Source organism: Tinamus guttatus, unplaced genomic scaffold (genome assembly GCF_059628265.1).
Source record: "Tinamus guttatus ecotype Peru unplaced genomic scaffold, ASM5962826v1 Tinamus_guttatus_pri_ptg000618c, whole genome shotgun sequence".
In the NCBI taxonomy this organism is placed as follows: domain Eukaryota; kingdom Metazoa; phylum Chordata; class Aves; order Tinamiformes; family Tinamidae; genus Tinamus; species Tinamus guttatus.
The window spans coordinates 1,071,330-1,141,608 of record NW_028289152.1 but is presented as its reverse complement, the minus strand read 5'-3'; the positions used below and the strand labels follow the sequence as shown (position 1 = coordinate 1,141,608).

The following is a 70,279-nucleotide window of genomic DNA, read 5'->3' as shown; positions in this document are numbered from 1 at the left end:
TCTGTCGTGTCTGTGCTTTGTCCTTGGACTGAAGATCCTTGGGCTATTCTTGTTGGCTGCAGGGAGCCTGAGAGCAGGAATTCCTGGCTTGCAGCCATAGCAGAGCCCCTGATGGGAGAGAGGGGTTCAGCAGGAGCTGCCCGGAGGACCAAAGGGGCTTGTGGGGCTGCAGGAGCAGGGTTTCTCCCTCTGTGCAGGAATGGGGCCTGCAAGTTGCTGCAGCTGGGCTGGCCACAGCAGCCTGCTGGGTGAGAGGTTTTGGTAAGAAAACAGGGCGGGATCAAGACAAGCCTGTGTGCAATGAAACCCTCCTGGGAGGTTTGGGGGTTTGGCACATCAGACCAAATGACCCAAAACACTCCCCTTGAGCTTTTCCTCTCAGCATCAGGCTTCTTGGCCTCATTTGAGCTTCCCCAGGACCAGACAGGCAAATCACGGGCCTTTAAAAATACCAGGACTTCACATGGGCCACAAGCCCCATTCCTCCTGGTTCCTAAGGTCTTACAGGTGCTTCTGGAAAACATGTCTCAGGAAATACTGGTGTTTATTCCAATGAGTTTCCCAAAAGCGCTCTTCTCTCTTGGTCTCTCTCAGTTGACTTCCTTGTCTCTTCAGCAAAATAAAAAGGAAAGGGAAATCATCCCAGGCGTTTATATTGGAGGAAAGATAAGTGGTCCTTCTCCCATTATTTTGAAGTGATATTCCACCTGTGGGGCCACAGAAAAGAAACAACAAAGATTATGATTAACATCTGTTCTTCTCCAGGGCCTGGAAATCATTTCCCACCCTCTATTCTGACCCTTCACTTGAGCCTTCTTGACAGTTCTCTTATGCCCCTAAGCTAATCCTAATAGGTCAGCACATCTGCAGATTGTGTTTTTGATCTAATTGATGTGCTGTGCTAAACCAAAATTGTGCATCCCCTGTTCCTGAGAGGCCTAGCAGGTACCATTCCACTCGAACCAAGGAGGGCATTCTCATGTCTTTCCTGGGAATGCAGTAGTGACAAATGCATTGCAAAATCAGAGCATGAGTTTTTCAAGCAAATCCATGACAATGGCAGTCAATGGCCAAATGATCTCAGGAGGAGATCTCTCTCACTCCCTGTTCACAGACCTGTGCTTTCCCATGAATCTATACCGCATAAGGAGGTTCTCAGGCAGTAGCACATACCTCTCCTGGCCACCTCACTATTCTTCTCACCAGTTTCTCCACTGGGGGCATGGGTACACTGCCCTTCCTCCTGGATTTCTTCACCTTCCGTGAGGATCTCTTGTGGATGGCTGGAAGTTTCCTGAAAAGAGATATTATGGAGAGGTGCTGTGAGCACAGGGGAATTTTGGTGCCTGTCCTGCCCTTAGAAAGTTCTGCAGCACAAGGCAGTTCTCTTGGCTGTTGCCATGAATGATGTGGGCTCAACTGACTGTTTTCACATGAAGTGAGAGCGAGTTCACTCCTAGCTCTAATGCCCAGAGCTGCAAGAAGTGCCCACAGGAATGATCCCTATGCCCGAGCACCAGCTCTCTCTTGATGCAACATGAGCAAAGCACGGTTCTTTACAAAGGCAGCCTCCAAGAGACGTGGCAAATATATGGAATAATGCCTGATAGTCCCAACTACTGTTTGTTAGGAAATGGAAAATGACTGTTCCTGGAGAGCTGGAGTCCAAGAAGGAGAGGGTGGCAAGTGTCTCACCTGCCATGAGTTTCTTTTCTTTCAGATTTCTTCCTCTGCTCTTTCTGTATATTCTGAGCAGCAAGTGTGGGCTCTGGGATGCTTTTTCTGGAGAGGAGACGATTAGCAGGAAGATTTCCTGTAGGCAGAAGACAAGAAAACCATCCAGGACAGCATTGCAGAAGGCTCTTGAAAGGGAAGGTTATGCAGCTCTTCTCAGCCTGAGGTCAAACTGAGGGGTGTCAGACTGATTCCTTTGAAGCCTCATTTCCTGGGTGGGCTTTGCCCATTCTGGACACTGCCTTTTCTCTCACTTATTGTTCGTAATTTACAACATCCTTTCTTGAGGTAGTGCTTTTCTCACTCTCTATCCTATTCAGAGAAAGGAGAAGTGTAAAAAGGAAAGAGGAGACTCGCTGGGATGTATGGTTGGCCTAACAGAGTCTCTCTGAGGGCAGTAATTTAAGGCAGGAGAGCAGATCCTTGGATCTGCCTACTGATCTCACATGCCTAGAGGTCCTCTTTTGACACAATCAAAACCAATGAGTTGTTTTCAGGGTGTTTATGAGGCGTGTTTAGGAGACCAGGACATGGAAATGGAGGAAAGTTGAACTTGGAGATATTAGTACAGGTGGGAGTGTTGCACTGCGCTGAGGTCTTGTTCCCTCAGGATTCACTTGAGATTTGCCCTATTGGGGGACCAGCGTCAACTCTAGCGCCCCATGCTACCTGAGCCATCACACTGTCACTTGGGTTCCGATGGCCTACCCAGGAGCACAGAAGGAGAAGGGACAAGCATCCACCAAGAAGCAGCAGCTCCATTACCTTCCTGGGCAGTGCTGGCCTCTCCTCTCCTCTCCTCCTCCTGCTTGGGCTTTACAGGTGGCCTAGGTAGTTTTTGATCTCTACTCTCCACCTTGTACCTGGAAAGCAGAAAAGGAGTCAGTCTAAAGCGGGAGCACTTTTGCAACCTCTGTCAATATTAGAGACACAGGGGCATTTGGGAGGTGCTGGGGAGTCCCTCTTTTTTCAAAGCGCAATAGGCAGAAGAGGCCAGATGCTGGAGGAGTGTCTCAGCAAGGTGAGAGGCATCATGAAGACCTCCAGTGCCTGGAGGGGCATGACCTTTCTCCTCTGACTCTTCCCTGTGCTTCCTGTGAAAATGCCAAACCAATTTCAACCCAAATCCCCTGTGTGCTTTTGGGATCATCACCCATCTCCTGTTCCTGCTCATGTTCAGGCAGAACACTTTAGTCCCCTTAAGGTTTCCAGAATCCTTTCATCGTCCTTTCTGACGAACCTGCATCTCCCACACACATAATAGAACCAAACACTGAGCACCATGGGAGCCAGGAGAAAGCTCTCCAAAATCCCACTAGCCACAGTGTTCACTTTGGCCTACATAGGTCTCCACATTAAAAAAAAAAAAAAAAGGCCCAAGACAATATGATCAGGACCCATTTCATTCCTACAGATCTCTCAAAAGAAATAAAAATGTCCCAAAGCAGCAACTAAGAGGGACCTGTATTTTGATGTGCATTTCAAAGGGTTGCTCATAAATGGCTTTCTGAGCAACGTTCACAAGGACTGGCAACACAGGGTTGCAAAACATGCCATGAGCAGCTACTTGCTTGGCCAGGTTCCTTTCCAAGAAGGAAACATACTCACTCAGGAAAGACAATGACATGACGAGAGTGAGTCTGGGAAAGAGCAGTTTCGGTGCCTGAGAGCACCAAATTCCTCATCTCCGGCATCTGCAAAGGAGAGAAACACATGGGACATGATGCCAAGAGAATTATCTAAGTGTTCACAGGGGAAAAAAGTCTTCTACTGCTTAGAGAAAGAGCTGCCTCTGAAACATTCAATTATTCTATTCCCATCAGCAGTCCCTCCAGTTATGCACCGTAACAACTGGAGAGAAATAAAGGAGAAAGGGGAGGAACATGGTCATGCCTTTTACAAGGCTCAGGATTCAGAGACTCGGTTAGCTCAGGTCTCTTCTAATGCAGAAATCAAGGGAGGCAAGCATATGAGAAGGCATTTCACCAGCTGGACCGCACTGTTTTCCCTGCTGTCTGGACCTAATGCTTCAAAGAGAGAGAAATGAGGTCAATAGACAGTTGACAGAGTTGTGTGACATTCCCACTGGCCTAGGCAATTGTATCCATAAGGAGATCAGGCTGAGCTTCAAAAGGGACTCATAAAAATAATTTTCAGAACCTTAAGGGAAAGGGCTGAACTTGCTGCCTTACCATGCCAGACATGTTCTAGGGGAAACATGGCTTCTGAGGCCATCCTCACAAAAAGGGGCATGAAAGCATGGCTTTTTGCAAGGGGGGAAGTCTAGTGGGGAAAAAAACACACAAGGCCTCCTCTTGTCTTGGCCTTCTTTGCTGAGAATGTGGAAACTGTCTCCTGGGTTGTATGAATCTTTGAGTGGACCCAGTACACTTCTGCACAGGTTCAACTTCATTGCCAAGTCCTCTGAATGCCCAAGACAAACTGTTTGGGTAGCTGGCATTTCTCTCAGCCAGGACTGTCCATGTCCTTCAACAGGTCATGGCAGGCTAGTAGAATTGCATTCCCTTGGGAATTCAAAAAGATGACAGGGAGCACCGGAGAATTGGAGAACTTACCGCAAGAAGAGCCATGAGCATCTGGTCAGTCCCGTTAAGTCTTTTCAGGAATTCTTTGTAAAATCTCATTTTCACATCTGCCCCTTCAATTATAAGCATGCCAATGTTCTTCAACACAAAGACAACATTTCTCCCGCTCTCGAGGCAGCGTCGGAAAAGACGCAGGGTCTTCTCTATGCCAGCCTCCACTGTTTTGCGGGGAAGAGAGATGTCCTCGGCTATGTGAGCACATTTCAGGGGCTCACAAAGCTTATGACCTAGGAAGCAGACCAAGAGGAAAAAGGCACTAGTAGAACACACAAAAACACAGCATCAACAGCTTTGTGGTCTTCAAGCAAGCAGCTCTTACAGAACTCCCTTTCTTGACCTTCTGGGACAAATCATGTGGGAAGATGTTCAAAGCACTGCAAGCAGATGTGCCAAGTGGATAGCAATGCTTTCTTCCCTACAGTGTCTGAAAGAAAAGGCCACAACAATCTTCTACGAATGTGAGGCTCGACAGCAGGACAAGGAGAGGAGGAAATGATGAGTTTCTTTCATGGGTGCCAAGTCAAAGAACTTGGGCCAAGCTCAGCCCATTCCACACTGGGAAAGATTTCACAGAGCCATGTTACATAAATGAAAGAAAGAAGGGAAAGAAAGAAAAAAAAAAAAGAATGCACTACACTCCTCTTAATCCTCCAATCCATCCAGCACCCTCTGAAGTGCACAAAACAGCTGTAGTGTTCACAAGGATGACTAGCAATCACAGCAAAACCTGCCTCTGATGGGTTTTCACATGCACTAGGATCCCAGTCTCCATTACAGGGCTCTTACAGCTGACTGTGACCGACTTCAAGGTGCAAGGAGTAGGGAAAAGCCATCATGAATGCCAATATTTCCCTTTACAGAATTGCAGCTGTAGCCTGCTGTGAAATCAATTCAGGGAGAGAGGGAATACAATGGTAATTGCCATGATGAGGTCCTGAGATCTACAAATTGAAATTGTTTTTACAACGTGGTGACAGAAGTCTGGAGCTTTAACAGTTACTGCTAGACAGGGCTAATGCCCAACCAAAGATGTCCCAGAGAAGTGGAGGCCAAAGTTTTAGCATGTCTTCTTACCAGGAGCATAGGCCTTATCATAGGTGAGGCGGTGAACCTCCGCAATACTCTTTGAAAGATTGAACACGGGTCTGTGAACAGTCACGAGGCCGTATTTCCTAACAGCAACTTGCTCAGTCACCACACCAAAGGTGCCAAGCCGAACAACTCTGACTCCCTGCAAAGAGGAAGGAAGAAAAGCATTATTCGAGTGCTAGGTGAAGAGGCCTCTAACTGGTCAGCTGCATGAAGATGGAGCCTGGTGTCCTGCTCAATCCTACTGTGCACAGGGGATGAATGGAGGAGTGGGGAAAGCCTTGGAGAACCCTTGGAGAATGCCTTTAGAAGAGCACTTGAGGTGTTTTCATTCCCCCTCTTCTTCATGCTCTCAAAAAATGCAAAGAAACCTAGAGAACTCATCCCTCAAATACCTCCAGTGCAGAAGAAGGGCTTCTGGGGGAGATGCAGGATGGCAGACCTACCTTATTCAGCATCAGCTGCTCTAGAATGTAGTTGGAGACTCCTTCCCAGATAGCAAGGGTCTCTGGAAAAGAAGTGGAAGACAAATCAGGCTCTGTGTGGCCCCGCTCACAAACGTGCAGCACATGGTTAACAAAGGAGGTGACGCCTGCAGTCGTACTCAATGAGCAAACTGAGTCCAACCCTGAGAGGGTCTCAGCAGCTGAGATTGAGATGACATTAATGGGGAGCCCTGGCAGCTCAGGTAGGCCTTCTCCTTCTCACAGGTAGACCCCTGTGGCACGGACATCTGAGTGGGGTGTCCCGGGACAGTGGGGATAGCATGAGGGTTGGGAGCCAGGAGTCCTGGCAGCCACACTGCCAACTGAGGCAGAGGGGACCATGAGCCTGGGCTCTGGCAGCAGTCCCAGCCCCAGCCACGCTCCTCCAGCCCCAGGCTATGCACAGCTATGTTCACAGTTCATAATCTCTGTGAGATTTCCCGAGATAGAGCTCCCAGAGGCCTTACCCTGTGCTGGCAGCACTAGCAATCGCTGCCCATGAGACCTGCCAAGGCCAGGGTCCCAGAGCTCCATCCTAGTTTCTTTGCTCATTTGCTCTGGATGAAGAGCAAACAGGAGGTGATGAGGAAACAGCTCCTCTCCTGCTCCTCCTGTACACGTCACCTCAGCCCTGTGCTACTCTGGCTGCCCCTCACTGGTTCCCGCTCAGGGTCGTGGGCTCTCTGTAGCAGAGCAGAGCCGAGAGCAGTCCCAGCGCGTGGGCTCTCCCAGGCTCGTCGCGACGTGTGAGGAAAGGTCGCAGCATGCGCTCTGACTGCTGTGCCTGTGACACGGGATGTCCCCTGTGAGCACAGCCCGTGTCACAGAGGGGTCTGACCCTCCTCACCACGGGCCATGCCAGGGCTGGCCCTGCAGTTGGCAAGGGCTGCATGGGGCACTCAGGGGCTGCCCCATGCAGATTGTGCCACAGGGATTAACCCCCTTGGGTCTTGTTCTCGCTGGGCACTGCGACTGCGCTCACATGGCCACGGCTGCCAGGGAGGGCAACGAGAATCACGCTACACTCACCCCATAGCCACACAGTGCAGGTGGCTTCTGCCACCGCGGGAGGGAGCGCTAACCACTGAGCCCACCAAATCATCCAGCTGCTTCTTGGTAGCCTCCACAACGCTCTTCTCGCTGTGGCAACCAACAGCTCCTTCCCTTGACAGTTCCTCAGCCACAAAACCTGCAGGAACCTCTGTTCCTCCATGGCCATCCTGCAGACGCCTTTTGGACCTCATCACTGCAGCATCCTGGTGTCTGGGGTGGATGGGAACTGAGCGGGGCAAGAGAGAACAGGCAAGAGAGCTCAGCATCTCCTAGCAGGAATGGCTCTGAAAATTGAGCGAGCAATTGCTGTCCCAGGGGCTTTGGGCCACTTAACTCTGTACAAGACATACAAGTATATCTTTTGTAATGGTGTGGACCTGAATATGAAAAAATGTCAATCAAAATGAAATAAGAAATAAACTTTGAAGAGGATGTCAAGAAGGAGGTGGTTAGTCAACCCTCTTCACACTTTACCGTTCTTTGCTTTTATAGCCCTCCTTAATTATGTTTATTTCTTTTGTTGTTGGTGGTCTTTGGAGGAGATTTTGTGTGTGGTCTTTTTTAAGGAAAGAGATTTGCAGTGGAATGCTATCACAGGGTTATGGACATCTGGATCCATTGCAGGTTCCCTTGTCCCCCCCGCTGAGCCTCTGTTGGCAGCCCTGTGGGGCTCTGTTCTCCCACAGGTCCTCCCAGGATGGGAAAGATATTGCAATAGCTCTTTCATGACAGAAACCTGCAAGTTCCTCTCAGTAATAACCAGGGAGTCCTTCAGCCTCTGCTGCTGCCCATTTTCCTGTCCAGTCATGGAGGGAGTGCACCTGAGAAGCTCCTATTGCAAATATGGAACTCATTTGCTTGGAAATGAACATCTGTGAGTTTGTCCCTGTTCCTCACAGTTCCTCGCAAACGCTTGGCTTTGCCCATCATCCCAGTGCTGAGCTGCCTTGTGCAGATTCCCCACAACCTGCAGACAAGCTGTCTGCACTCTCTGGTTCAACCACTGCCTCTCAGGCTCCCTGGCCCCGCTCCTCTCATAGACAGAACTGCATGTTTGCTAAATCTCTCCCAGTATCCCTCCTGGACTGCCTCCATTTCCCATAGCTTTCCTCAACTCTTCCCAAAGCTTACACATTATCCTAGGAGTGAAGAATGCCACATCTCCCCAAGGAGAAACTTGCTGTCATGTGATGCTAGGAAAAGGAGGGAAGGGAAAAACATAAGACATGCAGGAAGCAGAGCTGGCAGGGAGGGGGCACATGACAGGCACTTTACTCTTCTCCATCAGCGCAGCATGGGTCAGAGCCCAGCAGCAGGGAAGCAGCCAGCATGAGCCCCCTGTCAGAGGAGGGTCTGCTCAGGAGGAGACCACACTCACATGGGCAGGCCAGAGACTGTGGCCACAGGGCTTTTCAGGAGGCACCTTTGTGCTGGCACCATCCACCCCAGAGCAGCCTTCCCATTCCACGGCCAGAGCCTGCAGGAATATGGCTCCCATGACAGGGCTCTTCCCTTTGCTGAGTTTTGTTCATGCTCACACACATGGACACGGGCCACACATGGGCAAAGAGTGACAAAATGCAGACAGATGCTCCAGGTGTTTGCCAGGCCCAAGACCTGACCTCCAACTCTGGAGCCAAATGTCTCTTCTTGGCAGAGGGAAACCATGTGCCTGCTCTGTAGCTCCAGTCGGAGTTAATGACAGGAGTTGCTGGCTCTATAACCCGAAGTGGGTGGTTCAAAGAATCCACTTGCTTCACAGATGTTCAGGCACAGAGTGTCATTTTAAAATCTGGACTTTTTTGGGAACTTTTTATTTGGCATCTTTTACTTAGGGCAATTGGTTGCTGTCCAGCTGATGATGGCAGTCTCTGTCAAAAGATGTTTCAGTGAACTCTGACAATCCAGCTGCCTGTAGTCCTCCGTAATCCATTCAGAGCCTGATGCTCTTGATCAATTCACAATGCTCCCAGCTGCTAAGGGCCCATCTGGCTGATGGAAGGAACTCACCTCACAATCAACATTCCCAACATGTCGCTGTAGCCCACCTCTCCCCTCCCCTTGAGCTCTCCTCTCCATGAGGAAGGTTTTCTGATCCACTTCATGACCTCACAGTGCCTGTCTGCCTGCTGCCCAATCAGACGGCTGCAAAGGAGGTGACCTCAGCAACCATCTCCCAGCCAGGCCACCTTGACCTGCCTCTGCCTCTCCCCTCTCCAGGAGCTCTCCTCTCTACTGGGCCTTTCTGCTGCCCTCAATGACATCACGATGCCCACCTGCCTACCTGCTTGCTGCTGGCCAATCAGGTTGAACCAGTTTGTGTCCAAAGGTGCCTCCAAGCACGTCTCAGGGCACCCCAGAAGCCTCTAAGCACATTTTGGGATGCTCCCTTGGCCTCTGTCTTTCTTGTAGTTTGCTTTGTCCAAAGCTAACAGACAGACTAGCTGTCCTCACTCTGCACCAATGGTCAGGGAATCCTTTCCTCTCAGCAAGAACATTTATATCCACAAGAAAAAAAGATGCATATAAATGTCTTTGTGTGTGTATGTATGAATATATATATACACACACACATATATATATAAATATGTATCTATGTACTCATATATATAAATCCCTGAAGCTGTTACTCTGTTCCTCAAAATCTCATTAAACTGGAGATGAAGATGCTGAAAAGGCCTTCCGAATGAGCAGTACATTTCACCTGACAGAAATTCTGTATGTGAGAGCTAGTCTATTCCCTCCTTCCCACCACTGTACAGCAGGACTAAGTGCTCTGCAGCCCATGGGTAGAGCCCCTGGCTCCTCAGCGTCCACTCAGCCACTGCAGAGCTGAGCGGAAGCAAGAGAGTTGCTATGAATGGAGGCATCATGGCCTGTTTGGATGGTGTCACTGACCTTCCCCTTCAAATCTATGTGGGCAGAGATAAGTCTGTTAAAAGGGTGTTACAATGGGAGGAAAAATGGGCAGAGATGGATAGTGTGGGCCTCCAAGTGGGACTTTAAGAAGACTGTGTCTTCCTTATAGACCACAAGCTGCATTTCTGATGGTTCCTTGCCTCTTACAGACCACAGAATCACAGAATGCTTGAGGTTGAATGGGACCTCTACGGATCATCTAGTACAACCTCCCTGCTGAGCAGTGACACCCAGAACACGGGGCACAGAGTCACAAGTGGGCAGGTTTTGAGTATCTCCAAAGAAGGAGACTCCAGAGTCTCTCTAGGCAGTCTGTCCCAGGGCTCTGTCACCCTCACAGGAAAGAAGTTCTTCCTCACCTGGACATGAAGCTTCCTGTTTCAATGTGTACCTCTTACCCTTTGTTCTGTCACTAGCCACCCCCAAGAAGAGTTTAGCCCCATCCTCTTTACATCCTCCCCTCAGGTATTAGGACATATTGATAAGATCCCCTCTCAGTCTTCTCTTCTCCAGGCTAAAGAGGCACAGATTACATAGTCTTTCCTCATATGATAGATGCCAACTAAGTCCCTTAATCATGTTCATTGCTCTGCGCTGGACCCCTCTAGAAGCTCCACATTTATTTTGTACTAGAGTCTCCAGAACTGTACACAGTACTGTACGTGTGGCCTCGCCAGAGCTGAGAAGATGGGCAGGATGAGCTCCCTCAACCTGCTGGCAACACTCCTGAATGCAGGCCAGGATCCCATTGGCCTTCTTGGCTAAGAGGGCACATCATTGCTGCCTCACGGTTACCTTGTTGTCCTCCAGGACTCCCAAATCCCTCTCCACAAAACGACTTTTTAGCAGGTCAACCTGTGGAAGAAGTGTTTGTGGAAGAATTGTTTGAAAGCAGGAACTGAGAGGAAAATCAGGGCCTAACACAGCTCTGGCATTACAGAGGCCTGCTTGGGGTGCTACACAGTTGCCACTTCCAGGATGGTTGGTACGCACGGACTCTGCTCCTCCACGGTTCCCTGGGCAACGCAATCTGCCCTCCTCGCAGCTGCAAAAGGGAGTAACGGAGGATGGAGCGAGGTGAAGGCACCGCGGCCAAACTCTGTTGCACTCCCTGTACTGCGCTGCTGATAAGCCGCACAGTGGCTGTCTAATGAGAGATATACGATAACAAGTCCGGTGCTGAGCCAGCAAAAGTGGCAAATGATGAACTTTGCTTGAACTTTGCTCATTATAATGTGAAAACCATACCTCTATCCCAAAAGTTACCCGCCTCCGAGGTACGACCACCCCTCACTGAGCATGCGCTCTAGATTTTCGGTTGACTGTAGCTTAAATGATTTTTGACCAATCAATAACAATATTAAGTATGACTCTAGTCACTCAAGCTCCACCTGAATGTAAAGAAAAGTATAAAAGGTGAACTAAGGATGAAAAGTCTGGAGGGAAGAAACCATCGTAACTCTTGGGTCAGTCAACAGGCTGAGCCCCCTTCCCTCCCGTCGCGCTGGGACGCTGCCTGAAGAGACTAAGGAGTGAGAGGGAAGATTCCATCATAAATTCTGGATCAGTTGATGCGCTGATCCCCCCTTTCCTCTCCTTGCGTCAGGATGCCGCCTGAGGAGACTCGAGACTGAGAGCCCTCTCCCATCTTCTGGGGTGAGTGATGACTGCACATTCCTACATCAGAGCTAGCCAAGACCCAACGCTCTAGTAGAGAATTTCCTGTACCGACATTCGAAACCTGCTTTGTAAATGTTGCATTTGAATAAATCATACTGTTTGTGAACTCGGCTACTTGTTTGGGGAGAGGCGATCGGACCTACAGTTGACAGACTGTTCGTGAATCCGATACTGCCAGAGTCGAGCTTATAGGTGATGATGCTATTTGGGAACTCGATTCACTCCTAGGAAGGCGATCGGACCTACGGTCCACAGACTGTTTGTGAATCCGATACTGATTTCATATCTCCTTTCCCCCCGACCATCACTACCACTACGGCTTTCAAACTGCAACATTTTCAACACACAACCACTAACAGATATTTCTGGAAAACATGTCTCAGGAAATAGTAGTGTTTATTCCAAGGAGTTTCTCAAAACGGGTGCTTCTCTTTCATTTCTGTCAGTTTCCTTCCTTGTCTCTTCATCAAAAGGCAAAGGAAAGGGAAATCGTCCCAGGGCTTCAGATCGGAGGAAAGGCATGAGTCCCTTTCCCTCTTACTCTGAAGTGATATTGCCAGGCCTGTGGGGACACAGAAGAGAAATAAGAAAGATTAGGACTGGCCTGTGTTCTTTTTCAGTGCATGAAGATCACTTCTCACCCCCTCTTCTGTCCCTTCACTTGAGCCTTCCTCACAGCCCTCTAATGCCCAGGTGTGCGCATTGTCCTTTGAACGTGACTGTTGAGCTGAGCTAAACCAAAACTGTGCATGCCCTATCCCTCAAATACCTAGCAGGTACCTTCCCATGAGAACCTAGTTTCGCCTTCTCATGTCTTTCCTGGCAATGCAGTGGTTACATATGTATTGCAATTTGTATAACATATGTATTGCATATAGTATGACTTCACCCTTTATAGCAAAGCCAGGACAATGTCAGCCAATGGCCAAATGAAGCCTCAGGAAGGCATCTTTCACACTCACTGCCCATAGAAGTGATTTTGCTTTCCCGCAAATCCACAGGGCATATGGATTTTCTCAGTCAGTAGCACATACCTCTTCCACCCACTTCCCCACTCGATTGTTAACTTTCTCAACTGGGGGCATGGCTGCAGGACGACCCTTCCTCCTGCCCTTCCTTGGCTTCTGGGAGGATGTGCCGGGCATGGCTGGAAATATGCTGAAAAGACACATTATAGAGAGGTGCTGTGAGCACAGAGGGACTTTGCTCTCCGTCCTGTCCTCACAGGAATCTGCAGCTGAAGGCAGTTCTGTTGGCTGTTGCCATGAATGATATGGGCTCAACTGACTGTGTTCACATGAACAGAGACAGAGATCACCCCCCGCTGAAATGCCCAGAGCTGCAAGATGTGACCACAGGAATGCTCCGTATGCCCAGATACAGGCTCTCTCTTGATGCAGCAAGGAGAAGAGCAGGTTTCATTACAGATGGAGCCTCTAAGGGACACAGATCCCCCGGCCTGGCAAACATATTGAACGCTGTCTGAAAGTCCCAGCTGCTTCATGGGATCCAAAACTCTTAGAGCTGACTGGAACCTGTTGCACAAAGGAAGAATCTCACCTACACAAGCACATGGCTACAGGGTCACCCTCATCCGTTCCTCCAAGTGTCTCACCTGCCATAAGTTCCTTTTCTCTCAGGTTTCGTCCCCTGTTCTCCTGGCATATTTCTGTTTGCAAGTGTCGGTGGTGCGTCACTTTTTCTGGAGAGGAGACGATTGGCAGGAACATTTCCTGTAGGCAGAAGACAAGAAAACCCTTCAGGACAGCATTGCAGAGGGCTCTTGAAAAGGAAGGCTATGCAGTTCTCAGCCTGAGGTCAAATTGTGAGGTGTCAGGCTGATTCCTCTGAAGCCTTTATTCCTGGCTGGACTTTGGCCATTCTGGACACTGCCTTCTCTCTGTCTTTTCATTTGTACTTTACAACATCATTTCTTGGACTAGTGCTTTTCTCACTCTCTGTCCCGTTGTGAAAAAGGAGACTTGCTGGGATGTATGGGTGGCCTAACAGAGTGTCTCTGAGGGCGGAAATTTAAGGCAAGGGAGCAGATCCTTGGATGTGCCTACTGATCTCACATGCCTAGAGGTCCTCTTTTGACACAATCAAAACCAATGAGTTGCTTTGGGGGTGTTTATGAGGCATGTTTAGGAGAGCAGGACATGGAAATGGAGGAAAGTTGAACTTGGAGATAATAGTACAGTTGGGAGCGTTGTGCTGCACTGAGGTCTTGTTCCCTCAGGACTCACTTGAGATTTGCCCTATTGGGGGAGCAGCGTCACATCTAGCGCCTCATGCTACCTGAGCCATCACACTGTCACTTGGGTTCCAATGGCCTACCCAGGAGCACAGAAGGAGAAGGCGCAAGCCTCGACCAAGAAGCAGCTGCTCCATTACCTTTCTGGACAGTGCTGGCCTCTCCTCTCCTCTCCTCCTCCTGCCTGGCCTTTACACGTGCGCCTGGTGGATTTCGATCTCTACTCTCCAGCTTGTACCTGGAAAGCAGAAAAGGCATCACTCTAAATGTGAGGGGGCACTGCACTTCCTTTGCACCTGGTGTGAATAATGGGGACACAGGGGCATTTGGGAGGGGCTGGGAAGTCCCTCTTTTCTCAAAGCGCAATAGGCAGAAGAGGCCAGATGCTGGAGGAGTGTCTCAGCAAGGTGAGAGGCATCATGAAGACCTCCAACGCCTGGAGGGGCATGACCTTTCTCCTCTGACTCTTCCCTGTGCTTCCTGTGAAACTGCCAAAGCAATTTCAACCCAAATCCCCTGTGTGCTTTTGGGATCATCACCCATCTCCTGTTCCTGCTCCTGTTCAGGCAGAACACTTTAGTCTCTTTCCTACTCCTTTCCAGCATCCTTTGTAATTGCTGTCTCACCCTCCAGATCGCTTGCAAGCCTTCCCAAGCTCATCTCCGTGCATGTGTAAAAAAGAACCTGTAGCTCCCAGACACGTAATGGAACAAAACACTTAGCACCATGCGAGCCAGGAGAAAGCTTTTTACTTGACTAGTACAGGCTTTACTTTGGCCTACATAGGTCTCTGCCCCTCCGCCAAAAAAAAAAAAAAGAAAAGAAAGAGGTGACTCAAGTGAATATTTGAAAACACCGTTGTGAAGCATTTCATTCATGCAGATGTCACAGAAGAACAAAAGACATGAAAATGTCCCAAGGTAGCAACTGCCAGGAACCTTTACTTTGATGCACATTTGAAAGGGTTGCTCATGAATGGCTTTCTGAGTAGCCTTCAGAAGGCTTGGAAACACAAGGTTACAAAACATGCCATGAGCAGCTGCTTGCTTGGCCAGCCCGAGGCTAAGGAGGAAACATACTCACTCGGGAAAGACAATGACATGACCAGAGCAGGTCTTCTTCAGAGCAGGACACTTCTGCACAGGTTCAACTTCATTGCTAAGTCCTCTGAATGCCCAAGACAACCTGTCTGGGTAGCTGGCATTCCTCTCAGCCAGGACTGTCCATGTCCTTCCACAGTTTATGGCAGGCTAATAGAATTGCATTGCCTTGGGAATTCAAAAAGATGACAGGGAGCACTGGAGAACTTACCGCAAGAAGGGCCGCTAGCATCTGCTCAGTCCCATTAAGTCTTTCCAGGAACTGTTTGTAAAATCACATTTTCATATCTGCCCCTTCAATTATAAGCATGCCAATGTTCTTGAGTACAAACACAACATTCTTCCCACTCTTGATGCAGCGGCGGAAGAGGCGCAGGGTCTCCTCTATGCCAGCCTCCACCCTTTCACGGGGAAGAAGGGTGTCTGCGGCTATGTGAGCACATTTCAGGGGCTCACAAAGCTTATGACCTAGGAAGCAGACCAAGAGGAACAAAGTTACTAGCAGAGCACATTGAAACAGAGCAGGAACAGCTTTGTGGTCTTCAAGCAAACAGCTGCTCAAGAACTTCTTGCACTTTCTGGGAAAAATCATGCGGGAAGATGCTCAAAGCACTCTGCAAGGAGATGTGACAAGTGGGCAGCAATGTCTCATCCACAAAAATGCACTGGTTCCTCAAAACTGGCTTGGAATTTGGAATAGCCAACGATGGCCAACAGAGGTATCTCCAAATTGCATCTTCGTCCTGTAGCCTTACTGGAGTGAAAGCCTGCAAGGAGGGGGTATGTATCGTGGAATGACGTGCTCTGAAAGGACTCATCTCAGCACTCCTGTGAGACATGCCATTGGGGTTGTGGTACAAACTGGGGAGGAATGGACTTCAGGAGGGCCAACTTTAGCCTCTTCAGAGACCTCCTCAGAAGAATGCCTTGGGCTAGGGCTCTAGAAGGCAGGGGGGCCCAAGAGAGCTGGTTAGTTTTCAAGCGGCACTTCCTCCACGCCCAGCAACAGTGCATCCCTGCGTGTAAGAAGTCAGGCAGAGGGGGCAGGAGATCGGCGTGGATGAGTAAGGAGCTTGTGGCAATGCTCAAGCAGAAGAAGGCAGTATACAGAATGTGGAAAAAAGGACAGGCCCTCTGGGAGAAATACAGGAAAGTAGTCGAGGAATGCAGAAATGTAACAAGGAAAGCTAAGGCATATCTGGAACGCAATCTGGTAAGGGATGTTAAAAATAACAAGAAAATCTTCTTCAAATATATTAACAGCAAAAGGAAAATCAGGGAAAACGTGGGTCTGCTGGTGAACGGGGTGGAGCACCCTGGTTACAAATAACACAGAAAAAGCAGAGTTGCTGAATGCTGCCTTTGCTTCGGTGTTTACCAAGGGCAGCCCTTTAGAGCCGCAGGCCCTAGGAACAAGAGAAGAAGCTGGTGGAGAGGAAGACTTGCCCTGGGTGCAGGAAGATTGGATCAGAGAGCACCTAAGGGAACTCAATACCCACAAATCCATGGGCCCTGATAAGATGCACCCCAGAGTGCTGCGTGTGCTGGCAGAGGTCATAGCTAAGCCGCTCTCCATCATCTTTGAAAGATCCTGGAGAACGGGGGAGGTGCCGGAAGACTGGAAGGCCAATGTCACACCAGTCTTCAAAAAAAGCAAGAAGGAGGACCCAGGCAACTACAGGCCAGTCAGCCTCACCTCTGTCCCCAGAAAAGTGATGGAATGGCTCATACTGGCCATTGTCTCCAGGCACATGGAGGACAAGAAGGTGCTTAAGGGTAGTCAGCATGGATTCACCAAGGGGAAATCCTGCTTGACTAACCTGATAGCCTTCTATGATGAAATGACTGGCTCGACTTCACCAAGGCTTTTGACACCATCCCTCACAACATCCTCCTGGGCAAGCTCCGGAAGTGTGGGATAGATGAGTGCACAGTGAGGTGGATTAGGAACTGGCTGGATGGCAGAGCTCAGAGGGTGGTGATCAGCGGTGCCGAGTCTAGTTGGAGGCCTGTAGCTAGCGGGGTCCCCCAGGGGTCAGTCCTTGCTCCACTCCTGTTCAATTTATTCATCAATGACCTGGATGAATGCACAGAGTGCTCCCTCAGCAAGTTTGCTGATGATACCAAACTGGGAGGAGTAGCTGATAGCCCAGAGGGCTGCGCTGCCATCCACAGGGACCTGGAAGGACTGGACAACTGGGCGGTGAAAAATCTCATGAAATTCAATAAGGCCAAGTGCAAGGTTCTGCACCTGGGGAGGAATAACCCCAGACACCAGTAAAGGCTGGGGACTGACCTTCTGCAGAGCAGCTCTGCGGAGAACGACCTGGGTGTCATGGTGGACAGCAAGTTGACCATGAGGCAGCAGTGTGCCCTCGTGGCCAAGAAGGCCAATGGGATCTTTGGGTGCATTAAGAAGAACATCTCCAGCAGGTTGAGGGAGGTGATCCTGCCCCTCTACTCAGCCCTGGTGAGGCCGCATCTGGAGTATTGTGTCCAGTTCTGGGCCCCACAGTTCAAGAGGGATGTGGAGCTGCTGGAGAGAGTCCAGCACAGGGTCACAAGGATGATCAGGGGCCTGGAACATCTGCCCTATGAGGAGAGGCTGAGGGAGCTGGGCCTGTTCAGCCTGGAGAAGACAAGGCTGAGAAGGGATCTAATCAGTGTCTATAAGTACCTCAAGGGAGGCAGTGCGGAGGATGGTGCTGGCCTCTTTTCCCTGGTGGCCACTGACAGAACTAGAGGTAATGGCCACAAACTGAAGCACCAAAAGTTCCACATAAACTTAAGGAAAAACTTTTTAACAGTGAGGGTGACAGAGCGCTGGAACAGACTGCCCAGAGAGGTTGTGGAGTCTCCTTCTCTGGAGATCTTCAAAACCTGCTTGGATGCAGTCCTGTGCCACATGCTCTAGGTGACCCTGCGTGTGCAGAGGATTTGGACTAGATGACCTCTAGAGGTCCCTTCCAAACTTAAGCATTCTGTGATTCTATGATTCTATGGTAGTAGTATGTCAGTTGATGGGATGGCCCGAGGCATTTCCAACTGCCTCAGCAACAACTGGATCTGTAAATAAGGTGTTCTTAGAACAAATAATTCCGAGATATGGGTTGCTAGAGGCAATAGACTCAGACAGAGGCACTCATTTTACAGGAAAGGTCCTTCAAGGTGTCATGACTGCCCTAGGGATTCAATGGGGCTTGCATACCCCTTGGCATCCTCAGATTTCTGGTAGAGTGGAAAGGATGGATGGGAACATTAAGAAGCATCTTTTGAAATTGGTTTTAGAAATTAAGATGCCGTGGACACGACTTCTACCATTAGCTTTAGCAAGAATAAGAGCAAAACAAAGGGGAGACATTCAGCTGTCCCCCCTTTGAAATAATGTTTGGGATTCCCTATCCTACTAACACCCAACCTGGCAAGGAGGTGGAGATAGGTGATATATATTTAAAGCAATACATTCTTTAGTGGAGTCTCTCCGACAGGAAGCCCAGCTCGCACAGACCCTCCCCTTGGATTTTGCAGTCCATGATATCCAGCCAGGGGATTGGGTCTTGGTAAACATCAATCAAGACAGCTGAGCATGGATGGACTCATCATACCAGAGTTAAGATTTCCAAGACTCCAGAAATCTGGGCTTGTCAGTTGAAGGAAGAGGATGGAAAGCCCCGGCTAACTCTCCGTAGATCTGTACCGCTGGCTGGGAGTGGGTCTGGAAAATAAATGCTGGGTTGCTGGGTCTGTGGGAGTCCAGGAGTACCCATGGGTACTAGATATACTGAATGCAGGTTGTTAGCAAATAACCTGGTTTGTAAAAACAAGTATTGTCCAAAGGAGGGGAGAAAAAAAAAAAAAAAAAAGAGGAGGCATTGAGTGGAATGCTCAGGTTTATGTATTCATCAGCAAAGAGATTTCCCCACAGTTTGGCTGAAGAGCAGGACAAAGGGAGGGGAGACTGAGCGGAGCCATGAGTGAGTGGGACAAAAAGAGCCATCTGAAAGGAGATGGGGGCCTTTACAAAGGAGGGAAATAGGGCAATTCCCCCACATTCTTCAGCAAGGGGGACAAAGGAGTTGGCGAGCTCAGGTGAGAACAGATGGCAGGAGGCAGGAGTTCGGTGTAGGCAGGCCGGGAAGGCTGTAACTTCTGAGTACCTTGGCCAATGGGGAAAGGGAGAGGGCGTCCCTCGGTCTGGAAATTAGGATAAAAGGGGGGCTGCGTCCCCCAGCAATTGGAGAGACCCCACAGGGATATGCCGGGTGGACTCTCCCTTTATTCGAATAAAGTTTTAGGACTCCTCTGTCTCCTTTTTGGATATTCAGTTCTTGACAGCGAGATTTTCTGCACACCCTTGATGTTCTGGGAACATCCCTGCATCTCCCCTGATCACAGGGAAGGCTCTTTTTAACTCCCAGCAATTGAAACGGGAAATGAGAGGGAAAGGGGAAAATTTTTGTCCCCACACCAGAGGCAAGCATGCAGGGCAGCTTAATTTTGTACTGCCTACAAGAACACAGGACACACCTGTGTCAGATACCTCCCTGCAGGTCAGCCCTGATGTTCGAAAGCAAAAGGAGGAGGCCAGAAGCACCTCCCATAGCTTGATTGCCTCAGTGCAAATCTGAAAATTAAAAACTGACAACAGCAGCATGGCAACGAGGCTGGCAAGAGGCTACAACGATGCACTGCTAATGACTTCTGCTTCTGGGCCCAAACCTCATCCTCATCAAAGATGCTCCTGTTACCAGCTCAAGACCAACCTGGAAGGGCTGTTTTGGAGCAGTTCTAGCCTTGCAGTCCCTGTTCCTACAGTCAAGCTTTTTCAAGCTTGCCACCTCAAAGGTGGCAAGCAAATCACCTTCCTTAGGTGAGCAGCCCCTTTCTCTGCCCACTCCTCTCACTCAGCTCAGTCACAACAAAAGCCAGACTTCTCTGGAGGTCCATCCCTGGGGAGCTGTCTCTGAGACAGCACATCTGCTGGTGGCTGGGACATATATGCTGCTATGGGACACCCTTTCTGGAGCATGTGGTATGGCCAGAAAAGCTGGAGAGCAGCACGGAAGATGCAGGTTTCCTGTTGAACCTGAACTGAGCTGAGCTGAGTTGTTCCATTCCCTTTGCTGCTGGGAAGCACAGAAGCTGCAATAGTGTGTGTCACTGCCCGGTCGTTGTGTCTGTTCCTCTCATTACTGAATGGAGAGAAGGGAACGTATAGACCTATGGGGCAATGCAGGAGGGCCTCTGAGTCTCCACTGCAGTGGCTGTGGGGATATGGGATCAGTTCAAACATGTGCCTCATGTGCAGACAGTTCTGCCAGAGACCCCTGTGCCAGGGTGACTCCTTCATGTGCCCACAACACTGGAGCAGAGCACAGTCCTCTCTGTCGTGTCTGTGCTTTGTCCTTGGACCCTTGGACTGAAGATCCTTGGGCTATTCTTGTTGGCTGGAGGGAGCCTGAGAGCAAGAATTCCTGGCTTGCAGCCATAGCAGAGCCCCTGATGGGAGAGAGGGGTTCAGCAGGAGCTGCCCAGAGGACCAAAGGGGCTTGTGGGGCTGCAGGAGCAGGGTTTCTCCCTCTGTGCAGGAACGGGGCCTGCAAGTTGCTGCAGCTGGGCTGGCCACAGCAGCCTGATGGGTGAGAGGTTTTGGTAAGAAAACAGGGCGGGATCAAGACAAGCCTGTGTGCAATGAAACCCTCCTGGGAGGTTTGGGGGTTTGGCACATCAGACCAAATGACCCAAAGCACTCCCCTTGAGCTTTTCCTCTCAGCATCAGGCTTCTTGGCCTCATTTGAGCTTCCCCAGGACCAGACAGGCAAATCACGGGCCTTTAAAAATACCAGGACTTCACATGGGCCACAAGCCCCATTCCTCCTGGTTCCTAAGGTCTTACAGGTGCTTCTGGAAAACATGTCTCAGGAAATACTGGTGTTTATTCCAATGAGTTTCCCAAAAGCGCTCTTCTCTCTTGGTCTCTCCCAGTTGACTTCCTTGTCTCTTCAGCAAAATAAAAAGGAAAGGGAAATCATCCCAGGCGTTTATATTGGAGGAAAGATAAGAGGTCCTTCTCCCATTATTTTGAAGTGATATTCCACCTGTGGGGCCACAGAAAAGAAACAACAAAGACTATGATTAACATTTGTTCTTCTCCAGGGCCTGGAAATCATTTCCCACCCTCTATTCTGACCCTTCACTTGAGCCTTCTTGACAGTTCTCTTATGCCCCTAAGCTAATCCTAATAGGTCAGCACATCTGCAGATTGTCTTTTTGATCTAATTGATGAGCTGAGCTAAACCAAAATTGTGCATCCCCTGTTCCTGAGAGGCCTAGCAGGTACCATTCCACTCGAACCAAGGAGGACCTTCTCATGTCTTTCCTGGGAATGCAGTAGTGACAAATGCATTCCAAAATCAGAGCATGAGTTTTTCAAGCAAATCCATGACAATGGCAGTCAATGGCCAAATGATCTCAGGAGGAGATCTCTCTCACTCCCTGTTCACAGACCTGTGCTTTCCCATGAATCTATACCGCATAAGGAGGTTCTCAGGCAGTAGCACATACCTCTCCTGGCCACCTCACTATTCTTCTCACCAGTTTCTCCACTGGGGGCATGGGTACACTGCCCTTCCTCCTGGATTTCTTCACCTTCCGTGAGGATCTCTTGTGGATGGCTGGAAGTTTCCTGAAAAGAGATATTATGGAGAGGTGCTGTGAGCACAGGGGAATTTTGGTGTCTGTCCTGCCCTTAGAAAGTTCTGCAGCACAAGGCAGTTCTCTTGGCTGTTGCCATGAATGATGTGGGCTCAACTGACTGTTTTCACATGAAGAGAGAGCACGTTCACCCCCAGCTTTTATGCCCAGAGCAGCAAGGAGTGCCCACAGGAATGATCCTTATGCCCGAGTACCAGCTCTCTCTTGATGCAACATGAGCAAAGCACGGTTCTTTACAAAGGCAGCCTCCAAGAGACGTGGCAAATATATGGAATACTGCCTGGTAGTCCCAACTACTGTTTGTTAGGAAATGGAAAATGACTGTTCCTGGAGAGCCGGAGTCCAAGAAGGAGAGTGGCAAGTGTCTCACCTGCCATGAGTTTCTTTTCTTTCAGATTTTTTCCTCTGCTCTTTCTGTATATTCTGAGCAGCAAGTGTGGGCTCTGGGATGCTTTTTCTGGAGAGGAGACGATTAGCAGGAAGATTTCCTGTAGGCAGAAGACAAGAAAACCATCCAGGACAGCATTGCAGAGGGCTCTTGAAAGGGAAGGTTATGCAGCTCTTGTCAGCCTGAGGTCAAACTGAGGGGTGTCAGACTGATTCCTTTGAAGCCTCATTTCCTGGGTGGGCTTTGCCCATTCTGGACACTGCCTTTTCTCACACTTATTGTTTGTACTTTACAACATCCTTTCTTGAGGTAGTGCTTTTCTCACTCTCTATCCTATTCAGAGAAAGGAGAAGTGTAAAAAGGAAAGAGGAGACTCGCTGGGATGTATGGGTGGCCTAACAGAGTCTCTCTGAGGGCAGTAATTTAAGGCAGGAGAGCAGATCCTTGGATCTGCCTGCTGATCTCACATGCCTAGAGGTCCTCTTTTGACACAATCAAAACCAATCAGTTGTTTTCAGGGTGTATATGCGGCATGTTTAGGAGAGCAGGACATGGAAATGGAGGAAAGTTGAACTTGGAGGATCCTGTACAGGTGAGAGTGTTGTGCTGCGCTGAGGCCTTGTTCCCTCAGGACTCACTTGAGATTTGCCCTATTGGGGGAGCAGCGTCAACTCTAGCGCCTCATGCTACCTGAGCCATCACACTGTCACTTGGGTTCCGAAGGCCTACCCAGTAGCACAGAAGGAGAAGGCACAAGCCTCCACCAAGAAGCAGCAGCTCCATTACCTTCCTGGACAGTGCTGGCCTCTCCTCTCCTCTCCTCCTCCTGCTTGGGCTTTACAGGTGGCCTAGGTAGTTTTTGATCTCTACTCTCCACCTTGTACCTGGAAAGCAGAAAAGGAGGCAGTCTAAAGCGGGAGCACTTTTGCAACCTCTGTCAATAATAGAGACACAGGGGCATTTGGGAGGTGCTGGGAAGTCCCTCGTTTTTTAAAGTGCAATAGGCAGAAGAGGCCAGATGCTGGAGGAGTGTCTCAGCAAGGTGAGAGGCATCATGAAGACCTCCAGTGCCTGGAGGGGCATGACCTTTCTCCTCTGACTCTTCCCTGTGCTTCCTGTGAAACTGCCAAAGCAATTTCAACCCAAATCCCCTGTGTGCTTTTGGGGTCATCACCCATCTCCTGTTCCTGCTCATGTTCAGGCAGAACACTTTAGTCCCCTTAAGCTTTCCAGAATCCTTTCATCGTCCTTTCTGATGAACCTGCATCTCCCACACACATAATAGAACCAAACACTGAGCACCATGGGAGCCAGGAGAAAGCTCTCCAAAATCCCACTAGCCACAGTGTTCACTTTGGCCTACATAAGTCTCCACATTAAAAAATAAAAATGGCCCAAGACAATATGATCAGGATGCATTTCATTCCTACAGATCTCTCAAAAGAAATAAAAATGTCCCAAAGCAGCAACGAAGAGGGACCTGTACTTTGATGTGCATTTCAAAGGGTTGCTCATAAATGGCTTTCTGAGCAACGTTCACAAGGACTGGCAACACAAGGTTGCAAAACATGCGATGAGCAGTTACTTGCTTGGCCAGGTTCCTTTCCAAGAAGGAAACATACTCACTCAGGAAAGACAATGACATGACGAGAGTGAGTCTGGGAAAGAGCAGTTTCGGTGCCTGAGAGCACCGAATTCCTCATCTCCGGCATCTGCAAAGGAGAGAAACACATGGGACATGATGCCAAGAGAATTATCTAAGTGCTCACAGGGGAAACAAATTCTTCTACTGCTTAGAGAAAGAGCTGCCTCTGAAACATTCAATTATTCTATTCCCATCAGCAGTCCCTCCAGTTATGCACCGTAACAATTGGAGAGAAATAAAGGAGAAAGGGGAGGAACATGGTCATGCCTTTTACAAGGCTCAGGATTCAGAGACGTGGTTAGCTCAGGTCTCTTCTAATGCAGAAATCAAGGGAGGCAAGCATATGAGAAGGCATTTCACCAGCTGGGCCACTCTGTTTTCCCTGCTGTCTGGACCTAATGCTTCAAAGAGAGAGAAATGAGGTCAATAGACAGTTGACAGAGTTGTGTGACATTCCCACTGGCCTAGGCAATTGTATCCATAAGGAGATCAGGCTGAGCTTCCAAAGGGACTCATAAAAAGAATTTTCAGAACCTTAAGGGAAAGGGCTGAACTTGCTGCCTTACCATGCCAGACATGTTCTAGGGGTAACATGGCTTCTGAGGCCATCCTCACAAAAAGGGGCATGAAAGCATGGCTTTTTGCAAGGAGGGAAGTCTAGTGGGGAAAAAAACACACAAGGCCTCCTCTTGTCTTGGCCTTCTTTGCTGAGAATGTGGAAACTGTCTCCAGGATTGTATGAATCTTTGAGTGGACCCAGTACACTTCTGCACAGGTTCAACTTCATTGCCAAGTCCTCTGAATGCCCAAGACAAACTGTCCAGGTAGCTGGCAGTCCTCTCAGCCAGGACTGTCCATGTCCTTCAACAGGTCATGGCAGGCTAATAGAATTGCATTCCCTTGGGAATTCAAAAAGATGACAGGGAGCACCGGAGAATTGGAGAACTTACCGTAAGAAGGGCCGCTAGCATCTGCTCGGTCCCGTTAAGTCTTTTCAGGAATTCTTTGTAAAATCTCATTTTCACATCTGCCCCTTCGATTATAAGCATGCCAATGTTCTTCAACACAAAGACAACATTTCTCCCGCTCTCGAGGCAGCGTCGGAAAAGACGCAGGGTCTTCTCTATGCCAGCCTCCACTGTTTTGCGGGGAAGAGAGATGTCCTCGGCTATGTGAGCACATTTCAGGGGCTCACAAAGCTTATGACCTAGGAAGCAGACCAAGAGGAAAAAGGCACTAGTAGAACACACAAAAACACAGCATCAACAGCTTTGTGGTCTTCAAGCAAGCAGCTCTTACAGAACTCCCTTTCTTGACCTTCTGGGACAAATCATGTGGGAAGATGTTCAAAGCACTGCAAGCAGATGTGCCAAGTGGATAGCAATGCTTTCTTCCCTACAGTGTTTGAAAGAAAAGGCCACAACCATCTTCTACGAATGTGAGCCTCGACGGCAGGACGAGGAGAGGAGGAAATGATGAGTTTCTTTCGTGGGTGCCAGGTCAAAGAACTTGGGCCAAGCTCAGCCCATTCCACACTGGGAAAGATTTCACAGAGCCATGTTACATAAATGAAAGAAAGAAGGGAAAGAAAGAAAAAAAAAAAAAGAATGCACTACACTCCTCTTAATCCTCCAATCCATCCAGCACCCTCTGAAGTGCACAAAACAGCTGTAGTGTTCACAAGGATGACTAGCAATCACAGCAAAACCTGCCTCTGATGGGTTTTCACATGCACTAGGATCCCAGTCTCCATTTCAGGGCTCTTACAGCTGACTGTGACCGACTTCAAGGTGCAAGGAATAGGGAAAAGCCATCATGAATGCCAATATTTGCCTTTACAGAATTGCAGCTGTAGCCTGCTGTGAAATCAATACAGGGAGAGAGGGAATACAATGGTAATTGCCATGATGAGGTCCTGAGATCTACAAATTGAAATTGTTTTTATAACGTGGTGACAGAAGTCTGGAGCTTTAACAGTTACTGCTAGACAGGGCTAATGCCCAACCCAAAGATGTCCCAGAAAAGTGGAGGCCAAAGTTTTAGCATGTCTTCTTACCAGGAGCATAGGCCTTATCATAGGTGAGGCCGTGAACCTCCGCAATACTCTTTGAAAGATGGAACACGGGTCTGTGAACAGTCACAAGGCCGTATTTCCTAACAGCAACTTGCTCAGTCACCACACAAAAGGTGCCAAGCCGAATAACTCTGACTCCCTGCAAAGAGGAAGGAAGAAAAGCATTACTCGAGTGCCAGGTGAAGAGGCTTCTAACTGGTCAGTTGCATGAAGATGGAGCTTGGTGTCCTGCTCAATCCTGCTGTGCAAAGGGGATGAATGGAGGAGTGGGGAAAGCCTTGGAGAACCCTTGGAGAATGTCTTTAGAAGAGCACTTGAGGTGTTTTCATTCCCCCTCTTCTTCATGCTCTCAAAAAATGCAAGGAAACGTAGAGAACTCATCCCTCAAATACCTCCAGTGCAGAAGAAGGGCTTCTGGGGAGATGCATAATGGCAGACCCACCTTATTCAGCATTAGCTGCTCTAGAATGTAGTTGGAGACTCCTTCCCAGATAGTAAGGGTCTCTGGAAAAGAAGTGGAAGATACATCAGGCTCTGTGTGGCCCCGCTCACAAATGTGCAGCACATGGTTAACCAAGGAGGTGACACCTGCAGTCGTACTCAATGAGCAAACTGAGCCCAACCCTGAGAGGGTCTCAGCAGCTGAGATTGAGATGGCATTAATGGGGAGCCCTGGCAGCTCAGGTAGGCCTTCTCCACTGGGAAGCACCTGTGGCAGGGACTTCTGAGTGGGGTGTCCCAGGACAGTGGGGATAGCATGAGGGTTGGGAGCCAGGAGTCCTGACAGCCACACTGCCAACTGAGGCAGAGGGGACCATGAGCCTGGGCTCTGGCAGCAGTTCCAGCCCCAGCCACGCTCCTCCAGCCCCAGGCTTTCCACAGCCATGTTCGCAGTTCATGATCTCTGTGAGACTTCCCGAGATAGAGCTCCCAGAGGCCTTACCGTGTGCTGGCAGCACTGGTAATCGGTGCCCATGAGACCTGCCAAGGCCAGGGTCCCAGAGCTCCATCCTAGTTTCTTTGCTCATTTGCTCTGGATGAAGAGCAAACAGGAGGTGATGAGGAAACAGCTCCTCTCCTGCTCCTCCTGTACACGTCACCTCAGCCCTGTGCTACTCTGGCCGCCCCTCGCTGGTTCCCGCTCAGGGTCGTGGGCTCCTCGCAGCAGAGCAGAGCCGAGAGCAGTCCCAGCGCGTGGGCTCTCCCAGGCTCGTCGCGACGTGTGAGGAAAGGTCGGAGCGTGCGCTCTGACTGCTGTGCCTGTGACACGGGATGTCCCCTGTGAGCACAGCCCGTGTCACAGAGGGGTCTGGCCCTCCTCACCGCGGGCCAAGCTAGGGCTGGCCCTGCAGTGGAGAGGGACTGCATGGGGCGCGCAGGGGCTGCCCTTGAGCTACACAGACTGTGAGACAAGAATGAATCCTCCTCCCACCGTGGGTCTTGGCCTCGCTGGGAACTGTGACTGCGCTCACATGGCCACAGCTGCGCACACAAAACCTGGCTCTCAGGGAGGGCAACGAGCATCACGCCACACTCACCCCACAGCCGCATAGTGCAGGTGGCTGCTGCCACCACGGGAGGGAGCGCTAACCACTGAGCCCACCAAATCATCCAGCTGCTCCTTGGCAGCCACCACAACACTCTTCTCGCTGCTCCCACTAACGGCTCCTTCCCTTGACAGTTCCTCAGCCACAAAACCTGCAGGAACCTCTGTTCATCCACAGCCAACCTGCAGACGCCTTTTGGACCTCATCACTGCAGCATCCTGGTGTCTGGAGTAGAGGGGAACTGAGCAGGGCAAGAGAGAGCAGGCAAGAGAACTCAGCATCTCCTAGCAGGAATGGCTCTGAGCAAAGAGGGAGCAATTACTGTCCCAGCTGGTTTGGGCCTCTATACTCTGTGCAGGACCTAAAAATACCTTTTCCATTGGTGTGGATCTGAATATGAAAAAATACTGTACATCAAAATTGCAAACAAAAAGATGTTTAGTGAACCCTTTTCAATATCTACCATTTTATAGCCCTCCTTCATTATGTTTAGTTCTTTTCTTGGTGGTGGTGTATCTTTTGAATTACTGGTCTTTGGAGGAGACTTTGTGTGTGATCTGTTTTAAGGAAAGTGAATTGGAGTGGAATGCCATCAGAGGGTCATGGACATCTGGTGCCACTGCAGGTGCCCTTGTTCCCCCCTGCTGAGCCTCTGTCTGCAGCCCTGAGGGGCTCCGATCTCCCACTGGTCCCTGCAGGATGGGCAAGAGCTGCAATAGCTCTTTCATGACAGAAACTCTGCAAGTTAGTATAACGTGCAACCAGGGAGTCCTTCAGCCTCTGCTGCTGCCCTTTTTCCTCTCCAGTCATGGAGGGAGTGCACCTGAGAAGCTCCTATTGCAAATATGGAGCTCAATTGCTTGGAAATGAACATCTGTGGGTTTGCCTCAGTTCCTCATAGATCCTTACAAACCCTCGGCTTTGCCCATCATCCTAGTGCAAAGCTGCCTTGTATTTCCCCTCAACCCCTCAACCTGCAGACAACCTATCTGCACTCTCTGGTTCAGCCGCTGCCTCTTGGGCTCCCTTGTCCCACTCCTCTCATAGACAGCCCTGCATGTTTGCTAAATCACTGCCAGGATCCCTCCTGGACTGCCTCCATTTGCCTGTGCTCCCACACATCCCCAAGATGTACCCAAAAGCAGGACTGCTCTCATTGACATTAGGCCTTGGAGTTTATGCCATAATTTACACCCCTTGGCAGGACCTATCTCTGCACACCCAGGTGTGAAGGGGACTATCAGTGGTACCAGCCCCACCCGGGATGATAGTTCCATTCACAGGAGCCCTGGTTCAGGAGACAGGTCCTTCCCTGAGCAATTCACAGGTCCTTTCCTTCAGCCTGTTTCAGGGCCATAGGCCTATCATAGTTTTTTTTCTCCACTACTTCCTGCTGAGCATGAGCAAAAGCCAGGGTGCCAGGCAGAAGGTCCCTTTCCCAGGCATCCTACCAAGGGTTCACCATCCATGACTGGGCTTGAATCACTAACCTTTCAGTTCACAGGCAAACTGAGTCTCCCACGGTGGCACAGAGCCCTGCCTGGGGCTCTCCTGCACAGCTCTGGCATCAGGAGAGACGCCTGTGCTGCGGGAATGGGAACATCCCTGAGCCGAGCCATGCCCCAGCCCCAAGGAAGGGGATGCTGCCCTCGGTCCACTGCTGGCTGCTGGTGGGCAGTACGGTGCGGGGGGAATGCCTGGTGCCCAGGGAGGGGCTGTGGTCACCTCCCTGACCAGGATCAGCTCTTCCTGCTCTCCATGGCCCCTCTACCACACAGCCTGGGGGCAATTAGAACTGTGGGGACATCACCCAGAGAAGGGGCACTTCCTCACCCCACTCACTCCTGCTGCTGGCATCAGGGACAGCTGTGACGCATACACAAGTGCTGCATGCAGGGGCAGACATGGCTCAGGGAAGGGCTTTGCTCCTCTCCATCCACACTCCCCCTGGGAGGGCAAGAGCATGGGAGCAGCACGTACAGTGAGAGTCTCCTCCTGCCCCAACAACTGCAGAGATGTCGAAGGGACAGTGCTCTGTGGTTTGGCCCTGGTCCCGATCCAGTCTCACAGGGCACCAGGAGACTGCTCTTTTCTGCACTATTGGGAGGGAGTGATCAAGTAGTAAAGAAGTCTTTCAGACAGAATGACAACTTCATATTTTTTTATTGAAAATGCATAAACAAATCCTTCTTTTGATTCTTGTTCCAGAACAACATAGTTTTCTTGCAAGTCATGAGTGAAAATTAATTCATGAAAATTACTAAATGGCAACATCAGGACAAGGGGGATCAGACTTCCCATCCCAGGCTTCCTTCCCAGGGCAGGGGTGGACTTAGCAGCTTAGGGAACAGCTTCCTCACACATCTCAACCCCTTTATCTGCCTGCAGTATGCGAGTCCCATCTTGGTGGATGGCGTTTGCCACTGGTGCACATGGCTGACTCCTGCTTCTTCCCCAAGAGCCCCAGGTCATCTTTTAGAAAACTCTTCTTTCACCAATCGGCCCCAAATCTACCTTTTGCAGGGGGCCTTTGGGTTTCCTCCACCCCAGGTGAAGGACTCTGGAGCCCTTTCCGTGGCTGAATTCCAGAAGGCTCCTGGTTAGCATGAGTAAAATGCGTAGTAACCCTGAATAAAATGCATAACAACAACCCAGTCCTTCAGCATTTGGGTAACAGAGACCAGAGCTCTTGGATCACTGATTGATGGGCATTGAGTTTATTACTATTTCTACTGCCTCTCTGCAGAGGGACAAGTACTACTGTGCAACCAGTCACAAGGAGAGAAAATTATCTGAGGTTTCCTGGGAAAGAGCAAATTCCTTGTGGGATATTGAAACAGATATGTGAGACTGTGTAGAATTTGTTGAGGACATTTTATAGGTATTGTGGGACTGAACAAAGCTTATGCTGGAATGTTGCAGTGATGGGTCAAAGGCAGGAAGGAGATCCAAGTGTTCCTGCTCAAAGACAGGGAGAAATTGCTCAAGAGTTTCATCAAGTCCTGTCTATGAAGGATGAAAACCACACAGCCTCTCTGGACTGCCTCTTGAGAGCTTTCTTGTTTCAGTTTATGTCCATTGCCATTCCTCCTCCCACCATACACCACTGTGAAGAGCCTTACTTTGTCTTCTCAAAAATGTCCCTATTGGTATTGAAAGGCTGCTCTGAGATTCACCAGAATCTTCCTTTCTCCACACTGAATGAGTCCCATTTCCTCCACCTCTCTTCCCCGGGCTCAAAATTCCTGAACACTTTGGTGAATATTCAATGAACTCCCTCCTGTTTATCCACGTCTTCCCTGGACTGAGGGTGCCAAAACTGGAGGTAGAATTGCATATGTAGTCTAATGAGTGCAGACAGAGTGGGATGATCCCTTGGCCATCCTTGTTGCCAGGACACACCTGTGCCAGGGCACATGGCACTGTTGCCAGGGCACATGTTCGCTTCAGGTCCATCTGGATCTTCCACTGAGCCTTCCCCACAGAGCTGCTCCCAGCCAGGTATCCATAGCCTGGATCACAGCAGGGGGCTGTTCCTTCCAAGGGCAGGAGTTTGCATTTGTCCCTGTTTGAACTCATATGGATTCTGTTGGCCCATTCCTCCAGCCTGTCAAGGTCCCTTTGGATAGCATCTATGCCCTCGAACTTACCTACAATCCCCTCTCCTCAAAGACATTTGCCAACATGATGGCAGCACTCTGCCACCTCTGATATGATAAAATTAACAGGATCATCCAGACCAAAACTAAGAGAACCATTCAGACCATGACATCCTAACACGGATACAAAATGATTGTTGGACGTCATGTCAAATCCCTTCTTCAAGTAAACAGAAAATGACTTACAGTGCTTGATCTCCTCCACAAATCTAGTCTTTGCATCATGTAAGACACATAGGTCCAGCAGGCAGGAAAGCCAGATGGGTAGGATGTAACCTTGGTCACTCCACGCTGCCTGTTCTTCCTTTATTTGCCCAGAAATATCTTCCAGGAGGACTCCAAGAATTTCCTAGGCACCACACTGAGCTTAATTGAGCTTTAGTTCGCACATCATCCTTACAGTCATTTTTGACGGTGGGTGCAAATTTTGCTTTCCTCCCATCATCTCAGTTCTCCTCTAATCTCCAAGCATTATAAAGACAATAGACATAGATGACAGATGCCTTGAAAGGATGTTGGACACGTCTCTTAGCACCTTCTGATGTAGTGTTTTTAGCCTCCTCTTTACCGCACTAAAAAAGATCTGATGCCCCAATATTGCCTCAATGGAGTTTTGCAGTTGGCACCTTACCATTTCCTGCTGGATTCTCCAAAGTTTCCCTCATCCTTCCTGGTCTGGAAGCCCATAACTGGGATCAGTATTCAAAATGGGGCCTTGCCATCTGTGAGTCTGAGGCAGTAGCAACTCCCCTTGACGTGCTGGCCACTGCCTTTCTCCAGGCCTCTGTCTGGAATAGGACCCCTCAGAGGGAAAAGATGAGCACATTGCCAAGTAAGTGTCCCAGAATGCACTCCAGTTGTATAGGCTGTTGTCACATAGGAGAGTTCTGTGAGACCTCCCCAACAAATTCACACTCTCAAATGTCCCTAGAGGCTGTCATACAGCAAGCTGGGACATACAGCCTCAGCCTTAACAGCATCAAACCAGAGACTTTTTCCTATTGATGAGGGAAGCACAACAAAGATACATACAAAAAAAAATATGTTGTTTGTGTCCAAGAGCACAGGAGGACTGCCCAGGAGACCACCATATGCCATTAAGGATATCTGCTTCTAGTGTTAATCGGAGTGAATGTGAAAAGCGTCAACATACGAGTCCTCAGCTAGCCGCATTCTAGCCTCAAATAGATAGACCATATCTTGGAAAAGCCCATGGTGGGATCCTTCCATATTAGCTCCATTAGGTGAGATGATTCTCCTCATTACTATGGTCTCTCTGAAAGACAAGACCCTTGAAGTGATCGTTTTTTCATCAGAAATACTGGACAATGCTGTTGTTCTCTACAAAGAAGAAAAGTTTTCTACTTTTGCAAACTTCAGGTGAGACTTGTCTGCCTGAATCCCCTGAATCAGAATTTGCCAGCTTTCAAGGTTCAAATGTTTCTAAGGGAGCCAATTATCATCTCTATGTCATTTCTAAGACTGTCTATCATGTATAATTGGCTCACTCTGAAATGTGCTGTCTTCACTAAAAATAAATAATTCATTAAAAAAGAAAATAAAAACACACGTAAGAAGAAGACTTCCGCCTTCCTCCTGAACTTTATCTTCTGGACAACATGCTTTGGGTGGTTTCAAAGTTATAAACTGCTTCAGTTTTCTCAAGATGACTAGGTTCGCTCCCGTAGGATTTAGCAGCTAGAGCTTGCACAATCTACAGAATGTGTGTTTCAGTTCTCATGCTATGGTGTTCAGATTATCAGAGCCCACATATAACAGCTCTGCTTATACCATAAGCAGGGGTGAAAAATGTTTTTTACTCTAATACTCTGAGTCTTGTGGCTTACTATATCATGGGATTGCTCCTTTGTATTTGTCCTTCTCTGGGCCATGCTGTAACTCTGTTAGAAAGTGAGTTCCTCTGCTGTTACAAAATAAACTGGGAATGTAGGATGCATCCACTTCTATTCTGTATCTCTCCACAATTTGCTGGAACAGAAGAATGCTGCAACTCCACAGGTTCCTGAAACTGCAGAGCTCTTTGGGAGCTTGGACACAGATAGCTTCAGCAAGTTATCAAATGTAAATATATGGGGTGTTCTTTGTGCAGAAGGTAAGTGCAAAAGCACAAGCATAAGAGGAGAATATTTTCCTTGCAGCTGTTTTTGCTGCTTTGTGCATGCATGACCTGCAAATAGGGAAGTTGGAAATGTAGCATGAAAAGAATGCATTGCATATTGTGATTTGATGGCAATTTTGACTGGTTGTTACAGAGGTGGAAGGACCTTGGCAGCAAAGACCTGCATCTTACATTTATCCATCTCTCCTCCCCCGCCTTTTTTTTTTTGAAGGAAAGAACAACAACAAATATTTGAAGAATGGGGAGGAATGGAGAACTGGAGATATAAGTAGTGAGGAAAGATTTCTTTTTGAATGAATGAATGAACTGAATATTCAACGAAACTGTGTTGCTCTCTTCCTCTCACCATGACAGAAAGCACATTTGGATGGGGAGTATCACGCCTGTGACTGAGTTTGTTCTCGTGGGATTTCCAAACCGCTATGAAGTGGAGATCATCTTCTTTGTGGTGTTCCTGCTCGTTTATTTAGTGACTGTCTTGGGAAATGCTCTTGTCATTGTACTGGTCTATACAGACTGCCATCTCCATTCTCCCATGTATTACTTCCTCAGCAATTTGTCCTTCATTGAGATGTCCATGACTTCCTCTGTTGTTCCAAAAATGCTGGCAAACTTCCTGTCAGAGAAGAAGACCATCTCCTTTGCTGGCTGCTTTAGCCTTCTCTACTTATATTTCTCCCTGGCTGCAACAGAGTTCATCCTCTTAGCCATCATGTCCTATGACCGCTACGTGGCAATATGCCACCCCCTGAGATATCCCACCATCATGACGGAAAGGATGTGTGGCCAGCTTCTCCTGGGTGTGTGGGTGGGTGGCGTGGTCTTGATCTTGCCATTAGCAGTCCTGAAAGCCAAGCTGCCATACTGTGGTCCCAATGTCATTGACCACTACTTCTGTGACAGTGCACCTCTCCTGCACCTCGCTTGCGCGGACATCTGGGTTGCTGAGCTGAGGGGTTTTGTGGTGTCCATTCTCCTGCTCCTCGGCTCCTTGGCACTGACTGTGTTCTCCTACACCTGGATCATTTTGACCATAGTCCGTATCCCATCTGCCCAGGGCAGGCAGAAAACCTTTGCCACTTGTGCTTCTCATTTCACTGTTGTTTCCCTGGGTTTTGGCATCTCCATCTTCATCTGTGTCAGGCCTTCCCACGTGAACCCTGGACACCTCAACAAAATCCTCTCTGTTCTCTCCAGCATTGTGACTCCTCTTTTAAATCCCTTCATATTCAGCCTAAGGAATCAGCAAATGAAAGAAGCCTGGAAAAATGCTTGGCACCATTGCCTGGGGATGGCTGAGGAGGCCAGAAAGCCATGAGAATCATTGTGGCTTGTAGGAAGTCAGTCCTTGACAAATCTCAACAGGATCTCAGCATTCATGGTGTCTTCCGTCAGAATGTGGCCTGTTACAGCCAATGTTGAGGAATTGCACGTCTCAAAGGTCAGCTTCACGGCAGCACTGTTGTGTCAGGCCCCACCAATATTCTCCTGCACTTTAGGCAGTGATGGATGTCTGTGTGGTGCTATGTGGTTGTTGGGCACAAAACAGTCTCCTAATCAGAACAAAAGGCTTTAAGACTGAAAGGAACAGAAAGACTACTCAAAATGGAGTGGTAAAGTGAAAATAAATTGCTGTCAATTTTTATTACTAGTTTTACTAAATTTTCATCATATAGTCATGTTTTCAAATGAAGTTTTCAAGTTTCAAATAAAGTGTTCTGCTGGAGAGTAACATCAGTTAATGCTTCTTCTTTGAAGTACAAGCTATAGCTGATAGAAATAAGATGGGAGGCTCTCAAAAATTAGATGCAGAAAGAGAAGAAATGCTGAGGAGTGCCAGAAAGAGAGGGAGAAACTGAACAGTGAGACGGAAGAATTCAAAATCAGATCTGTGCCCGTAATAGAAAGATTCTCTTTTAAGGAAAGGATGGGAACAATGAGTAAAAATTCAAATCTTCCTACTCATTCATATGCATAGGTAGGTAGATTAAGAATCAGATGCTGACCACTTTCCCCTCCTAAAATCCTATTTTTATCTCGGAGATTTGGCATAGCACTCCAAAATTTGGCATTTGGCACAGAACTCCAAAAATAAACCTAAAAGAAAAAAAAAAAGTATGCCAGGAAAACAAACAAAGAAATATTAAAACTTTGTGTGTTTGTGAATTCAAGTCTTCTCTTAGGAAAACTACCCTGTGGTTTTCACTTGGATAATGTGAATGCTTTTGTAAGCGTATATCATAAACAGCTGTTCTCGTCCTGGTTTCATCAGAGTTTAAGGCTATCTGCTACATATCAGTCACTTGGCTAGAAATGATGTTGGATTTTCTGGCAGAAGCTGGCAAGTTCTCCTTCCTTGACTGTGCTGCCCAGGTGCATTTTATGGTTTTACTGAGCAACATCAAAAGCCTTCTCCTGGCTGCCATGTCCTGGGATCGCTGTGTGGCCAAAAATGACTCCCTGCATCATTTTCTCATCATGAGTAGAGGTCTCTGTGTTAGTCTGGTGCTCAAGCCATGGCTGAGTGTCCTACCAAAGCTGGTAGGACAGACCTATCAGGTGTTCCCTTTGACTTCCTTGCATCCCATGTGTGCCAAATGGGCTCAGGATTTGGCAATCCAAAGACAAAAAGTAGACTTAATAACAATGATGCCTTTAATTAACACAACATAGATACAAGTACAAACGAATAAGAATTGGTTAGTACATGTGAATACGAAAAAGTTAGTGACTGAATAATACTTGCCAGCAGAATTACGAGACCACGCATCTCTCCAAGGTAGCAGTCTGGAGGGGCTGGCAGGCTCTCAATCATAGCGGGCGTCCCCGCAGAAGACAACATTGGCCTCAATATTGGGAGTCTCCGTCCCCCAAATCTGACCTTCGTATTTTATCCCCTGGGGCGTCCGGTCACTTAGGGCCAGTACATGCCAGGAGACCACCCAGGGGTGGGTAAATCTCCCTCTTTCTGTTATATCATCCTTCTAGGACTGCGCCTGCGCAAACTCCAGAGCGGGGGATCTCATCCCTCAATTTGGTGGTCTCACTTCCCTTATCCTTCTCGTTCTCACAGTGACTTTGGCCTTCATACTTCCTTAGGCAGCAGTTTGTACTCAGGCTGGCTGCAAACCACCCTGAACAGCTCAGTGGGCTGGTGGGCTCAGTGGTTAGCACTCCCTCCCGTGGTGGCAGCAGCCACCTGCACTATGCAGCTGTGGGGTGAGTGTGGCGTGAAGCTCGTTGTCCTCCCTGGCAGACAGGTTTTGCGCGCGGAGCCATGGCCATGTGCGTGCAGTTGCAGTGCCCGACTAAGCCAAGACCCACGGTGAAAGGAGGATTCATCTTTGTTTCACAGTCTGTGTAGCGCAAGGGCAGCCCCTGAGCACCCCATGCAGTCCCTCTCCACCGCAGGGCCAGCCCTAGCTTGGCCCGTGGTGAGGAGGGTCAGACCCCTCTGTGACACGGGCTGTGCTCACAGGGGACATCCCGTGTCACAGGCACAGCAGTCAGAGCGCACGCTGCGACCTTTCCTCACACGTCGCGACGAGCCTGGGAGAGCCCACGCGCTGGGACTGCTCTCGGCTCTGCTCTGCTGCGAGGAGCCCACGACCCTGAGCGGGAACCAGCGAGGGGCGGCCAGAGTAGCACAGGGCTGAGGTGACGTGTACAGGAGGAGCAGGAGAGGAGCTGTTTCCTCATCACCTCCTGTTTGCTCTTCATCCAGAGCAAAGAAACTAGGATGGAGCTCTGGGACCCTGGCCATGGCAGGTCCCATGGGCAGCCATTGCCAGTGCTGCCAGCACACGGTAAGGCCTCTGGGAGCTCTATCTCGGGAAGTCTCACGGAGATCATGAACTGTGAACATGGCTGTGTAAAGCCTGGGGCTGGAGGAGCGTGGCTGGGGCTGGAACTGCTGCCAGAGCCCAGGCTCATGGTCCCCTCTGCCTCACTTGGCAGTGTGGCTGCCAGGATTCCTGGCTCCCAACCCTCATGCTATCCCCACTGTCCCAGGACACCCCACTCAGGAGTCCCTGCCACAGGGGTCTCCCAGTGGGGAAGGCCTACCTGAGCTGCCAGGCCTCCCCATTAATGCCATCTCGATCTCAGCTGCTGAGACCCTCTCAGGGTTGGACTCAGTTTGCTCATTGAGTACGACTGCACGTGTCACCTCCTTGGTTAACCATGTGCTGCACCTTTGTGAGCGGGGCCACACAGAGCCTGATGTGTCTTCCACTTCTTTTCCAGAGACCCTGGCTATCTGGGAAGGAGTCTCCGAGTACATTCGAGATCAGCTGATGTTGAACAAGGTGGGTCTGCCATTATGCATCTCCCCAGAAGCCCTTCTTCTGCACTGGAGGTATTTGAGGGATGAGTTCTCTATGTTTCCTAGCATTTTTTGAGAGCATGGAGAAGAAGGGGAATGAAAACACCTCAGGTGCTCTTCTAAAGACATTCTCCAAGGGTTCTCCAAGGCTTTCCCCACTCCTCCATTCATCCCCTTTGCACAGCAGGATTGAGCAGGACACTAAGCTCCATCCTCATGCAGCTGACCAGTCAGAAGCCTCTTCACCTAGCACTCGAATAATGCTTTTCTTCCTTCTTCTTTGCAGGGAATCAGAGTTATTCGGCTTGGCACCTTTGGTGTGGTGACGGAGCAAGTCGCTGTTAGGAAATACGGCCTTGTGACTGTTCACAGACCCGTGTTCCATCTTTCAAAGAGTATTGCGGAGGTTCACAGCCGCACCTATGATAAGTCCTATGCCCCTGGTAAGAGGACATGCTGAAACTTGGGCTTCCCTTTTTTTGGGACATCTTTGAGCAGGGCATAAATTCTATTCAGCAGTGACTGTTAGAGCTCCAGACTTCCATCACCACGTTCTCCAAACAGCTTCCATTTGTAGCTCTCAGGACCTCAGCATGGCGATTACCATTATACTCCCTCTCTCCCTGACCTCATTTTAGCTGACATTCTGTAAAGGCAAATAGCAGCATTCATGCTGCTTTTTCCCTTCCCCTTGCACCTTGTAGTAGGCCAAAGTCAGGTTTACAGAGCCCTCAAATAGAGAATGGGACACCAGTGAGTGTTTTTTTTTTCCTTCTTTCTATCATCCATGTGACATGGGCCAGTGAAATCTTTCTCAATGTGGAAAGGACAGAGTTTGGCCCAAGTCCTGTGACCTGGCACCCATTAAGGCAACTTGCTCCCTTCCTCCTCTCCTTGTCCTGCCATCGAGCCTCACATTCGTAGGAGATGATTGTATCCATTTCTTTCCTACTCTGTAGTAGGGGAGAAGGCATTGCTGTCCGCTTGGCACATCTGCTTGCAGAGTGCTTTGAGCATCTTCCCGCATGATTTTTCCCAGAAAGTGCAAGAAGTTCTTGAGCAGCTGCTTGCTTGAAGACCACAAATCTGTTGGTGCTGTGTTTCAGTGTGTTCTGCTAGTAACTTTGTTCCTCTTGGTCTGCTTCCTAGGCCATAAGCTTTGTGAGCCCCTGAAATTTGCTCACATAGCCGCATACGTCCTTCTTCCCCGTGAAACGGTGGAGGCTGGCGTAAAGGAGACCCTGCGCCTCTTCCGCCGCTGCATCAAGAGTGGGAAGAATGTTGTGTTTGTACTCAAGAACATTGGCATGCTTATAATTGAAGGGGCAGATGTGAAAATGCAATTTTACAAAGAGTTCCTGGAAAGACTTAATGGGACCGACCAGATGCTAGCGGCTCTTCTTGCGGTAAGTTCTCCAGTTCTCCAGTGCTCCCCATTACCTTTTTGAATTCCCAAGGCAATGCAATTCTATTAGCCTGCCATAAACTGTGGAAGGACATGGACAGTCCTGGCTGAGAGGAATGCCAGCTACCGGGACAGTTTGTCTTGGGCATTCAGAGGACTTGGCAATGAAGTTGAACCTGTGCAGAAGTGTACTGGGTCCACTCAAGATTCATACAACCCAGGAGCCAATTTCAAGAATCTCAGGAAAAGAGGCCAAGACAACAGGAGGCTTTGTGGGTTTTTTTTGTCCCACCAGACTTTGCTCCTTGCAAAAAGCCTTGCTTTCATGCCCCTTTTTGTGAGGATGTCCTCGGAAACTATTTTTCTCTAGAACATGTCTGGTATGGTAAGGCAGCAAGCTCAGCTGATTCCCCTTAAGCTGTTGAAAACTATTGCTCTGGGCCCCCCCCCGGAAGCTCGGCCTGATCTCCTCATGGGATAAAGTTGCCAGGGTAAATGGAGATGTCAGACCTCTCTGTCAACTTTGTGTTGACCTCATTCCCCTCCCTTTGACGTTGGAGGGCCTGAGTGTGACTGGGATAAACTGCTCACAATATTGGATCCTCATGGTCCTCTTGCTCTGTAGCATTCCTAGTTCAGCGTGTAAATCAGTGATGAGTGCTTACCCCACTCTCTGGGCAGGAAGCAGAGGCACAGAACGAGCAAGGCCCAGAGGGAGAGAATGTTGGGAGACCCCTTCTTCATCAGCTGAGGAGGCATCAGGTCTAGACAGCAGGAAAAACACAGTGGCCCACTTAGTGAAATGCCTTCTCATGTGCTTGCCTCCTTTGATTTCTGCATTTGGAAAGACTTAAGCTAACTGACTCTCTGAATGCTGACCCTTGCCAAAGGCCTGAGTATGTTCCTCCCCCTTCTCCTTTTTTTATCTCCACTTGTTATGGTGCATAAGTGAGGGGCTGCTGATGGGAATAGAACAATCGAAAGTTTCAAAACCAGCTTCTTCTCTAAGCAGTAGAAGAGTTTGTTTCCCCTGTGAGCACTTGGATAATATTCTTGGTACCATGTCCCAGATGTCTGTCTCGTTTGCAGATGCCGCAGATGAGGAATTCGGTGCTGTCGGGCTCTGAAACTGCACTTTCGCAGACCCGCTCTGGTCATGTCATTGTCTTTCCCGAGTGAGTATGTTTCCTTCTTAGCCCTTGGCTGGCCAAGCAAGCAGCTGCTCATGGCATGTTTTGTAACCTTGTGTTTCCAAGCCTTGTGAAGGCTACTCAGAAAGCCATTCATGAGCAACCCTTTCAAATGTGCATCAAAGTAAAGGTTCCTGGCAGTTGCTACCTTGGGACATTTTCAAGTCTTCTGTTCTTCTGTGACATCTGCATGAATGAAATGCTTCACAATGGTGTTTTCAAATATTCACTTGAGTCATCTCTTTCTTTTTCTTTTTTTTTTTTTGGCGGAGGGGCAGAGACCTATGTAGGCCAAAGTAATGCCTGTACTAGTCAAGTAAAAAGCTTTCTCCTGGCTCACATGGTGCTAAGTGTTTTGTTCCATTACGTGTCTGGGAGATACAGGTTCTTTTTTACACATGCACGGAGATGTTCTTGGGAAGGCTTGCAAGTGATCTGGAGGGTGAGACAGGAATTAGAAAGGATGCTGGAAAGGAGTAGGAAAGAGGACTAAAGTGTTCTGCCTGAACAGGAGCAGGAACAGGAGATGGGTGATGATCCCAAAAGCACACAGGGGATTTGGGTTGAAATTGCTTTGGCAGTTTCACAGGAAGCACAGGGAAGAGTCAGAGAAGAAAGGTCATCCCCTCCAGGCGTTGGAGGTCTTCATGATGCCTCTCACCTTGCTGAGAGACTCCTCCAGCATCTGGCCTCTTCTGCCTATTGCGCTTTGAGAAAAGAGGGACTTCCCAGCACCTCCCAAATGCTCCTGTGTCCCCACTATTCACACCAGGTGCAAAGGAAGTGCAGTGCCCCCTCGCGTTTAGCGTGATGCCTTTTCTGCTTTCCAGGTACAAGCTGGAGAGTAGAGATCGAAATCCACCTGGCGCACCTGTAAAGGCCAGGCAGGAGGAGGAGAGGAGAGGAGAGGCCAGCACTGTCCAGGAAGGTAATGGAGCTGCTGCTTCTTGGTGGAGGCTTTTGCCTTCTCCTTCTGTGCTCCTGGGTAGGCCATCGGAACCCAAGTGACAGTGTGATGGCTCAGGTAGCATGAGGCGCTAGAGTTGACGCTGCTCCCCCAATAGGGCAAATCTCAAGTGAGTCCTGAGGGAACAAGACCTCAGTGCAGCACAACGCTCCCAACTGTACTAATATCTCCAAGTTCAACTTTCCTCCATTTCCATGTCCTGCTCTCCTAAACATGCCTCATAAACACCCCCAAAGCAACTCATTGGTTTTGATTGTGTCAACAGAGGAACTCTAGGCATGTGAGATCAGTACGCACATCCAAGGATCTGCTCCCTTGCCTTAAATTACCGCCCTCAGAGACACTCTGTTAGGCCACCCATACATCCCAGCAAGTCTCCTTTTTCACAACGGGACAGAGAGTGAGAAAAGCGCTAGTCCAAGAAATGATGTTGTAAAGTACAAATGAAAAGACAGAGAGAAGGCAGTGTCCAGAATGGCCAAAGTCCAGCCAGGAATAAAGGCTTCAGAGGAATCAGCCTGACACCTCACAATTTGACCTCAGGCTGAGAAGAACTGCATAGCCTTCCTTTTCAAGAGCCCTCTGCAATGCTGTCCTGAAGGGTTTTCTTGTCTTCTGCCTACAGGAAATGTTCCTGCCAATCGTCTCCTCTCCAGAAAAAGTGGCGCGCCACCGACACTTGCAAACAGAAATATGCCAGGAGAACAGGGGACGAAACCTGAGAGAAAAGGAATTTATGGCAGGTGAGACACTTGGAGGAACGGATGAGGGTGACCCTGTAGCCGTGTGCTTGTGTGGGTGAGATGCTTCCTAGGTGCAACAGGTTCCAGGCAGCTCTAAGAGTTTTGGATCCCATGAAGGAGCTGGGACTTTCAATATGTTTGCCAGGATGGGGGATCTGTGTCCCTTAGAGGCTCCATCTGTAATGAAACCTGCTCTTCTCCTTGCTGCATCAAGAGAGAGCCTGTATCTGGGCATACGGAGCATTCCTGTGGTCACATCTTGCAGCTCTGGGCATTTCAGCGGGGGGTGATCTCTGTCTCTGTTCATGTGAACACAGTCAGTTGAGCCCATATCATTCATGGCAACAGCCAACAGAACTGCCTTCAGCTGCAGATTCCTGTGAGGACAGGACGGAGAGCAAAGTCCCTCTGTGCTCACAGCACCTCTCTATATTGTCTCTTTTCAGCGTATTTCCAGCCATCCCCGGGACATCCTCCCAGAAGCCAAGGAAGGGCAGGAGGAAGGGCCGTCCTGCAGCCATGCCCCCAGTTCAGAAAGTTAACAATCGAGTGGGGAAGTGGGTGGAAGAGGTATGTGCTACTGACTGAGAAAATCCATATGCCCTGTGGATTTGTGGGAAAGCAAACTCACTTCTCTGGGCAGTGAGTGTGAAAGATGCCTTCCTGAGGCTTCATGTGGCCATTGGCTGACATTGTCCTGGCTTTGCTATAAAGGGTGAAGGTCATACTATATGCAATACATATGTTATACAAATTGCAATACATAGCAATACATAGCAATACAATATTACAATCTAATACATAGGTTTAGCTCAGCTCATCAGTCACGTCCAAAGGACAATGTGCACACGTGGGCATTAGAGGGCTATGAGGAAGGCTCAAGTGAAGGGACAGAAGAGGGGGTGAGAAGTGATCTTCATGCACTGAAAAAGAACACAGGCCACTCCTAATCTTTCTTATTTCTTTTCTGTGTCCCCACAGGCCTGGCAATATCACTTCAGAGTAAGAGGGAAAGGGACTCACGGCTTTCCTCCGATCTGAAGCCCTGGGACGATTTCCCTTTCCTTTGCCTTTTGCTGAAGAGACAAGGAAGGAATCTGACAGATATGAGAGAGAATCACAATTTTGGGAAACTCATTGGAATAAATACCAGTATTTGAGGGTGACAGAGCCCTGGGACAGACTGCCCAGGTCCTTCCTTTCCATTCGCACTGTAGCTTGGCCGTCATTTCATTCTTGTTTCCTATGCTGAAGTATTTCCCTGATCTCTTTTCATGGACACATGTCAGAGTACAGCTCCACTGGTGGTGGTAGGGGGGGGGTGCGGTGCAATCTGACTGATTCCTGGCTTTCCAACTTTCAAATTCTGCACTTTCTTGTTGTGCTTATTCAGCCCTCTCTGCTGATATATATTCCACAAGAAAGACTTAAAGACCGCAGACACAAGCAGCATGAACACAATTCATATCAATTGGCACGACTTCACATAGCTGTGCACTCCACTAGAGAGTTCCACTATTTCAATCACCGAATTCCAGCCTCGTCGACAATTATGTCGCTGATGGGTTTGGGATTCGGCAAAAATCCCACAAAACAAGGTGGCTACGGCGAGCCTTTATCCAGGTAAAAGCACATCAAAGAGGCAAAGACTGAGACTGAACATTGTCTTGAGTTAGTGGATTAGAGGGTTGCCGACAGGCTCCTAACTCGGCGGGCATCCCTGCGGAGACAACGTAGGCCTCGGTGTTAGGAGACTCACCCCGCCCCTCTCCCCACTGTGTTTTTATGCCCAGTGCATCCTGGCACATAGGGCCAGTACGTGCCAGCAGACAGGCTGCTGGGCGGACAAACTCCACCTTCAGCCACATAACGTTGCCTCCTGGGTGTGCAGCTGTGCATACCAGTGAGGGGTCCCAGCCGTCAGTCTGAGGGTCCTGCCTTCCTCATCTTCCTCCCTCTGGGGTGTTTGACCTTCAGACTAGTTTAGAGGACGTCTGCGATTGAGTTGGCTACAAGCCTGGTTGAGCAGCCACCTTCAACTGCTTTTGGAGGAGGTCGGCTGTGAATCTGGATGAGCAGTCGCTTCCGTGCTCCTTATCGCTCAGCCCAGGAGGGCAAACATCTTCTTTCTCAAGCTCTGGATTCTGTTTCACACAATAGTTTTATGACTCTACAGATCATACAAATTTCCACTTCCTATACATGCCACCCTGTGATCTGAGGTCCATCTATTGTAGCGAAGGGCCCGAACAGATAACGTTTTCAGAGCAGTTCCAACCATACCTCATGTCAGCATCATTATACAAGGGAAACAACACATAAAACAGACAAATATAGCGAATAGAAATAATAGCCCTAATAACAGTTTCTGTCCTCACTTAAAGCATTATAGTTCCTCAACCCCCACTTTAAAAGATGGATCAAATTCCCGGGCTGGATATCCCTACCCCTCCTGGACTTACCCAGGATATGATGCATAACCGGCAATGTTCTTTCATGCTCTTTGGTCAGGGACCCTCCCACGGTTCTCAAGAGCCTCGCTCCTACCCTACAGATTTCTCTGCCCGTAGATAGAGTTTCTAAAGTTACCAGTTGTGTGCAAGACGTTCTCTCCTGTCCGTCTTAATGCAGCCCAGGATTCCATTGGCCTTCTTGGCCACGAGGGCACACTGCTGCCTCATGGTCAACTTATCATCCACCATGACACCCAGGTCTTTATCCGCAGAGCTGCTCTCCACAAGGTCGGTCCCCAGCCTGTACTGGTGTCTGGGGTTATTCCTCCCCAGGTGCAGGAACTTGCACTTGGCCTTGTTGAATTGCATGAGGTTTTTCACCGCCCAGTTGTCCAGTCTGTCCAGGTCCCTCTGGATGGCAGCGCAGCCCTCTGGGGTATCGGCTACTCCTCCCAGTTTCGTGTCATCAGCAAACTTGCTGAGGGAGCACTCTGTGCCTTCATCCAGGTCATTGATGAATAAATTGAACAGGCCTGGACCAAGGACTGACCCCTGGGGGACCCCACTAGCCACAGGCCTCCAACTAGACTCTGCACCGCTGATCACCACTCTCTGGCCCCTGCCATCCAGCCAGTTCCTAATCCATCTCACTGTCCACCCATCTATCCCACACTTCCGGAGCTTGCCCAAGAGGATGTTGTGAGGGACGGTGTCAAAAGCCTTGGTGAAGTCAAGATAGACGACATCCACCGCTCTCCCCTCGTCTATCCAGCCGGTCATTTCATCATAGAAGGCTATCAGGTTAGTCAGGCAAGATTTCCCCTTGGTGAATCCATGCTGACTACTCTTGAGCACCTTCTTGTCCTCCATGTGCCTGGAGACAACGGTCAGTATGAGCCGTTCCATCACTTTTCCGGGGACGGAGGTGAGGCTGACTGGCCTGTAGTTGCCTGGGTCCTCCTTCTTGCCTTTTTTGAAGACTGGAGTGACATTGGCCTTCTTCCAGTCTTCCGGCACCTCCCCCGTTCTCCAGGATCTTTCAAAGATGATGGAGAGTGGCTTAGCTATGGCATCTGCCAGCTCCCGCAGCATTCTGGGGTGCATCCCATCAGGGCCCATGGATTTGTGGGTATCGAGGTTCCTTAGGTGCTCTCTGACCCAATCTTCCTCTACCCAGGGCAAGTCTTCCTCTCCACCCGCTTCTTCTCTTGTCTCTAGGGCCTGGGGCTCTAAAGGGCTGCCGTTGGTAAACACCGAAGCAAAGAAGGCATTGAGCAACTCTGCTTTTTCTGTGTTATTTGTAACCAAGGTGCCCATCCCGTCCTCCAGCGGACCCACGTTCTCCCTGATCTTCCTTTTGCTGTTAATGTATTTGAATAAATTTTTTTTGTTATTTTTAACGTCCCTTGCCAGCTTGCCTTCTAGACGTGCCTTAGCTTTCCTTGTCGCATCTCTGCACTCCCTGACTACGTTCCTGTATTTCTCCCAGGGGGCCTGTCCTTTTTTCCACATTCTGTATACCGCTGCCTTCTGCTTGAGCATTGCCACAAGCTCCCGGCTCATCCACGCAGGTCGCCTGCCCCCTCTGCCTCCCTTCCTACACACAGGGATGCACTGTTGCTGGGCGTGGAGGAAGTGCCGCTTGAAAACTAACCAGCTCTCTTGGGCCCCCCTTCCTTCTAGAGCACTAGCCCATGGGATTCTACCGAGGAGGTCTCTGAAGAGGCTAAAATTGGCCCTCCTGAAGTCCATCGTCGCAAGGCTACTTACAGCCCTGCCTCCTCCTCGTTGAATCCTGAACTCCACCAACTCATGGTCACTGCAGCTGAGGCTACCCCCCACCTTAACATCTCCTACTAGGCCCTCCCTATTTGATAGCACGAGGTCCAGTAGCCCACCTCTCCTCGTCGGCTCCTCCACAACCTGCGTCAAAAAGTTATCGTCGACGCTCTGCAGGAACCTCCAGGACTGCTTATGCCTGGCTGTGTTGTCCTCCCAGTTGATGTCGGGGTAGTTGAAGTCCCCCATGAGAACCAGGGCCTGTGACCGTGAGGCAACATCCAGCTGCCTATAGAAGGCCTCATCAACCTCCTCGTCTTGGTCAGGTGGCCTGTAGCAGACACCCACCACAGTGTCTCCCACATTAGCCTGCCCTCTAATCCTTACCCACAAGCTCTCAACTCGCTCATCCTCCACTCCCAGGTTGAGCTCCATGCATTCCAGTTGCTCTCTCACATAAAGAGCAACTCCACCACCTCGCCTTCCCAGCCTGTCCTTCCTAAAGAGCACATAGCCTTCCATGGCAGCGCTCCAGTCGTGCGAGCTATCCCACCACGTCTCTGTGATTCCGATGAGATCATGACGCTGGGACCGCACACAGATCTCCAGTTCATCCTGCTTATTCCCCATGCTTCGCGCATTGGTATACAGGCATTTCAGGGAAGCAACAGAGGCCACAGGTTTCCCAGGAGGGGTGAAAGAGGACACTCCGGGATCATTTCCTATCCTCACTTCCCCACTACCATACTCCCGCTGGAAAATGATAATGTACTGGGGAGTGTTAGTGAATTGGCCTTGGCTCTCTTGGAATGGGGAGCTATGTGGGAAAGAGCAGCCAGCCGTTTCGGGTAAACAACTTTGCAGAGCTGGGAAAGAGCCTATGCGGCCGGGACATAGCAACCCCCCTAGCAACCAATCGTAGCTGCTAACCTGGATATCCCTCAGATGCTTGTAGGTATAAATATATGCGCACTTCAGCTAATAAACGGAGCAAGACCTAACCTCATATTGAGTCCGTGTCTTGTAATCCGGCTCAGCTCCCAGAAGGCCTGTGCAGTTGTGTCCCTGCACAGGTTCCCCTGCACTGGTTCCAACATCTGGCGTCCAAACAGGGACCCAACGGCAGGGAAGTTGGGACCCGATGGCAGGGGACCGATGGCCGGGACGTCAGGACCCAATGGCAGGAAGGTGCTGCGGGCAGGCAGAGGATCCTGGGTCGCCACGGCTTGATGGGGGAAGATCCACGGGCGGAAGATCCCAGGTCGCCACGGCTTGAGGGAGGATCGGGGAATATCCTGGGTTGCTACGGCTTGATGGAGGATTGAGGAGCTGGGAAGCGCGTCCGGTGTGAGGTACCCACACCGCCGGGACCGGGTGCTGGGCACGGGGTCTAGGGGCGGGGGCGGTTGAGCCGCCGGGACCCCTCCGCGAAGACCACCTTAACCATGGACTGTGGGGTGGCAACACAGCTGCTATTGCATGTTCTCGCCAAGCGAGAGGCGGCTGTGAGTACGAAGAAACTCTGTGAGTTGTTACAATGGGCACAAGAGATGGGACATCTGCAAACTCTGGAACTTATGTATAGTGCCACTGAGTGGCAGGAGATAGGGTACTCTCTCTGCAATGCCACCATTTTGGGTAGCAAAATAGCTAAGGACTTGGGTTGTATGTGGCGAGAAATAATGATAGCGAAGGTCCTCCTCACTCCCGCGCAATATCTGTTATGGGAACGGGAGTGGGAGAAACAAATCCAAAATGTGGTGAACGCACATAACATCCTGGGAGATCCATTGTGTGGTGTGACTGTGCAGATGCTTATGGGACGGGAGCTTTATGGTGACCCCGCGGCTCAGCTAACCTACTCGATGCCCATGTATAATGCTTCGCGGAAGCAGGCGCTGTTTTTAGTGCCATCAGAACAAAAGGCCCCATCATTTACGATGGTGAAGCAGGGATTGCAGAAGTCCTACGGAAATTTGGTGAACAGGCTCGTGCAATCCCTGGAGCAAGCTACTGATGAACTGGCCCTCTGCAAGCTTTCGATGTGGTGCAGAGAGAATGGGTTCAAAGCCGAGCCCCACCTAGTATTCAAATCCCATGTGAAAGCCAAATCAAAGTGGCCGCCGGAGTCATGTCTGCCTTTGTGAGCACTTCAGGACCGGGACCGCCATGCCACCGAAAACCGCTGGTGTTCGGAAGATGCATCGCCAACCCCCCCGCTCGTGCCTGCCTCTGTGCCTGCACCTGCGGCGCCTGCACCGTCTCTGTCCCCGCTTCCAGACTGCCCCCATCGCGCCTGAAGAACGGCCTGGCTGGGTCCAGGACTTGTTAGATCGCCTTGAAAAAAGGTGAAGAAGCAAAGAAAAGGCGAATGAGATCAAGGAGACTTATGTTGCTGAAGGCTTGATGAAAGCCAGGAGGGAGGTGCAGGGGAATTTGATCCATCTTTTAAAAGTGGGGGTTGAAGAATTGTAATGCTTTAAGTGAGGACGGAAACCGTTATTAGGACTATTGTTTCTATTTGCTATGTTCATCTCTATTATGTGTTGTATCCTTTGTATATTGATGCTGACATGAGGTATGGTTGAAAGCTGGAAATTTGTATGATCTGTAGAGTCATAAAACTGTTGTGCGAAATAGAATCCAAGATCTTGAGAAAGAAGATGTTTGCCTGCCCAGGCTGAGCGATAAGGAGCGCGGAGGCGGCTGCTCAGCCAGGTTCACAGCCGACCTCCTCAGAAAAGCAGTTGAAGGCGGCTGCTTGACTGGGCTTGTAGCCAACTTAACTGCAAACATCCTCTAAATTAATTTGAAGGTCAAACACCTGAAAGGGAGGGAGATGAGAAAGGCAGGACACTCAGACTGACAGCTGGGACCACTTACTGAGTGACTCAGAGCATATCTCAGAGGGTCTGCTGGCACCCTCCCACTGCCCCACAGACCTTGCCGAGCTCATTTCGTGGCTCCTGCAACTGTTCCCTTGGACAAAACATAGCATATCATGCACGCCTGCCAGCAGTATGCGTACTTCACAGCAATTTGTATGTTTGTAGCTAATTAAAAAAAAAGAAGGCTTTTTTTGTTGTGTTTTTTTTTTTTGCTTTGCTTTGCTTTTATTTTGCAAATACATTTAAACACTGCAGCTCTGGGAATGCTGAAATTTAGCTTCTGCACATTTCTCTTGTTACACTCACAACCTTGGGGCTGGTGAGGTGAATTCTGGATTTGTTTAAAATAAGAAGCCATGAGGGTCTTCTCTGCTCTGGCATGGGGTGTAGCAGTGCGTAGTTGCGCTCTGAGGATGTCTGTGGTTGCGCAGTGCCCTTGTGTTCCTTTGCGGTGAGCTGCACTGTTCCCAACACAAACCTGGTCAGGGTCATCTTTGGGAGGTTTGTCTTCCTGGGTGATTTCTAGCTGCCAAAGGGCTTTGAAATCTCACCTTAGAAAGTTAAGAAGCTCCCTAGGGGAAGGTGTTGCTGGGAGAATCTTTCCTGACAGAGCAGCTGCTGGTTAGCAGTCTTGTGCACCAGGGGGTGCTTCCTTTATACTGGCGTAGAAATAAGAATAAGAATAAGAATAAGAATAAGAATAAGAATAAGAATAGGAATGAGCTCTCTGTTTTGTGGCAGGCTGCGGTTCCTTAGATGAACCAGCCTTTTCTCAGTTCTTCGCTTATCTTTCCCTTTGGCCTGAATGTCCTCCCCAGTACTGAGGTGGGGATGGTTGTTGCTAAGGCATGCAGATTATTGGGCAGTGGGTAGGGGGAGGTTGCAGGCATCCCCCCAAAAGCCGAGTGCTGCCCCCTTGTCCTTGTGGGGTGAAATATAGGGAGGTGCCTGCCAGTGGGGTGGTTGGGCCCTGCAGCCTTATGTGACACGGGCTGGGGTCACAGTGGGACATCCCGCATCACCATCGGAGCTTCCCTATAAGTAGGGCGCCCCATGCACGCTGCCGTGCGAGGCCTTGCTGAGCCCTGGCACTCGGCTGCTCTCGGCTCCACTCTGCTTGCGGCAACTGCTCTGCAGTGAGGAGGAGAGGGCAAGAGAGGCAGTGCAATAGCACTGAGTCTTTGGTGTGCTGGAGTGGAAGAGCTGGTGCCCATTGGCTTGAGCCATGGAGTCATTTTGCTCTAACTTCCTCCAGTCACTCTCTCAGCGGCTCGTGCGTTTCCGTAAGGAAAGTAAGTCCTAAAGCTCCCTGAGTCTCCAAGCTGGTGGTGGGCAGAGGAGTGTCCTCTAGGTGGGGTGGGAATGGATTGGCCGGTTTTGCCAGGGAGAGGGTCTAGCTTTGCAAGGAGCATGTGAAAGTGCAGCGGTGCTGTTTGCAGAAGGCTGAGGTGAGCTGGTGCTCCCGCAGGGCTCTAGAGAGGCAGTAGGGACTGTTTCTCTTAGAGCTCGGTGCTTTCCTTTGCAGAGGAGGGCTGCTAGTTGGAAGGCTGTTGGAATGTCAAATCTGCTGCCCTCCTCTGCAAGGGTCCTTTGTGGGATTGTGGTGGTGGTGGGTGATGCTTACTGCGTCTGCTTGGTTTGGCACGGTTGGCATGGAGGTGAGCTTGTGGACTTCAAGCACAGCCCGTCTTTCTCTTCCTGCCCAGATATCGCTAAAGTTTGGGACAGCGTGTGCGAGTGCTACCGCCAGGCGCTGCTGCAGAACCAGGTGGGCTTCTCTGCTCCTTCTTCCTCCCACCCTGATGAGCCCCAGTTCCCCCATTTCCGTGCTGCCTTTGAGCAGCCCTATTGCTGCCCCCTCTGAAAGCACAAGCGATGTGCTAGCAGGAGCCTGCGGGTGGCAGTTCTGCCCCAGAGCGAGCTCTTTGGCAATGGATAGCCAAAGTAAAGTGCAGCTGGAGAAGCAGAATGTGGGCTTTCTCCTCTGGGGCATTCTCTGGCCCCACGTGGCCGGGTGGAACAGCCTGCCTGGCACACAGTGGAGAGTTTCTGCCATGTCTTGCACCTGCTTGGGTGGTGTTCCCTACTCGTGGGTCACCGCTTAGCTCATGGGAGGTGAGGGATGGGAGAGGCCATGCCTGGAGAGTGCAGGGCTCTCCTGAAAAGTGCCTCGTCTTCCTGCATTGTAGATCTGGCCCTTAAGCACCCTCTGAGGGCCCTGAGAAGCTATCCCTTACTTTTTGGGCATGTGAAAACCCTCTTCCTGTTCCTTTCCTGCTCTCCTCTTTTCAGACTGTCCAGCTTGCAGGTGTGGGGAACTTGTACATCATGGACAACTACTTGTGCTGTGTGAGGAACAAGAGTTTCCATGTTCGGAGACCTGTGTTACAGCTGGACAATGCGTTCCTGCAGGAGAACAATCTGAGCTATGAGAACATCCCGTGGCCTGGTTAGAACCGTAACGCATAGCTGGTCTTTCCCTCGTGTTGTGGCAGGGCTCTGCCCAGCAGCTTGTAGTTAGTAGCTGTCTAAAGTGAGCTGCAGTCAGCAGTGAAGCAGAGGTGGGAGGAGGGGTTTTCCCCAGGGCACCATGACCAGCTCGAGGGGGCCCTGCATGGTTCTGGTGGGACAGGAATGAGTGGGGCTGTTTTTGGAGGGATTCTTGCCTTCCTGTGAGACCATGTGCAATTTGCTAGGAAGAGCAAAAGGAGTTTGGGGATGGGACTGTACCCCCCAGGCAAGAGGTTTGCTGCTGAAAGGGGAGTGGGTGGGGAGGGAGGGTGTTGAGAAGGCTGTGGAAGGTGTGTTGAGCTGGCAGGTGAGTTGAGTGTGCTCAAGGGCTCTTTGAGTGATTTTGTTGCCTGCTGCCTTTTTTTGCAGGGCATTTGGAAGTTGCACAACTGAAGCCTACCACGATTGTTATGAGGACCCACCTTTCCCTGCAGAAGGTGTCCGTTTGTCTAAGGGCAACTCAGACCTTGCTTGTGTGGGCCTTGTCCAGAGGGGAAGATTTTGACTTTGTTTTCAAGAACATCGGCATTCTTGTGTGCCGAGAAAGGAGAGTCACAATGAGGTTTTTTGAAGACTTTCTCAATGAAGTGGACGTGACGGGAAATCTGTCAAAATCTTTCCTCCGGGTAAGTCTGGGAAGTGTTGAGCGCTCACGCTGCTTCTTTTGGAATGAGGTCCCAGAGTTCTCTCTGGCTGTAGAGTGCTTGGGTAGACTTCACGTGCCACCCCAGGAGCTCTCTGCAGAGACCTTGTCTCACCTTCTGGAGAGACTTGCCAACACAGGAGTCTTTGAGTGCAGCTGTCTTGGCTTGGGGAAGGATGCAGAGCAGTAGCCCATGCCTGTTGGGAAGGGCTTTGGGAGGAAGACGAAGCACAGGGCAGAGTTTTGTAGCTCCTTCCCCCTGCACCTGTCTCATCTTCCAGTAAGCCATGCCAGCAGAAAGGCCATCAAATGCAAAGCCTCGTGCTGTGCTGCCTTGTCCTGAGCTCTTTTTAGGAAAGAGCTAAAGAAAGAGCCCTGTTGGTTGGGGGAATCTCCTTGTCGCTGGCCTCACCAAAGCCCAGCAGCGTTAGTGCTCATTCTCAGGGTTTTGCTGGGCAGCATGTTTGTGCTGGGACAGGGTCCAATGTTGATGCAGGAGCCCGTGGTGTGAGAGTTGTGGAGGAGCAGTTTGTTGTGTGGGTAGTAGTGGGCAGTTTGCTGCCCTTGTGAGCCAGGGGTTAGTTTCCGGGAATGACCGTGTGTGTCTCTGTCACTTTTGCAGACACCGGCCTTGAGGCCTTTGATCATTGGCCGCACGGAGACGGCTGTTTTTCAGATGCCTCCTGGGGGTGTCTTTGTGTTGCCACAGTGAGTATGTTTGCTTCTCTAGGCCTTGACTGGCTGACCGAGCAGCTTCTTATCTCCTGCTTCATAGGACCAGCTAGAGGTGCCTAGGGCCTATCTGCCAGGGCTTCTCTCATCAGGAGAAGTAGTGGTGTTATACATGTGAGCAAAGTCCGTGGCCATTCTTGCCTCATTGTGAAGCCATGCATGTTGAGGTGGAGTCACCTGGAGGAGCTTCTGCTTTCCATTGCTCCCTAATAAGAGGGAGAGAGGAAGTTAGGGATCCCTTTGCATACATCCACCTTCATCTGCTTTCTTTTGAGATAGACTGAAGAACCCCCTGCTAAAGCTCAAGAGGTTTCTCTTCCCTGCACGTTTGTTTTCCCCTGAAAAGCATCTGTGCAAAGCTGTGTCCCAGACTGGTCTAGAGAATGCCTGTGGATAGAGTTTCTTGTGCCATCCCAGCAGTGGAGCACTGTGCACTAGGGCTCCTAAGATGCACTGCTGCCTTGCGCCAACCTCTGCTTTGCAAAACTGCAGAGTTTAGAATAGCTTTCCACTCTCTCTGTGAGCAGCAGCTTAGTGGAGGCTACTTGGGACTCGATTGCCCTTTCTTGAAACTGCTTTCACCTTTGTTCTTTACAGATTTATACGTATAGATGCAGGGATGGAACAAGGCTTGCCTGAGCAGACTGGCAGCAAAGGTACTGTAAGAGTGAGTGTGGAGACCAGCCCTAGGGGGTGAAGACAGCCTGCATGTGTTGGCCTCCCTGGAATGAATGTATGCCATGCCAAAGGGATTCTGTCAAGTGACCACGCTGTCCCTCTGGCCCCACTTGGAGAATGTGCACCTGAAAGAATGGCCCAAGCAGAGCTCGGGGAACCCCACGATCCTTTAGAAGGGGAGGCTCGGGCAAAATGAGGAGTGTGAAAGGAGCCAGGACTAGCTGATCTCTAGAGGTCCCTTCCAACCTCAACCATTCTGTGATTCTGTGTGATTCTATGAAGAACCTTCTAGGATGCTGGCCTCCAAGCCTGCCAGAGTCTGTGCTCCATCCGCAGTAGCCCATGTGTGATAGTCCAACATGTGCCTCTTGTGGGAAGTGTCCCGCAGAAGCAAATGTGAAGAACTTGCATGCTTTGGCTTTGCAGCAAGTCTGAGTGGTGAGCGCCTCCCCTCCCAAGAACTTGTTCTGCCAAAGCAGAGGAGTGATGGGGAGATGGCAGGAGAGGTCCCTCCTAGAGTGCGCCGGGTGAGGTGAGAATCTTGCAGAAGCACCTTTGGTTAATGGTTCTGTGGAAGTTGCGGGAGGGAGCTGTTGCTGTTGGACTCATTTCTACTAATGGTGGGAAGTTGCTGTCGTGTCCTGGGTGGGCTTAAGTCTTCCTAGTGGGAGGGAAGTGTGTAGCAGTTTTCAGAGAGCCTCTCACCTGAGGTATGGCTGGTGTGCCCTTCTGATTTGCAGGTTCGCAGATGAGGAAGACATGCGCAAAGCAATGCAAGGGGCTGCCAGTAAATCCAAAGAGTCACCCCTGGCAAAGAAGGAAAGAAAAGGCGGCTCTGTGAAGGAGGCTGGGAGAGAAGGTACCGTAAGAGTTGATGGCACTTTTCCAAACCTGGGCCTGTGCAAGAGTGGGAGGGGAAGCCCCCAGGGAGCAGCACAATGCTCTAGAAAGGGATGCATGGAGCATGCAGGCAGCCTGAAAAGGCTGCTAGGAAGGCTGTCTGCCAGGCTGGCGCTGTCCAGGTTTGCGGCACAGTAACCCATGCATGGGCAGGCCGGCCTGTGCCTCTTGTGGCAAGTGTGCCAGAGAGGCAGCTGTGAAGATGTGCTTTGTAATTATAGGGATTCTTGCTGCTGAGCGCGTCCCACCGCGCGCACGTGTGACATCAAAGCACACGTGTGCTGTGAAGGCGCCTGAAAAGGAGAAGAGCAAGGCCCAGGCTAGTGCTCATGGAGTGAGGTGAGACCATGGTAGAACTGCCTTTTGTTAATGCTGTGCTCCTGGAGATGCAAGAAGGAGGTTTTCCTTTTTGCCCTGTTGCCCATAGTAGTGCTGGGAGGTTATGTTCTAAGTGTGTAGCAGTTTGGGTTGCACATCCTGTGTGAGGTGTCATTTGTGTGTTCTCCTGGTTCCCAGGGGTGCAGATAAGCAGTGCCTGGGCCAAGCCGTGCCTGCATCTAGAGAGCTTCCCCGGCAAAAGCAGGCAAGAAAAGGCAGCTGTGGAGAGCAGCGTCCTGTAAGAGGTAATGCGACAGTGAAGGCTGCATCTCAGAATGTGGACCAAAGAAAGCAGAGGGGTGCAAGCCCTCTGGGAGGAAGGGGATGTTCTGGAAAGAGAAGGTTGGGCAATAGAGGGAGTTTGAAAGGACCGGGAGGAGTCAGGGCCCTCTCCAATGCACTTCATGCCTGAGCATTGCAGAGTTGTTGTTCTGGTGGCCCCTGTGCCGGAGGTGCAGTTGTGGAGAGCTTCCCTGTTGTGTGCTTCCAGGAGATCCTGCTAGCCAGCGCCTGCTCGCCCGGCCACGTCTTTCTCCCACGCGCACCACTGATGCGCATGGGGTGAAAGGATCACTGCCTTCAGTGAGGTGAGGCTCTTGGAGAAAGGGTCTGGGCACTGCCATGCTCTTGATGGGCTTGGCGCGTGAGCGCAGGCTGGAGAAGGCGCTCATGTGAGCTGCATGTGTGCTCTATCCACAGCGCGCTGCCACCAGTAAGGAGGAGCAGTGTGCAGAAAGGAGGCAGTCCCGACAGGAAGGCTGCTGAAGCCAGACTCCCTGTTAAGGACAGGCAGATGAGAGAGGGGGTAGGTGACAGGAATTATGTAACATCTAATACCCTAGCTACATGGCCGGGACGTTTCTGAGTTTGCAAATGCCAGTAGCTTTTGAGTTGACTGTTCCGTTCTGATGTCTTTGTTCTCACACCCTTGTGCCTCCTTTCTCTTTGCCTAGACACGACCTAAAGCAGAAGTCCCGAAGCCCCAAATTTATGGTGGCTCTCAGCAGGCAACCCTTGAAGCAGAGAGAAAGAAGCCTCGGGGCCACCCGCTAAGACTCAGCGTGGTGTCTCTCCACCTTCCTGAAATAGTGGAGGAGAAGAAAGGGGTCCCGAGGCTGGAAACGTCTCAGCAAATGTAAGTGTGTGTGAGATGTCCCAAGGGCCTGGGAGAGTCGAGCAGGGGGGACGGCTGTGCTGCAGGGTCAGGGGTCTTGCTGGCTTAGCCCTGAGGTGGATTTGGCAGCTTCTGCTTTCTCGGTACCTCGAGGAGGCCCGGGGACAGCCCCTGATGCCGGTGTCTCTACGCATCCCCCAACGAGTGCCTGAGGTTGCTGCGGTGTTGAAGGGAGCGGGAGCTGCCAGGGGAGCGTGTGTGCAGAGGCTGGGGGAGGACAGGGGAAGGCTGAGATGGAGCCCGCCCGTGAGGGGGAATTTGTGCCTGCCCCGACAGAGACCTGCCAAGACAAGCAAGCCGGGATCTGCAAGGGCCGCAGTCCTCAGGAACCTGCCTTGGGGAATGGAGGAGTCTGGAGACCAGCAGACCAGGGAGGAAAGACCTGCTGCAGTTCTCTTGGTAAATGTCTCCAGGTTCAAGTGGCATTTCCCTTCTGTGGCTTGTTCCTCACTTACCCTGGCAGAATGGCAAGTGGAAAAGCTGTCTTGGCCTGACAGCCTGAGGGATGGAGCCCTGCAGGGTCCTGGGCTGTGAGAGACATCTATTGGTGTCTCTGTCCTCCTGCCTGTATGCAAAATTGATGAGTTCTTGCTTTCCCCTTCAGTGTTGGGAGGAAGATGGAACTTCAAGACCACCGCGAAAAGCATGAGTCCTTTGTGGCGGCCCGGCGGACATGGGAGCAGTACGGCCGAGTAGAACCACGCAGACCTGCAAAACGGTCCTGAAGGTCCTGAAGCCTTGAGGGGACCAAGACAAACAGCAGGACTGGCAGTGGTGGGGCTGCGCAGAAGCGTGTTGGTGCAGGAGCTCCCACTGCTGCTGCAAGGGTTGCTGCTTCTGCGCTAGAAGAGCACTTAGTAGAGCAGGGCCTTTGCAAGCGCTCTTGAGGCCTGGGAAGTACCCAATAAAGACACAGTGCTTTCTCCCAGTTGGAGTAGCCAAGCTGTGCCTGGCCGTGCGTCCATATGGAGGCATTAGGGAGGGGAAGTGGCTTCAAGATCCTGTGTGCTACGTGATCCTATGGCAGAAGCAAGACAGTGGAGGAGAGCTGAGGCTTCGGCAGTGGAAATGGGGTTGTGAGCATGGCAAGAGAGGGGATCTGATAGTGGGCAATGAAAGGGATCTGAACATGTCTTGTGGCAACCAGCGGCTAGCCTAGCTCCTAGTGGAGAGGTGTGGAAGAGATAGCAAATGAGAAAGGGGGAAGAAGGGATGCTGAACATGCAAGGAGAGGAAGTGAGGAAAGGAAAACACTGCTGGATGGTGGCTGAAGAGCATGTGAGCACAAAGCAAAGAGAAAGGAGGGTCAGAGCAGATGTGGGCGGTAGTGGGAAGAGCTGTGAGTGGAGGGCATCTAAATGCTCATGAAGGGACTGGAGGGCATAGGAGTGCTCTGGGAGGGGAGAAAACACATTGTGCCTTTGCAAAAAGGGCAAGGCAAAGGCTGTGGGTGCTCGTCAAAGGAGGCAGACCCTCAAGAAAGGTGAAGGGAGGGGATTCAGGCACTCCTGGGAGGGAAGCAAGAGTTTGGAGCATCTCCTGAGGGGACTGGATGGAGCCTGAGAGAAGGTGGGACCACGCTGTCTGTTGGTGCCTGCCATGAGCCATCCCTCACAGCTATGGGCGAGGGGGAAGGTGGCGCTGGGCACCGAGGAAGGTGGGCACTACCATGTGCCACCCTGATGCTGCCCTCCTGCAGAGCATCACAGCTGCCCTGGTGCCCATGGAGCTGCAACCATTGGAGGGAGAGCCTGCCCTGTGCACCATGGGCCTGCCCTAGGGGCCCAAGGGGAGGAGGATGCGCTAACCCGGCAGGAGATCCATTCCTGCCAGCCGGGGCATGACCCCCAGCAGGACCAGGCTGGTGCCAGCTGCAAGCCAGAGCCCGTGGAGACCAAGGAGACCAAGACAGGACTGCATGACCACTTAATCTCCTTAGCCGGCCTGAACACCAAGCTTCTTGAAGACAAATGACACATGTCACAGGCCAGCAGTGGCGGGGACACCTGGGACAGGCTGGTGAGAGAGAGGGTAGGTGATAGCAATTTACATAGCATCTGAAAGCCTAGCTGCATGGCCATGAGGAGAGGTGGCTTTTGAGTCTGCAAAGGCTGCCATGTTTCTCACTTTGTTTTTCCAAATTGCATGGCCTTGAGTATGAGGGATTGTAAGAGGGAGCATGGTGTGCTGGGCTTTGAGTCAGGCTCTTTAATTCCCATGGCTGGAAGGTGTTGCAAGGAGCAGCTACCAGCAGCGATGTGACTTTCTGCCCCTCTATTAGCAGCACTCAGCTCTCTATCATGAGCAGTAACATTCTTTGGACATTGAAGACCTGGTTTTATGAGTGAGTTTTATTGGAGAGCTTAGGATTGAGCGCTGAGCAAACTGCCCTGAAAATGAAGAAACCTACAAGTCTGTTGGCTCCCCTGCTGGAGGGATGGAACCTTTAAGGCAGACTTGGTTGGAAAGAGGCAGCCTTGGACTGTCCCGTTCCATTGACTCTGTTCTCACATCCAAGTGCCTCCTCTCTCGTTGCCTTGCCCTGCAGGCACGACCTAAAGCAGAAGGCTAAAAACTGTGGTGGCTCTCACCGTGGAAGGATTGAAGCAGAGAGCAGGAAGCTTAAAGGGCCAACCCGTAGCAGCCACCCAGAGGGGTGTCTCTCTGCCCTCCCGAAGCAGTGGAGGAGAAGAAAGTGTCATGTCTGGGCTCAAAGTCCGGAGTCAGGTCCAGAGTCCAGGTCTGGAGACAGATCCAGGGTCAAGGTCCAGAGTCAGGGTCCAGGATCAGTTCCGGAGTGGGCTCCTGAGTCAGAACTGGAATCAGGTCCGGATTCAGGTCCAAGGTCAAGGTCCGGAGTCAGGTCCGGGGTAAGGTCCAAAGTGAAGGTCCGGGGTCAATGTCCCGGGTCATGTATGGGGTCAAGGTCTGGTGTCATGTCCGGAGTCAGTTTCGGAGTCAAAGTCTGGAGTCATGTCCGAGCTCAATGTCCGGAATGAGGTCTGGGGTCAGGTCCAGAGTCAAGGTCCGGAGACAAGGTCTGGCGTCATGTCTAGGCTCAATGCCTGGAGTGATGTCCAGGATCAAGGTGCGGAGTCAATGTCCAGAGTCAGGTCCGGACTCAATGTCCGCAGTCAGGTCTGGAGTCAGGTCCAGGGTCAATGTCTGAGTTGGTTCCATGGTGAGGGTCCAAGGTCAGATCCAGAATCAGGTCCGGAGTCAGTTTCGGAGTCAAGGTCTCTAGTCATGTCCGAACTCAATGTCTGGAATGATGTCTGGGTTCAGGTCCAGAGTCAAGGTCCGGAGTGAAGGTATGGTGTCATGTCTAGTCTCAATGGTGGGAGTAAAGGTCCTGGATCAAGGTCCAGATTTGATGTCCAGGGTCAAGCTCCAGGGTCAAGCTCCAGAGTCATGTTCGGACTCGATGTCCATGCTCAGGTCTGTAGTCAGTTCCAGGGTCAAGGTCCGGGGTCGTTTCTGGGGTCAAGGTCCAGAGTCAGGTGCAGAGTCAATGTCCAGGATGAAGGTCCGGGGTAGGGTTCGGAGTCAAGGTCGGGGGTCAAGGTCCGGGGTAAAGGTCCAGAGTCAAGTCCAGTGTCAAGGTCCGGGGTCAATGTGTGGAATGAGCGCCGGTGTCAAGGCCCAAGGTTAGATCCAGAATCAGATCCAGAGTCAGTTTTGGAATCAAGGTCTGGAGTCATGTCCAAGCTCGACGTCTGGAAAGAGGTCTGGGGTCAAGTCCAGAGTCAAGGTCCAGAATCAAGGTCCGGAGTCAAGGTCTGGAGTGAAGTTCTGGTGTCATGTCTGGGCTCAATGCCTGGAGTCAAGGTCTGTGGTCAAGGTCCGGGATCATGTCCAGGGTCAAGGTCCAGAGTCAGGTCAGGAGTCATGTCTAGGGTCAAAGTCTGGAATCAGGTCCAAGGTGAGATCCAGAATCAGGTCTGGAGTCAGTTTCGGAGTCAAGGTCTGGAGTCATGTCCAGTGTCAATGCCCAGAATGAGGTCTAGGGTCAGGGCAGAGTCAAGGTCCGGAGTCAAGGTCCGGAGTTAAGGTCTGGAGTCAGGTCCAGGCTCAATGTCTGGGGTCAAGGTCCGGGGCCCAGATCTGGAGTAAGGTTCGGAGTCAGGTCCGGGATCAAGGTCCAGAGTCAGGTCCAGTGTCAAGGTCCAGGGTGAATGTCTGGAATCAGCTCCACTGTCAAGGTCTAAGCTCAAATCCGGAAACAGGTCCGGCCGCAGTTTCGGAGTCAAGGTCTGGCATCATGTCTGGGCTAAATGGCCGGAGGCAAGGTTCGGAGTAAAGGACCAGAAAAACGGTCCGGAGTAAAGTTTGAGGTCAATGTCCGGGGTCAAGGTCCTGGGTCAGGTCCGGGCTAAAGGTCCGGAGTGAGGGTCTGCAGTCCAGGTCCGGAGACTGGTCTGGGGTCAAGGTCCGGAGTCAGGGTCCGGGGTCAGGTCTGGGGTGGGGTCCTGAGTCAGAACCGGAATCAGGTCTGGATTCAGATGCGAGGTCAAGGTCCGGAGTCAGGTCTGGGGTAAGGTCCAAAGTCAAAGTCTGGGGTCATATCTGGGGTCAAGGTCTAGGGTCGATGTCCCTCCGCGACGTAAGTACCCTTCGCCGAATGAGCTGGCAAAGATGCAACGATGGTGGAAGTCTCCCAACAAGCTTTTATCCCCTCTCTATAAAACACCTGCGCAGCAGCTGGCCGAGTGGGAGGCTTTGAATAAACCTGCGTTCCCCTCTGCTCCTCCTGAGAAGGAGGAGGAGGAGGAGGAGGAGGAAGATGATGAAGAAATCCCCAGTAAAGGCCTTTACCACCATCCGTGGCATTGCAGCCTGAGAAAGAGACGGGGGGGATGTGCCCCCGTTGCCAGAAGATCTGGACTGGGACTTGCAGGACGTGCACCCCGAAGGGAGCGAGCCGTGGTCGGCGGGTGGAACAGTCACGTTCTTGCCTGCTTCAGTCACGTTCTCGGTCGGTGGAGCAAGCTCGACAGGACAGACGGGAGAGAATGTCTTGCACGCAACTGGTGACTTTAGAAACTCTATCTACGGGCAGAGAAATCTGTAGGGTAGGAGCGAGGCTCTTGAGAACCGTGGGAGGATCCCTGACCAAAGAGCATGAAAGGACACTGCCGGTTATGCAGCATATTCTGGGTAAGTCCGGGAGGGGTAGGGATATCCAGCCCGGGGATTTGATCCATCTTTTAAAGTGGGGGTTGAGGAACTATAATGCTTTAAGTGAGGACAGAAACTGTTATTAGGGCTATTATTTCTATTCGCTATATTTGTCTGTTTTATGTGTTGTTTCCCTTGTATAATGATGCTGACATGAGGTATGGTTGGAACTGCTCTGAAAACGTTATCTGTTCGGGCCCTTCGCTACAATAGATGGACCTCAGATCACAGGGTGGCATGTATAGGAAGTGGAAATTTGTATGATCTGTAGAGTCATAAAACTATTGTGTGAAACAGAATCCAGAGCTTGAGAAAGAAGATGTTTGCCCGCCTGGGCTGAGCGATAAGGAGCACGGAAGCGACTGCTCATCCAGATTCACAGCCGACCTCCTCCAAAAGCAGTTGAAGGTGGCTGCTCAACCAGGCTTGTAGCCAACTCAATCGCAGACGTCCTCTAAACTAGTCTGAAGGTCAAACACCCCAGACGGAGGAAGATGAGGAAGGCAGGACCCTCAGACTGACGGCTGGGACCTCTCACTGGTATGCACAGCTGCGCACCCAGGAGGCGACGTTATGTGGCTGAAGGTGGAGTTTGTCCGCCCGCCGGCCTGTCTGCTGGCACGTACTGGCCCTATGTGCCAGGATGCACCGGGCATAAAAACACAGTGGGGAGAGGGGCGGGGTGAGTCTCCTAACACCGAGGCCTACGTTGTCTCCGCAGGGATGCCCGCCGAGTTAGGAGCCTGTCGGCAACCCTCTAATCCACTAACTCAAGACAATGTTCAGTCTCAGTCTTTGCCTCTTTGATGTGCTTTTACCTGGATAAAGGCTCGCCGTAGCCACCTTGTTTTGTGGGATTTTTGCCGAATCCCAAACCCATCAGCGACGTAATTGGCGACAAGGTTGGAATTCGGTGATTGAAATAGTGGAACTCTCTAGTGGAGTGCACAGCTATGTGAAGTCGTGCCAATTGATATGAATTGTGTTCATGCTGCTTGTGTCTGCGGTCTTTAAGTCTTTCTTGTGGAATATATATCAGCAGAGAGGGCTGAATAAGCACAGCAAGAAAGTGCAGAATTTGAAAGTTGGAAAGCCAGGAATCAGTCAGATTGCACCGCACCCCCCCCCACCACCACCACCAGTGGAGCTGTACTCTGACATGTGTCCATGAAAAGAGATTAGGGAAATACTTCAGCATAGGAAACAAGAATGAAATGACGGCCAAGCTCCAGTGCGAATGGAAAGGAAGGACCTGGGCAGTCTGTCCCAGGGCTCTGTCACCCTCAAATACTGGTATTTATTCCAATGAGTTTCCCAAAATTGTGATTCTCTCTCATATCTGTCAGATTCCTTCCTTGTCTCTTCAGCAAAAGGCAAAGGAAAGGGAAATCGTCCCAGGGCTTCAGATCGGAGGAAAGGCATGAGTCCCTTTCCCTCTTACTCTGAAGTGATATTGCCAGGCCTGTGGGGACACAGAAAAGAAATAAGAAAGATTAGGAGTGGCCTGTGTTCTTTTTCAGTGCATGAAGATCACTTCTCACCCCCTCTTCTGTCCCTTCACTTGAGCCTTCCTCATAGCCCTCTAATGCCCACGTGTGCACATTGTCCTTTGGACGTGACTGATGAGCTGAGCTAAACCTATGTATTAGATTGTAATATTGTATTGCTATGTATTGCTATGTATTGCAATTTGTATAACATATGTATTGCATATAGTATGACCTTCACCCTTTATAGCAAAGCCAGGACAATGTCAGCCAATGGCCAAATGAAGCCTCAGGAAGGCATCTTTCACACTCACTGCCCATAGAAGGGAGTTTGCTTTCCCACAAATCCACAGGGCATATGGATTTTCTCAGTCAGTAGCACATACCTCTTCCACCCACTTCCCCACTCGATTGTTAACTTTCTGAACTGGGGGCATGGCTGCAGGACTGCCCTTCCTCCTGCCCTTCCTTGGCTTCTGGGAGGATGTGCCGGGGATGGCTGGAAATACCCTGAAAAGAGACATTATGGAGAGGTGCTGTGAGCACAGACGGACTTTGCTCTCTGTCCTGTCCTCACAGGATTCTGCAGCTGAAGGCAGTTCTCTTGGCTGTTGCCATGAATGATGTGGGCTCAACTGACTGTGTTCACATGAACAGAGACAGAGATCACCCCCTGCTGAAATGCCAAGAGCTGCAAGATGTGCCCACAGGAATGCTCCCTATGCCCAGCTACAGGCTCTCTCTTGATGCAGCAAGGAGAAGAGCAGGTTGCATTACAGACGGAGCCTCTAAGGGACACAGATCCCCCGGCCTGGCAAACATATTGAACACTGTCTCAAAGTCCCATCTGCTTCATGGGATCCAAAACTCTTAGAGCTGCCTGGAACCTGTTGCACCTAGGAAGCATCTCACCCACACAAGCACACGGCTACAGGGTCACCCTCATCCGTTCCTCCAAGTGTCTCACCTGCCATAAGTTCCTTTTCTGTCAGGTTTCGTCCCCTGTTCTCCTGGCATATTTCTGTTTGCAAGTGTCGGTGGCGCGCCACTTTTTCTGGAGAGGAGACGATTGGCAGGAACATTTCCTGTAGGCAGAAGACAAGAAAACCCTTCAGGACACCATTGCAGAGGGCTCTTGAAAAGGAAGGCTATGCAGTTCTTCTCAGCCTGAGGTCAAATTGTGAGGTGTCAGGCTGATTCCTCTGAAGCCTTTATTCCTGGCTGGACTTCGGCCATTCTGGACACTGCCTTCTCTCTGTCTTTTCATTTGCACTTTACAACATCATTTCTTGGGCTAGTGCTTTTCTCACTCTCTGTCCCATTGTGAAAAAGGAGACTTGCTGGGATGTATGGGTGGCCTAACAGAGTGTCTCTGAGGGCGGTAATTTAAGGCAAGGGAGCAGATCTTTGGATGTGCCTACTGATCTCACATGCCTAGAGTTCCTCTGTTGACACAATCAAAAGCAATGAGTTGTTTTGGGGGTGTTTATGAGGCATGTTTAGGAGACCAGGATGTGGAAATGGAGGAAAGTTGAACTTGGAGATATTAGTACAGTTGGGAGCGTTGTGCTGCACTGAGGTCTTGTTCCCTCAGGACTCACTTGAGATTTGCCCTATTGGGGGAGCAGCGTCACCTCTAGCGCCTCATGCTACCTGAGCCATCACACTGTCACTTGGGTTCCGATGGCCTACCCAGGAGCACAGAAGGAGAAGGTGCAAGCCTCCACCAAGAAGCAGTAGCTCCATTACCTTTCTGGACAGTGCTGGCCTCTCCTCTCCTCTCCTCCTCCTGCCTGGCCTTTACAGGTGCGCCAGGTGGATTTCGATCTCTACTCTCCAGCTTGTACCTGGAAAGCAGAAAAGGCATCACTCTAAATGCCTAAATCCTTTGCACCTGGTGTGAATAATGGGGACACAGGAGCATTTGGGAGGTGCTGGGAAGTCCCTCTTTTCTCAAAGCGCAATAGGCAGAAGAGGCCAGATGCTGGAGGAGTGTCTCAGCAAGGTGAGAGGCATCATGAAGACCTCCAACGCCTGGAGGGGCATGACCTTTCTTCTCTGACTCTTCCCTGTGCTTCCTGTGAAACTGCCAAACCAATTTTAACCCAAATCCCCTGTGTGCTTTTGGGATCATCACTCATCTCCTGTTCCTGCTCCTGTTCAGGCAGAACACTTTAGTCCTCTTTCCTACTCCTTTCCAGCATCCTTTCTAATTGCTGTCTCACCCTCCGGATCACCTTCCCAAGAACATCTCAAACCATGTGTAAAAAAGAACCTGTATCTCCCAGACACGTAATGGAACAAAACACCTAGCACCACAGGAGCCAGGAGAAAGCTTTTTACTTGACTGGGTACAGGCTTTACTTTGGCCTACATAGGTCTCTGCCCCTCCGCCAAAAAAAAAAAAAAAAAAAAAAAAAACGAAAAGAAAGAGGTGACTCAAGTGAATATTTGAAAACACCATTGTGAAGCATTTCATTCATGCAGATGTCACAGAAGAACAGAAGACATGAAAATGTCCCAAGGAAGGTAGCAACTGCCAGGAACCTCCACTTTGATGCACATTTGAAAGGGTTGCTCATGAATGGCTTTCTGAGTAGCCTTCACAAGGCTTGGAAACACAAGGTTACAAAACATGCCATGAGCAGCTGTTGGCTTAGCCAGCCAGGGGCTAAGAAGGAAACATACTCACTCGGGAAAGACAATGACATGACCAGAGCGTGTCTGCGAAAGAGCAGTTTCAGAGCCCGAGAGCACCGAATTCCTCATCTGCGGCATCTGCAAACGAGACAGACATCTGGGACATGGTAACAAAAAAATTATCTAAGTGCTCAGAGGGGAAACAATCTCTTCTACTGCTTAGAGAAGAGGCTGCTTTTGAAACTTTCAATTGTTCTATTCCCATCAGCAGCCCCTCAGTTATGCACCATAACAAGTGGAGAGAAAAAAAAGGAGAAGGGGGAGGAACATGCTCAGGCCTCTTGCAAGACTCAGCATTCAGAGAGTCAGTTAGCTTAGGTCTTTCCAAATGTGATGTGCGGTTAACCCCACAGTCTCTCCCAACATTCTCTCCCTCTGGGCCTTGCTCGTTCTGTGCCTCTGCTTCCTGCCCAGAGAGTGGGGTAAGCACTCATCACTGATTTACACACTGAACTAGGAATGCTACAGAGCAAGAGGACCATGAGGATCCAATATTGTGAGCAGTTTATCCCAGACACACTCAGGCCCTCCAACTTCAAAGAGAGGGGAATGAAGTCAACACAAAGTTGACAGAGAGGTCTGACATCTCCATTTGCCCTGGCAACTTTATCCCATGAGGAGATCAGACTGAGCTTCCGGGGGGGCCCAGAGCAATAGTTTTCAACAGCTTAAGGGGAATCAGCTGAGCTTGCTGCCTTACCATACCAGACATGTTCTAGAGAAAAATAGTTTCCGAGGACATCCTCACAAAAAGGGGCACGAAAGCAAGGCTTTTTGCAAGGAGCAAAGCCTGGTGGGACAAAAAAACCCCACAAAGCCTCCTGTTGTCTTGGCCTTTTTTCCTGAGATTGTTGAAATTGGCTCCTGGGTTGTATGAATCTTGAGTGGACCCAGTACACTTCTGCACAGGTTCAACTTCATTGCCAAGTCCTCTGAATGCCCAAGTCAAACTGTCCGGGTAGCTGGCATTCCTCCCAGCCAGGACTGTCCATGTCCTTCCACAGTTTATGGCAGGCCAGTAGACTTGCATTCCCTTGGGAATTCAAAAAGGTGACGGGGAGCACTGGAGAACTGGAGAACTTACCGCAAGAAGGGCCGCTAGCATCTGCTCGGTCCCATTAAGTCTTTCCAGGAACTCTTTGTAAAATCTCATTTTCACATCTGCCCCTTCAATTATAAGCATGCCAATGTTCTTGAGTACAAACACAACATTTTTCCCACTCTTGATGCAGCGGCGGAAGAGGCGCAGGGTCTCCTTTACACCAGCCTCCACCGTTTCACGGGGAAGAAGGACGTATGCGGCTATGTGAGCACATTTCAGGGGCTCACAAAGCTTATGACCTAGGAAGCAGACCAAGAGAAACAAACTTACTAGCAGAGCACACTGAAACACAGCACCAACAGATTTGTGGTCTTCACGCAAGCAGCTGCTCAAGAACTTCTTGCACTTTCTGGGAAAAATCATGCGGGAAGATGCTCAAAGCACCCTGCAAGCAGATGTGCCAAGCGGACAGCAATGCCTTCTCCCCCACTACAGAGTAGGAAAGAAATGGATACAATCATCTCCTATAAATGTGAGGCTCGATGGCAGGACAAGGAGAGGAGGAAGGGAGCAAGTTGCCTTAATGGGTGCCAGGTCACCGGACTTGGGCCAAACTCTGTCCTTTCAACATTGAGAAAGATTTCACGGGCCCATGTCATATGGATGATAGAAAGAAGGAAAAAAAAAAACACTCACTGGTGTCCCATTCTCTATGTGAGGGCTCTGTAAAGCTGACTTTGGCCTACTACAAGGTGCAAGGGGAAGGGAAAAAGCAGCATGAATGCTGCTATTTGCCTTTACAGAATGTCAGCTAAAATGAGGTCAGGGAGAGAGGGAGTATAATGGTAATCGCCATGCTGAGGTCCTGAGAGCTACAAATGGAAGCTGTTTGGAGAACGTGGTGATGGAAGTCTGGAGCTCTAACAGTCACGCCTGAATGGAATTTATGCTCTGCTCAAAGATGTCCCAAAAAAAGGGAAGCCCAAGTTTCAGCATGTCCTCTTACCAGGAGTATAGGCCTTATCATAGGTGCAGCTGTGAACCTCCGCAATACTCTTTGAAAGATGGAACACGGGTCTGTGAACAGTCACAAGGCCATATTTCCTAACAGCAACTTGCTCAGTCACCACACCAAAGGTGCCAAGCCGAATAGCTCTGACTCCCTGCAAAGAAGAAGGAAGAAAAGCATTATTCGAGTGCTAGGTGAAGAGGCTTCTGACTGGTCAGCTGCATGAGGATGGAGCTTAGTGTCCTGCTCAATCCTGCTGTGCAAAGGGAATGAATGGAGGAGTGGGGAAAGCCTTGGAGAACCCTTGGAGAATGTCTTTAGAAGAGCACCTCAGGTGTTTTCATTCCCCTTCTTCTCCATGCTCTTAAAAAATGCTAGTAAACATAGAGAACTCATCCCTCAAATACCTCCAGTGCAGAAGAAGGGCTTCTGGGGAGATGCATAATGGCAGACCCACCTTGTTCAACATCAGCTGATCTCGAATGTACTCGGAGACTCCTTCCCAGATAGCAAGGGTCTCTGGAAAAGAAGTGGAAGACACATCAGGCTCTGTGTGGCCCCGCTCACAAAGGTGCAGCACATGGTTAACCAAGGAGGTGACACGTGCAGTCGTACTCAATGAGCAAACTGAGTCCAACCCTGAGAGGGCCTCAGCAGCTGAGATCAAGATGGCATTAATGGGGAGGCCTGGCAGCTCAGGTAGGCCTTCCCCACTGGGAGACCCCTGTGGCAGGGACTCCTGAGTGGGGTGTCCTGGGACAGTGGGGATAGCATGAGGGTTGGGAGCCAGGAATCCTGGCAGCCACACTGCCAAGTGAGGCAGAGGGGACCATGAGCCTGGGCTCTGGCAGCAGTTCCAGCCCCATCCACGCTCCTCCAGCCCCAGGCTTTCCACAGCCATGTTCACAGTTCATGATCTCCGTGAGACTTCCCGAGATAGAGCTCCCAGAGGCCTTACCGTGTGCTGGCAGCACTGGCAATGGCTGCCCATGGGACCTGCCATGGCCAGGGTCCCAGAGCTCCATCCTAGTTTCTTTGCTCTGGATGAAGAGCAAACAGGAGGTGATGAGGAAACAGCTCCTCTCCTGCTCCTCCTGTACACGTCACCTCAGCCCTGTGCTACTCTGACCGCCCCTCGCTGGTTCCCGCTCAGGGTCGTGGGCTCCTCACAGCAGAGCAGAGCCGAGAGCAGTCCCAGCACGTGGGCTCTCCCAGGCTCGTCGCGACGTGTGAGGAAAGGTCGGAGCGTGCGCTCTGACTGCTGTGCCTGTGACACGGGATGTCCCCTGTGAGCACAGCCCATGTCACAGAGGGGTCTGACCCTCCTCACCACGGGCCAAGCTAGGGCTGGCCCTGCGGTGGAGAGGGACTGCATGGGGTGCTCAGGGGCTGCCCTTGCGCTACACAGACTGTGAAACAAAGATGAATCCTCCTTTCACCGTGGGTCTTGGCTTAGTCGGGCACTGCAACTGCACGCACATGGCCATGGCTCCGCGCGCAAAACCTGTCTGCCAGGGAGGACAACGAGCTTCACGCCACACTCACCCCACAGCCGCATAGTGCAGGTGGCTGCTGCCACCACGGGAGGGAGTGCTAACCACTGAGCCCACCAGCCCACTGAGCTGTTCAGGGTGGTTTGCAGCCAGCCTGACTACAAACTGCTGCCTAAGGAAGTATGAAGGCCAAAGTCACTGTGAGAACGAGAAGGATAAGGGAAGTGAGACCACCAAATTGAGGGATGAGATCCCCCGCTCTGGAGTTTGCGCAGGCGCAGTCCTAGAAGGATGATATAACAGAAAGAGGGAGATTTACCCACCCCTGGGTGGTCTCCTGGCATGTACTGGCCCTAAGTGACCGGACGCCCCAGGGGATAAAATACGAAGGTCAGATTTGGGGGACGGAGACTCCCAATATTGAGGCCAATGTTGTCTTCTGCGGGGACGCCCGCTATGATTGAGAGCCTGCCAGCCCCTCCAGACTGCTACCTTGGAGAGATGCGTGGTCTCGTAATTCTGCTGGCAATTATTATTCAGTCAGTAACTTTTTCGTATTCACATGTACTAACCAATTCTTATTCGTTTGTACTTGTATCTATGTTGTGTTAATTAAAGGCATCATTGTTATTAAGTCTACTTTTTGTCCTTGGATTGCCAAATCCTGAGCCCATTTGGCACACATGGGATGCAAGGAAGTCAAAGGGAACACCTGATAGGTCTGTCCTACCAGCTTTGGTAGGACACTCAGCCATGGCTTGAGCACCAGACTGACACAGAGACCTCTACTCATGATGAGAAAATGATGCAGGGAGTCATTTTTGGCCACACAGCGATCCCAGGACATGGCAGTCAGGAGAAGGCTTTTGATGTTGCTCAGTAAAACCATAAAATGCACCTGGGCAGCACAGTCAAGGAAGGAGAACTTGCCAGCTTCTGCCAGAAAATCCAACATCATTTCTAGCCAAGTGACTGATATGTAGCAGATAGCCTTAAACTCTGATGAAACCAGGACGAGAACAGCTGTTTATGATATACGCTTACAAAAGCATTCACATTATCCAAGTGAAAACCACAGGGTAGTTTTCCTAAGAGAAGACTTGAATTCACAAACACACAAAGTTTTAATATTTCTTTGTTTGTTTTCCTGGCATACTTACTTTTTTTTTTTTTTCTTTTAGGTTTATTTTTGGAGTTCTATGCCAAATGCCAAATTTTGGAGTGCTATGCCAAATCTCCGAGATAAAAATAGGATTTTAGGAGGGGAAAGTGGTCAGCATCTGATTCTTAATCTACCTATCTATGCATATGAATGAGTAGGAAGATTTGAATTTTTACTCATTGTTCCCATCCTTTCCTTAAAAGAGAATCTTTCTATTACGGGCACAGATCTGATTTTGAATTCTTCCGTCTCACTGTTCAGTTTCTCCCTCTCTTTCTGGCACTCCTCAGCATTTCTTCTCTTTCTGCATCTAATTTTTGAGAGCCTCCCATCTTATTTCTATCAGCTATAGCTTG

At 50.3% G+C, this 70,279-nt stretch overlaps 2 protein-coding genes across 2 annotated transcripts; one reads left to right on the top strand and one right to left on the bottom strand.

Annotated features, from left to right (window-relative positions):
• Positions 1–14,011: 14,011 nt before the first annotated feature.
• LOC148592348 (coiled-coil domain-containing protein 81-like) lies at positions 14,012–26,751 on the bottom strand. Its single transcript, XM_088535181.1, has 7 exons — positions 26,685–26,751; positions 26,184–26,245; positions 25,724–25,880; positions 24,618–24,874; positions 23,649–23,734; positions 22,809–22,906; positions 14,012–14,058 (listed from the first exon to the last, which is right to left on the bottom strand). Exons 1-7 carry the CDS (start codon positions 26,749–26,751, stop codon positions 14,012–14,014), a joined length of 774 nt encoding a protein of 257 aa, XP_088391307.1.
• Positions 26,752–33,454: 6,703 nt separating this feature from the next.
• On the top strand, positions 33,455–34,405 carry LOC148592347 (olfactory receptor 6M1-like). The gene has a single exon (XM_088535180.1). It carries the CDS (start codon positions 33,455–33,457, stop codon positions 34,403–34,405), a length of 951 nt encoding a protein of 316 aa, XP_088391306.1.
• The last annotated feature ends 35,874 nt before the right edge of the window (positions 34,406–70,279 follow it).

Excerpts from the sequence above, each read along its gene's own strand:
- LOC148592348 (XM_088535181.1), bottom strand. The coding sequence starts at position 26,751 with ATGGAGCTCTGGGACCCTGGCCTTGGCAGGTCTCATGGGCACCGATTA. Across the intron at positions 23,735-24,617 it reads TGCTAGCGGCCCTTCTTACG|ATGCCGGAGATGAGGAATTC; the intron begins GTAAGTTCTCCA and ends TCTCCTTTGCAG. Across the intron at positions 22,907-23,648 it reads CATGTCATTGTCTTTCCTGA|GTACAAGGTGGAGAGTAGAG; the intron begins GTGAGTATGTTT and ends TCTGCTTTCCAG.
- LOC148592347 (XM_088535180.1), top strand. The coding sequence starts at position 33,455 with ATGGGGAGTATCACGCCTGTGACTGAGTTTGTTCTCGTGGGATTTCCA.